Raw genomic sequence first — 72,089 nt, 5'->3', positions numbered from 1 at the left:
TCCAATCATTCCACAAACATCTACAGGAAGATTGAACAAATTTCCATGCACAGGAAGTAAACTGAAAATTTACAAAACAAATTCAAAACAAGAAGGAAACCTCCAACCTTGAAGCAATTAGCAAGCAAAAGGAATGAAGCAAATCCAGTCTTGCAACCAAAATGAATTTCCAGCTCCTCTGGGAAGTTTTCCAGAATTTTTCTCTCCCAAAAATTCTCTTCTTCTCCTACCGTGAATCCTCTAGAATGGACGCCTAAAATTTCTTTTAACCCCAGCTTTGAGGTTAAAGTTTTTCATCCAATCAAATTTAAATATTATAAAACTAAAAGGCAATCAGATTGATTTCTTTTCCAAAATAAAATAATAATCCTTTCCAACAATTAAAATGAAAAGTAAAAGTCAAAAGAAAAGCAAAAGGAAAAGCTTTTATAAATTTCTTTTTCCAAATTACTTTCTTCTAACATAAGCATTTACCTTTTAAATGGCTAGGCAATTTATTTATTTCACAAAATATCAATGCAACTTTACACAATACATTGAGCCATTTTAACCATTTAAATCTAGCAATTATTAATTTAAATAAACAATAATCACAAAGCATATTAATTAAATGATTACACCAACATAAGATAGCATCATCCATTTAATTAAATAACCATTTAAATAACGGAAACATGCAAAACCAGGATAGATCAAATGACGACTCTCAAATGACCAAACCAAGGCACCATGACACGCATAACAGCCAGACGGGGAAACACAACCGATTGAAAACACTCACACGAGCATAACTATGGTCAAGCTAGGGTACAACACTATCTCCTCCACTCCCATTGGATATATAAGGCATGCTCAGACCTACGAAACTAGGTGGAGTCAATACCTCGTACCTTCTCGGTACTAGTACCTGCAATGTCCTGCACCAAAGAATCACACGTACATATAGACCAATATATATACAGACACGGTAAACACACCGATGAAGGAGAATCGTGACATTATTTGTCTCATCGGAGTGAGTGAAGGAAAATCATCCCCTCGCATCCCAATACACTTACAAACATGCAAGATATAAACGACGCATTGCAATAGAAGGGAAAAGTGTCAGTCCATGATAATGACCCATAAAATAACATTAATCATAAGCACTGAAATACTTCATAAAATCATACAACATAATCTAGATAAAGCATGAAATAACATCGCATAATATCCAAATCAAAATACAATAATGTTCCACAGAACAGTCACCGAAGCAACTCAAAATACAAAAGAGGCTTATCAAGGAGGGGTACTACATCCTCCCCCCCAAGCCTAGGCTTACTCCTGGAAGCCTAAAATAGATAAGAATAAAGCTCTCTCATCTTCACTGCATCTTCCCAAGTCGCAGAGGACTCATCACTGGGGTCCCATAGGACCCTTACCTGCTCGATGGTGCGACCCCTGAGGGTCAAACCCCGATGCTGAAGGATGTGCATGGGCTCCATGGATAGTCGCCTGTCCTCGACCTGCAAAGTGTTCCAATCAAGAACATGGGTCACATCGCAATGATAAGGACGAAGAACAAAAATATGAAAGACATCATGGATGCAGGATAGACTTGGCGGCAAGGCAAGACGGTAGGCAACAGGTCCTATTCTCTCAAGGATCTCAAAAGGGCCTACAAAATGAGGCGCCAACTTAGAACCCTTTCCATAACGGATCGGACTCTTCCATGGACGCACTCTCAAAAACACACAGTCACCAACCAAAAACTGGCGATCGACTCTATGAGCATCGACATACTTCTTCTGCCTATCCTGGGTAGCAACCAAATGCCCACTAATCTGCTCAACCTGCTGCTCCATCTCACGAAGCAGATCCGGCCCTAAACATACCCTATCCTCCAACCGATCCCAACTCAAAGGAGTACAATAAGGATGACTATACAATGCCTGGAAGGGTGACATGCCTATAGAGCTATGATATCCATTGTTATAAGCGAACTCCACAAGGCAAAGATATCCCTCCCAGTGCGACTGCTGATCCATAACATACATGTGAAGCATGTCCTCCAAGACCTGATTCACCCGCTCAGTCTGACCATCGGTCTCTGGGTGATAAGTCGAACTGAAGTTCAACTAGGTCCCCAAAGCATGCTGAAGTGAGGTCCACAAGGCCGATGTAAAGATAGGGTCTCTATCAGAAATGATCTGCCTTGGGATCCCATGCAACCTCACCACATCTTCCAAGAAGGCTCGAGCCACCACTGCTGCGGTATAAGAAGATCAAATAGGAACAAAATGAGCAACTTTGGTCAATCTATCCACAATGACCATGATGGCATCATGGCACCACAAAGAAACAGGCAACCCTACTATGAAATCCATGGAAATGATATCCCATTTCCAATCCGGTATCAAATTCAGCTGTAAAAGCCCCGCAGGGTGCTGATGCTCTACCTTCACTCACTGACATTCCAAACACTTGGACACAAAATCAGCAATGTCACGTTTCATACCAGCCCAATGATATATCTGTCTAAGATCTGCGTGCATCTTCTTAACACCAGGGTGTGCCGAATAAGGTGCATAATGGGCCTTAGTCATGATCATAACACGAAGGCCCTCCAAAGGAGGTACATAGATCCGTCCCAGATGTCTAAGAAGACCATCTGACTCAAGAGTATATCTAGAAAATCTGCCCTCCAATGGTCTTCCAGACTCCACCACGGCTCTAACATCCTGATACCAAGTGTCTTGAGGAAGAACTCCAAGAATTCTCTCACTCAAGTCCACACCAAGGGACACAACTGCAACCTCATGCCGCCTATGGCTCAAAGCTTCTGCCACTACATTATCTTTCCCCTGGATATAGCGAACCTCAAAATCATACTCATAGAGAAATTCCATCCACCTTCGATGTCGAGCATTCAAGTTTGGTTGCATGAAAATATACTGCAAACTGCGATGATCACTATGCAACTCAAATCGACGCCCCAATAGGAAATGTCTCCAACAAACCAACGCACGCACTACAACTGCCAACTCCAAGTCATGAACTAGATAGTTCAACTTGTGATCCTTGAGTTTGCCAGACTTATAGGCAACCACACGTCCATCCTGCATAAGCACCACACCTATGCCCTCTAAAGAGGCATCTATGCATACCATGAAATCTCTGGATGGGTCAGGAACTACCAAAATCAGAGCACTAACAAGGAGTTCCTTCAAGGTACGAAAAGCCAATTCGCACTTCTCCGACCAAACAAACTTCTTCCCTTTCCTTTGAAGAGAAGTAATCGGATGGCCTATCCGAGAAAAGCTCTAAACAAAGCGACGATAATATCTGGCCAAACCCATGAAACTACGAACTTCAGAAACATTAGTCAGCGCTGGCCAATCAACAATGGCTTGGATCTTAGAAGGATCCATGGATACACCTTCTCTCAAAACTATATGACCAAGATAGCCCACCTTTGACTGGAAGAAATCACACTTTACCAGATTCGCAAAAAGCTGATTCTCCCTCAAGCACTGCAATACTTGATGCAAGTGACCCTCATGCTCTTCCCTGGATCTAGAATAAATCAATATGTCATCCAAGAACACAAGAACAAAGTGGTCAAGGTAGGTGCAAAAAACCCCATTCATAAGACTCATGAACACTGAAGGCGCGTTCGTCAACCCAAATGGCACCACAAAGAACTCATAGTGACCATAACGAGTATGAAACATCGTCTTATGAATGTCTGCATCATGAATGCGCAACTAATGATACCCAGAACTCAGGTCTATCTTAGAGAACACCCTGGCTCCCTTCACCTGATCAAAGAGATCATCAATCCGAGGAAACGGGTATCGGTTCCAGATGGTTACCTTATTCAACTGTCGATAATCAATGCATAATCGAAGAGAACCATCCTTTTTCTTGACGAAGATAACCAGCGCACCCCACGGAGAAACACTAGGGCAAATGAATCCCTTGGCCCACAATTCCTCAACTTGCAACTTCAACTCACTAAACTCCTGAGTAGTCATCTGATATGGTGCTCTCGAAATAGGTTCCACTCCAGGAAACAAGTCAATGCGAAAATCTATGTCTTGCTTCGGAGGCATACAGGGAATAACCAAAGGAAACACATCTGCATACTCTCGAAGAATAGGGTGACCATCAAGAGTGATTTCTTGACTCTCTACCTCATCCACATCCTCAAGAGTAACTGCAAAAAGCTGACAACCTTGATGCATGCACCGCCTAAGTTGCATAGTGGAAATCATACGTAAGGATATCGATCACTGAACTCCAACGATCCCCACTCTCCTGCCATGGTCATCTACACACTCTACAGTCTTCTGACGATAGTCTACACGAGCGCTATGAGATGATAACCAATCCATCCCCAACACAACTCTGTAGGACCCCAAAGGAATGACTCAAAGGTCCACTGAAGTGACAAAGGGTCCTAAGTCCAACACATAGTTGGGAATGAAGGCATCTACAAACACTCGCACACCGGTAGCCAACTCTACTTGCCACCTATCTGCCTGCTCAGCAGACACGAGCCCGCACCGCTCTACAATGGATCAAGAAATAAAAGAATCCGAAGCACCTAAATCAAAAAGTACAGAGATAGGGATTCCACGTAACACACCTGTGGTCTCAATCACTGTACTTTGATGCTTAGCCTAGCGGTCATCCACCGCTACAAAAACTCTATGGGATCTACCTGCATCCCCCACTGTCAGCTCTGATGTGGCTGGCCTCTGACTACCCGACTGCTGCGAACATCGAGGACACTGAGCGGCCTTGTGGCCAAACTGACCACAAGTAAAGCAAGCTCCACTGCCAGGCCCTCTACTCCCAGACGGTCCACTAGACTGCTGAAAGCTCTGCCCACTCGGAGCCTGAGATGCTCCCTGATAAGACTGTCCTGGAAAGGTCTGCCTTCCCCTCGGCCATCTCTTGCTCTTCCGGGACTAAGGGATGCCACCCTGCTGGCCCTGAGGCTGCTTTGGTCTCGGCGGTTGCTGCTGCTGCTGCTGTCCACCCTTCGTGGGTGTCTGAGGACCCCTAAAAGGTGCAGCAGTCTGGGACTGATTCCCTCTACCTCTAGATCCACTGAAAGGATCACTCCCAATCTGAACTCCAGACTAGCCGCCATGAGCACGGCGAAGGTTCTTCTTTACCAACCTGGCTTTCACCATGGCTACTTCTATTGAAGCAGGCTCAAAAACTCTCACTCCTCCGCTGAGGCCATCATTGAGACCCCTCAAAAAGTGTTGCACCAGCATAGCTTCATCATTGCCGATCCTGACATATTGTTTGAGCTTGTAGAACTTGTGCTCAAACTGATCCACTGACAACCCAAATTGGCGTAGAGCATAGAACTCATCTGCTCATGACTGCCTCCACTGGGGTGAGAGGAATCGTGCCCTGATCCTCTCCAAAAAGATCTCCCAAGATGTGGTGTTAATGCTCACACCGATCCTCTCCTCCTTTAATTTCCACCAGATAGATGTGAAGCTCTCAAGACGCATGATCGCACATCTTGCCTTGGTGTTGCTACTATAAGGATACATAGCAAAACACTGATCCAAGCTGATAAGCGAGGTCTCCGCCTCGAGACTGGTACCTTTCCCATCAAAGAAGGGAGGATTGGACCTCATCAAGTCCCTCATGTGCCCTAAGATAGCTAGATTTGGGTCCACTGGGACCTCTCCCCTTCTAGGAGATCTCTCTCTCTCTCTCTCTCTCTGTGGAAACTGCCGAAGCAGTTCCTCTACTCGGCCAGGGATGGGCTGATCCATCTCGGGTCTGGGGCCTAGTCTAGCTAGCACCTCCCGAAACATCTGACGCAACTCCTCCCTTTCGAGAATCTGCTCTACTGCAGGCAGTTCCTCCTGATGAACCGACTGCTCTCTATCCACACTCGCATGAGTGGGTGGAGGTGAAGGACTATGGCAGTCGGAACCTTGACCCCTTCTTCCTCCTCTACCTCTCTTGCAGCCACCAACACGCCCACTTCCCTTAGCTTTCCTAGCCATGGCCTAACACTGCACAAGAGAAAAAGGTTCAGATCAAAGGCAGAGAAAGACACAAGGAAGTTACACCACAAGACCTACACAAAAAGGTCAAGGCGAATGGGCTCACTACAAACCCAGAGTACCCAGTGTTGAAACATGGGCTCTGATACCAAATGTAGTGCCCCGCCAGGAACCCTGAAGGAAAACCCATAGCAAGGGTGAAACAACTTTCTTTTTAAAGTATAAACATCATAAGTGCACTTACACAACATGCACGATAACAGAAGCGGAAGACTTACATCAGAATTCCTTAAGGGTTACCAATGAAGAATTAACTTCAAGAATAATATTCACAACATCATAAATCCACATATGCATCATTAACTCAATGATCACAAGAAGCCATAAGCAATACGGATTCATCATAGAAGATAGAAAGGATACAACATAATTTCTACCTCAATATGCACTTACAAACTTCATCAAGGAACTTGATAAAAACATCCAAACATAGGACTACATTGCTCCTTCAATACATAGCTTCCCAATAAACATATAAGGATAGATCTCATCCAATTACAAGGTTACATAAGATCAATATTACAATGATACAATGACCACATAGGTCTACAAATACCAGAATCTCCAAAACATGAGATGAAGCATAAGTCACGAACCACAGGAACACCTGCAAAGCCAATCCTCGCATGAAGGCACAAATCCGAACATCCGATGGGAAGTGGCACTACCACACGACCATGTAATTCCCAAATGGAATCACCCCACCGTACTAGGAGATAGCTGAGGACCCACAAACAAGCATAAACATGACATGGTCGACAAAACAGTACGACTCCATGACAACACAATAAGACTCCACAAGAATCCAGGTGACTCAACTTCACAAACACAAGTGAACTGACATCACAAAACACAAGTGAACCAAATGAGAGAGTGTCATCGCATAGCTTAAGATGGTTACCCTGGTACAGTCTCCTTAGGTCCCGATTCACTGTCCTAGTAACCTCTTCCGACCGTCCGGCTCCAACTAAGTCTTATGCGGACCCTTCTAGCCTTTCGTGAAGACAAGGTGGTTGGTTTGCCATTCCAGGCCTTCTCGAAACATAATGAGCCCTATGCTAGCACTCACCTATGCACGAGGTATCATTATCTTTATTAATGTTATGATGCTACCCACCTAATCATTTCATTAGATTACCAGTTATTATCTGACTTTCATTGGGTCATGATGCCAACCACTTTGGGTGCAACCCCCAAGCGAAAGCCACTCTCTCAAAGGACACTACACAAGCATGGTCACTCCCCGAGGACCCTATGGCGAAGCAGATAGCCATAACACCACAATCAGAAACAAGTGGTCAAACAAGGACATACTGACTCTTCACTAACCATAAGGCAAAGACACTACATGGTTAAGACAACGGAGTCAACATATATCACTTGGTCAAAGGTACCAATTACACCACCATAGGATGACTGAACCACAGACCAAAATATCACAATACACACTTGCAAGGACAGCTAAAAACATCAAATCCACACTTAGGAAATCTTGGAGAATATCAGCATCATAAGCACTTGCAACATCATTGATTGAAATTAAATATAACACTCTTACAACAGTCACATCATTCAGCTTCCAAATCAATATTCCATCAGGAATGAAAATCCACATTTAAACATTCAACCGGTTATAACATGAATTCCAAACAGGCATGTAAATCATTTTCAAAATATATACAAATCCACCAATTTGAATCTCTAATTCATGCCTTGATTTCCATTGATAAAATTATTAACCACATAATAAAAATCACAAGAAAATCACATTACAACCCACAAAACCACTTTAAACATTCCATTTATAAAATTTAAGTTCTCAACACAAACCAGCTATGGAGACCGGTAAAGGCTCCAAACAAAGCAGGGCCAAATAAACTCGCGGGTGTGCTGCTGTCGGGCAATAGACACCGGTTACTGGTTGTGTTGTTGCCACTGGCAACAACCCAACCGGCAAGGGCTGCCGCTACCAACTGGTAACATTGCTCCCAACCGGAAGCAGTGATGCCGACCGGTAGTGCCGCCACCGCCGATAGTAGCCACTACCAACCGGTAACGCTGCTCCCAACTGGAAGCAGTGCTGCCGACCGGTAGTGCCACCACCGTCGGTAGCAGCCGCTACCAACAGGTCGCAGTCCTGCCGACCGGTAGCGCTGCTACTACGTCGCGATGCTGCCGACCGGTAGTTCTACCACCTGCGATAGTAGACACTACTGACTCACGTGATGGGGTAAGCCCATCACGGGAGTGGTAAGGTCCACAATCAGAGACAAAAACACTGCCTCCAAGCATTCATAAACCATAAAACCTCCAAATCGTTTGACACAAGAAATGATTCATCTCCAGAATTATTTCACGGGCACACACATACACTGCCAAATACAAAATTCTCAAGGAATATTTACCAACAAGGTAAATGGTGAAATAAACTTACTGGAAACATTAGCTAAACAAATCTTGGCAAAAAGATACTAGGATGCACTCAGCAAAAGCAATCTAAATCATTCTTTTCCCAAAAGAAGAGGTAAACCCAAGAAATTGATTTCCAAGAACAACACACACATCCGATAGGGAAATGAACCGTTTCTTGTCTAAAAGCTACCACATGATATAGATTTCACAAAACCAACAGTAATAAACTCTAATTCTTCCATTCCAATCATTCCACAAACATCTACAGGAAGATTGAACAAATTTCCATGCACAGGAAGCAAACTGAAAATTTACAAAACAAATTCAAAACAAGATGGAAACCTCCAACCTTGAAGCAATCAGCAAGCAAAAGGAATGAAGCAAATCCAATCTTGCAACCAGAACGAATTTCCAGCTCCTCCAGGTAGTTTTCCAGAATTTTTCTCTCCCAAAAATTCTCTTCTTCTCCTGCCGTGAATCCTCTAGAATGGATGCCCAAAATTTCTTTTAACCTCGGCTTTTAGGTTAAAGTTTTTCATCCAATCAAATTTAAATATTATAAAACTAAAAGGCAATCAGATTGATTTCTTTTCCAAAATAAAATAATAATCCTTTCCAACAATTAAAATGAAAAGTAAAAGTCAAAAGAAAAGCAAAAGGAAAAGCTTTTATAAATTTCTTTTTCCAAATTTCTTTTTTCTAACATAAGCATTTACCTTTTAAATGGCTAGGTAATTTATTTATTTCACAAAATATCAATGCAACTTGACACAATACATTGAGCCATTTTAACCATTTAAATCTAGCAATCATTAATTTAAATAAACAATAATCACAAAGCATATTAATTAAATGATTACACCAACATAAGATAGCATCATCCATTTAATTAAATAACCATTTAAATAATGGAAACATGCAAAACCAAGATAGATCAAATGATGACTCTCAAATGACCAAACCAAGGCACCATGACACGCATAACAACCAGATGGGGAAACACAACCGACTGACAACACTCACACAAGCATAACTGTGGTCAAGCTAGGGTACAACACTATCTCCTCCACTCCCATCGGATATATAAGGCATGTTCAGACCTGCGAAACCAGGTGGAGTCAATACCCCGTACCTTCCCGGTACTAGTACCTGCAATGTCCTACACCAAAGAATCACACGTGCATATAGACCAATATATATATATACAGACACGGTAAACACACCGATGAAGGAGAATCATGACATTCCTTGTCTCACCGGAGTGAGTGAAGGAAAATCATCCCCTCGCATCCCAATACACTTACAAACATGCAACATATAAATGACGCATTGCAATACAAGGGAAAAGTGTCAGTCCATGATAATGACCCATAAAATAGCATTAATCATAAGCACTGAAATACTTTATAAAATCATACAACATAATCCAGATAAAGCATGAAATAACATCGCATAATATCTAAATCAAAATACAATAATGTTCCATAGGAAACAGTCACCGAAGCAACTCAAAATACAAAAGAGGCTAATCAAGGAGGGGTACTACATACTGATTACATTTTTCTCATTTGGTCTTGGGACCAATGTCCATGTTACATTTTTCTTGATTTGTTCAATCTCTTCTGTCATAGCATTCACCCAATCTTCATTGCTTAATGCCTCTTTTACTATCCTCGGTTCAAACTCGGATATCAGACATGTGTTATGTCTCAGTTTGTTCCTTGTCATCACTGGAGCATCCTTATCTCCTATAATCTGACTTGATGCATGATTTCTTCTGTCATATTTTGCTAATATAGGCTCAATAGGCTCTGTATGATCTTCTTCATCACTCGGTAACTGAGTATTTTCTTCATCAACTTTCTCAGTAAGACTTCTCGGTTGTACATATACAAACTCTTCATAATCTTCTGGTTCTTTGGAATTTCCTTCATCATTCCTTTCTGCAAATTCATCAATTTTCACATTTGCACTTTCCACTATTTTGTTAGATGTTTTGATCAGACATTTAAATGCTTTACTCCTAGAGGAATAACCAAGAAATGTTCCTTCCTCGCTTTTCTGATCAAATTTTCCATTTCTGTCATATTTGTGAACATAGCATCTACTTCCAAATATTTTAAAATAACTTACATTTGGTTTCTTGTCATACCAGATTTCATACGGTGTCTTCATAGTTCCTTTCTTCAGTTGTACTCGGTTCAGGGTGTAAACTGCAGTGCTTATTACTTCTCTCCAAAATATTTGAGGTACTCTCTTTTCTATCATCAAAGTTCTGGCACAATCTACAATTGATCTATTTCTTCTTCCAGCTATCCCATTTTGTTGTGGTGTTCTCGGTGCAGACACTTGTCTCTTTATACCATGATCATTGCAAAATAAGTTAAATTCATCTGAAATGAACTCTCCTCCTCTATCAGATCTTAGACATTTCAACTATCTTCTTGTTTCTTTTTCAACTCTTGCCTTATACCATTTGAACATTTGAAAGGCTTCTGATTTCTCTTTTAAAAACATAACTAACATCATCCTTGAGTAATCATCCACAAATAATATGAAGTATTTATCACCATAATAACTTTGAACTTTCATAGGACCACAAAGATCAGTGTGCACAAGATCTAAAATTCCTTTAGAAGTGTAAGACTTACTTGTAAAGCTTGATTTTGTCATCTTACCCATCTGGCATCCTCGGCATATTGCATTCTTAGGTTTTTCCAAGCTCAGTAGACCTCTTACTCAGTGCTTCTTACTTATTTTGATCAGGTTATCAAAATTTACATGACAAAACCTTTTATGCCATAACCAGGTATCTTCTATTTTTGCATATAGACAATTGTTCTGAGTAGAGTCAAGATGAAATGTATTACCTCTTGTTTGAGTCCCGGTAGTAGCCAACTTTCCATGTTTGTCATGAACTTTGACAATTCCTTTATGAAATTCTATTCGGTATCCTGTATTGTTTAGCTATGCTACACTCAACAAATTGTATTTCAGACCTTCAACCCAATATACATCATCACATTTAGCATTGTCAAGAAGTGTGATAGAACCTTTACCTTTCACAAGACATGGTGCATCATTACCAAATCTTACATAACCTCCATCATAATCTTCTAATTTAACAAACTTGTGTTTATCACCTGTCATGTGATGTGAGCATCCACTATCTATGATCCAAGAATCATTATTATTTATGTGTGATATTAAGGCTTTTTCTTCATACCTTTCTTCATCTGATCCATCTTTGATAGACACATATACAACTTCCTCTGTCTCAGTCCCATCAGATTTATCATCAGTGGATTCCTTATCAGCTACTAGGCATGTCTTTCTATCTCTCCTTCTAAAGTCTTGGTGCCCTCTCTATTGGTTGTCTTTCTCTCTGTCATCTCGGTATTCTCTCTTTTCACTAGATTCTTTGTCAGGACAGTTAGAAGCCATATGTCCAATTTTATCACAGTTAAAACATTTTAAAGGTAACTTTCCTTTATACTTACATTTGCCTCTCCGTAACCTTCTAGCCAATAATGCTTCACACTCTTCTTGCTTTCTGATTTCCTCATATAGTTTGAGTACTTCTTTCATGTTTTTGTGAAATCTCTCACTTGCTCCACTGTGATTTCCTTCAACATACTTATACATTCTATCATTGTAATCATTAGATTCACCAAGATGAAAAGAATTGAATGCAGATTGAAAAGACCCAATGTTATCAAAATTACTTAACTCAAAAGCATGTAGCTTACCGATAGTAGCATCCAAAGAGACTAGCATGTTTGGTATAGACCTTAATTCATTAATTACAGAGACTCGAATGGCATAAGCAGGTAGAAGTGTTCTCAGCAACTTACTTGTTACATCTTTTTCTTCAATAGTTCCTCCTGCTCCTTTGATTTGATTGACAGTTTCCTTTAACCTTGTACTATATTGGATTATGTTCTCACCTTCATTCATTCTCATGGATTCAAGTTGTCCTCTTAGACTGTCTACTTTTGCTCTTTGAACATGTTCATCACCACCATACACAGATGCAAGCTTATCCCACATAGCTTTGGCATCATTACAACCTTCTAGATCATTAAACTCTGAGTCAGTTAATGTTGATGTTATGTCAATCATTGCTTGAATATGTTCTTGGTTTGCCTTTATTTCTTCCATTGTCATAGGGTAGGTGATAGGTGCAGTGTAATCATTCTCCAGATAATATGTTGCATATTCTCCAATTCCTGATAAGTGCAACTTCATTCTTTTCTGCCATGTGGAGAAACTTGACTTGTTCAACTTTGGTGCATCCCTTTTATACATCTTCGGATCTTGCCTCAAGTTCCTTTAAACTTTTCTTTTGGAGTTCTAGCTCTGATACCAATTGTTAGTTTAATGAGAGGGGGAGTGAATCAAAATACTCACAATGCAAACTCTTAATCAGATTCAACCTCGGTAGAACTTACTTGATATGCAACTATGACTGTAAATCATTCAAACTACATCAAAACACATTTAACACCAGATTTAACGTGGAAACCCAAATAGGGAAAAACCACTGTGGGATTTCAGACCCATGAAGAAAATATACTCTTCTAGAGTATGCTCAGTTAAAAGCCAATCCTGTTAAAGATTACATAAACACATTGCTAGATGTGACCCGGTCAAGGGATTTCCCTCAAATCTATTAGAATCTTGCACTTTGTTAGAAGTGACCTTGTCAAAGGATTTCAAACACTCAATTAGAATGTTACCTTGCTAGAGGATTTACAAATAAGACTGTTAGGTCAACACGGTTAAGAGATTTCTTGTCACTTACAAAAATAAATAACAGTAATAAAATATATATGCAACTTCACATCTGAAATGTTATAGTAGAATCTATGTGCTCAAAATCATCTTGTCATAAGACTTATCTTCCTCCTTCCTGGGCTTCTCACTCTGTTCTTCAATCAGATCTTCAATCTTCTGTACTCTGTAATCACTTCTGCAGCATCACTGTTCGTCTATTTGCCTGCATACTTTGTTCATCAACTTTTCGTTATTTATAAGCAATTCCTAACCACTTAATCTCCTTAATCACATTTCCCATGATTAATCTTAGCCATCAGATCTTCAAACTTGACTAGGTTCATTGAATCCTTCGAACTGAAAAATGTTTTATCTTGCCTTGAAACTTGTATTCCTTCCTTGGTGCTTGTGCTCGGTTATAACCGTTTAATCTATGTTGTAGATCTAGCTCTTGAATTTTCATTTCCGTTGATCCTTAACAAACTTCTTGCACGACATTCCAATCTTCTATAAATCTCTAGCTCATTGGCATCCTTCATTTAATAATGTATTTATTCATCCAATGCATTTTGTTACTGCTCGGTTGATGCTCGGTTAATTCTGAACTTTACTCGGTAGACATTTTGTATTCGTCTCGGTAGCTTTGCTTGTTGACGACGCTCGATGACTTCTTCCTTCTTTAACCGACACCGATAACCTTGGAATTTACCGACTGGCTCCTTTCTTGGTAAAATAGAATAGTATCAAACCTTTACTCATTCTATTGCATGAAATCTTGTCTCCTTCTTATTCAGTCTTCGAATACACATATATAGGATATCAAAACAATCAAAATAACATAATCTCATCACTGTCTAACTCGGTAATAGTTGCCCATTGAATAACTTATTACTCCCCTTCATTTTCACATTCTTTCTGTGTCACTTACCGACATCTTTATACTTATCAAAACATACTCTTTAAGATATGGCAACATCATACTGAATTGGAAAATCAATTGCTTGACATCAATGACAAAATAATATTATTAAGACAGTAATCATCCTTTATCAATTATATCATCAATCTCCAACAACCTTCTCAATATCATCATACCAACAAACTTAATGTAATGCCAACATTAGCCACCACATCGATAATGGTATTATGTAGAATGGGAGATCCTAACAGGATATGATCTAGACATAAATGATTGATGTCTCAAATCACGACCTTATATGTCGATCCTCCCGATGATGGCAAGCGATGAAAGTGCGAGAGCCGTTCTAGGAGTTTTGCAGAGACAAATTTGAGCAATGGCATATTTTGGAATGGTCAGTTGCGTGAACTGTGAAAACACGTTGAATATGCAGTTGAGAAACCTGTTCCTCACAGAAGACTATGTGTATGACTCTGTTCAGGGGCACGTGGGCATCACTCTAAATCTTGAAAGATACTGGTGTGATGCTTTGGTGTTGGAAGTTGTTCTCTTGCCTTTGGTGGATATCATCGACTCTAGGGAGCGTGTGGTTGAATTGCTTGCAAGATTTATAAAACCATTCATCGCGGACAGCGTTGCCAATGCCATCTTAAGCATGGAGGAGGTTGTCAAAGTGAACATACTGAAAGTGTACTTCTAGTTTGACAATTACCTACCCTCTAATATTGAGGATGACCACGAAGAAGAAATCAGTGAGGATGGTGAGGATAGTGAGGATTCTACAGGGGATGATGTATCTGTTGACAGTGATACCATTTGAGAGATGGCCCACAGGGAAGTCTAGAAGGAGGAACGTGAGAGATTGAAGCCATTCGGAGAGAATGTGTGGGAGGTATTTAGATGTGCAGTATTCATTGGAAACATGGAACCTTTTTGAAGAGTGACCGAGTCTGATGATTGGTGGCTTCTGGAGAACTCCATCCGCAATGCAATCAACATTGGTGAATTCGCTGCTGTGATATATCAATCCATTGGGGGACAATTGTAATTTGGGGGTAGCGTTGGATGATATATGTAATTATGGTCTATTAGTTTGGGGAAAAGCAGGGAGTGTATGGTCGACAAGGTTTCTCTTATCTAAACTATATGTAATCTTTCATAGTTTTAAGCAATATAGGGAGCTATCCCCATTAATGATAGCACTTTACCTTTAAAAAAAAAAAGAAGAATAAAAAGACTCCTAAATTGCTCAGTTACTCAAAATGCTAAAACTCATGGATGCAAAACAACTATTACAAGATAACTATTAGATGGCTATTAGTCTCAAAATGTTGGAGAAGGACTCTTTTTATAGATTTTTGATGTGGAAAATCTCATGTGGCAAAGATCAATGGTTGAGATTGAATCATGTAGATTGGATGGCTACAAGAAGATTGGTTGAGATGTGAGAGATAAAGGAGGAAGATGTTCCTCCTACACCTGCAAGATGGAGGAAAAGGTGGAAGGAAAAGCCAAGTGTCAAAAGGCTCACCTTGATTGAGGATGAAGACGTGAGAGAATATAAGATGGTTGGAGAAAATTGAGGGATGTGAGGACAAGTGGAGGTTGACCAGGATGATGTGGACAAACTTCCTCCAAAGATGTAGGAGTTGTTGGAGAGGATATAGGGAAGTTGAGGATGAGTGTACGTACACATTCTCAAAAGAAGGAAATGAGGTTAGAATTAATATGGCTAATAAATAATTGAGATTTAATAATTTATTTAGCCACATAAAATGTGAGTTGTTAAGGTTGAGTGATGTGGAGATGCGGTGAGGTGGATTTGACGATTTAAATAATTATAAAATTATTTAATTGATGAGACTATAGAATAATTAGATAGGGAATGATTAAATATTTAGATATATAATTGAATTGATTTAGAAGAAAGGTGTAATGAATTAATTAATAAAATGTTTCAATCTAATTAATTAATAGAAGGATAAGAATTAAAGTGAATTAAATAAGTTAATCTTTTCAAACTAATTATTTAATAGAAGAATTAAGATTAAAATGAATCAAATAACTAAACTTGTCAATTTAATTATTAATAGAGGAAAGTAACATTAAATAAATAATAAATATTTATTTAATTATTCATAGCCAATTTTTGAGTGTATACAGTTAGAAGTCTTTGATCTTCAATTCACCCTCTATGATAATATGATTCAGTGAAGACACCTGAAAAACAATAACTCTAGAGAGATTTGAGTCTAGACATTCAAGGTATCTAATAAAAAATTACTCTAGCAAGAGATTTCAATGCAATCCTTCACACAAGTGACAAAGTTGGGGGCCTAGGTAGAATGGCACAAGCACACTTAGATTTTTCTAACTTTGCCAAGTCTATGGATTGACAAACATTATACCACGGAATGAGAAGTACACATGGACAAATCATCAACATGGTTTCTCCAATATAGTGGAGAGATTGGATAGTTTTTTAGTCTCTGATGAGTGGATGAACGCGCCCCTTCTTCCTAGTGCATCTATCAATCCTATGCCAATCTCGAATCATTTCCCTGTGGAATTGAACATACTCAAGGAATCATGACCTGTAAAAAGCCAATTCAAATTTGAAAAGATGTTGTTTAGATGGTCAGGGATACCAAAAATATTAAAAGAATGGTGGAATGAGTCTCAAGACATAAGAGGGACAAAAACGTTTCTTTTCTACAAGCATCTACATGCTTTGAAAGAACATTTGAACGAGTGGAACAAAACAATTTTCAATTATTTTTTTTTAAAACAAACATAGAATTAAAGAAGAGATGGAACAATCTAGTGAGTATGTAATCCAAAATGGTATGTTAAAGACTGAATTGATAAAGGAGAAGGATCTTATGAAGGAATATGAAGAAGTATTAGCAAGAGAAGAGTGCTATCAGAGATCAAAATCTTGAGAAAGTTGGCTCAAGGAAGTAGACCGTAATACCAAGTTCTATCATAATTTAACAAAAATGAAGAGAATTTGGAACAAAATATCTCAAATTTTCCTCAGCAATGGAAATATTCTTATAGAGGCGAAGGACATTGATTCTGAAGGTGTGAACTTTTTCAAATGTCTACTTGGAGGAGAGGATGGTGCAACTCGGCAATTGATTATGACTTCATCAAAGATATTCCAGCTCTTGTATTGGATGAAGACAACCAGATGCTAATAGTCGCTACCACCTTGGTAGAAGTTAAAGAAGAAACTTTCCAAATCAATCTTGATAAGGCCCTTTGGCCTAGATGGCTTTACAACCCTCGTCTTTGGCCTAAATGGCTTTACAACCTTAGTCTTAAAAGGTGTTGGGACTTTATGAAAAAAGTCAATTTTGGTGTGGTGAAAAAATCAAGGAAGAAAGGCAACATCCTTAAGTAAATTAACAACACAAACATTGCCTTGATCCCAAAGAAGCCAAATGCAACCTCCTTTGCAGACTCCATCTACCCATATCTCTTTGCAACACAATATAGAAAATCACAAGAAAAGTGATGGGGAATAGATTAAAATAGGTCCTTCGAAAGATCATATCGCCTAAACAAAGTGGTTTCATTCCGAATAGGAACATCATAGATGGAATCATCATGGCACATGAGATATTGCACTTGATTAAGAAGGAGAACCTAAGAGGCATGATTCTAAAACCAGATGTGAAAAATCTTATGATCATGTTCAGTGGAGATTTCTAATTTTGATTCTTAAAAAAGTTGGTTTTAATGATCAATGGATAAATTGGGTATTTAGGTGTGATACTTTGTGCTAATCAATGGAAGACCATGTGGTTTCTATCAATGGGGGTTGGGACCTACAATGAGGAGATCCTTTAGCTCCCTTTTTGTTTGTCATTATGGAAGATGCCTTGAGCACGAAGATCTCCACTCTATTAGCTTCAGGGTCTTGGGTAGGGATTAATGCTATCCGCTCCCTTCCCTCCTTCTCTCACCAAATTTTTGCAAATGACACGATGTTGTATGGATAATCTTCCTTAACAGAGGCCATAGGCGTGAAAAAGGTTTTGGAGAAATATTGCAAAGTGTTAGGTCAAGAGGTAAATAAGGAAAAGTCTAGAATTTTTTTTGCAACACATGGCAAACAATGTAGAGAAAAATTAGAAGGATGCTCAGGTTCACAATAGATAAATTACCTTCTACATACTTGGGTGTTCCATTGTTTTTAGGAGTAAAAAAAAAGATTTGGTTTAACACAGTTGAAAAATGTAGCAGAAAAAAAGAATGTTGGAAAGGAAGGTGGCTTAGAATGGATGAGATGATAATGATGATCAAATTGGTGTTGACAACCATCCCCATCTATATATCCACGATGTAAATCACAAATCACTCAGCACAAGATATTACAAACCTACAAAGAAAGTTCATGTGGGATGGGATAGGGGAACATCACAAAATCCCACTAGTTGCCTGTGATATAGTCAAGAGTCCAAAAAATTATGGAGGGACTAGTATCTAGGATGTTATAACTCAAAACAGAGCACTAGGGGTGAAACTGATCTGGCAGAGATGTATGAAGAACCCAATGCTTTATGGTGCCAAGTTTGACAAAAGAAATATTTGGATGAGGATACCCCTAAGCGTGTCCTAACCATATCTAATCCTCCTTATGGATTTGCAATTTGGAACTTCATGAACAAATGCAAAGAAGTTATAATCGAGCACCTATCCTAGAGAATTAGAGATGAAAGACAAGAAAAGTTTTGGACAAACTCTTGGAATCGTTATAAACTATTAATTGAGATTCCTGGTTTGAATAGGATGTGGGAGATAGTAGAGCATTTCATAGGCCAAAAAGTCAGAGATTATCTAGAGGCCTCCCAATTTCATGATTTGATTAAGTTTTGTTGGAAAGAGTTGCAAATGCTTGATGAAGACAGTAGAAGAATACTAACAGAGGAACCATCAAAGATGCATATTTTAATAACAAGTGAGAAGGATGAATTTTTTTGGTGCACCGCCAAGTCTAGGAAAGCATATTTTAATAACAAGTGATAAGGATGAAGTTATTTGGTGCACCACCAAGTCTAGGAAATACTCTCAAAAACCTGGATATGAGCTCTTGTTGGGGGAATGGAATCAGTTCTCTTGGAAGACGGTCCACATGTATTGCCAAAGGCAGGAGCCTTTGCATGGCTGGCAGTGCAGAAAAGGAATCTTCTCATGGGTGAAAGATTAAAGAACCTTGGATTTAAGGGCCTATTTTGTTGTCGTACGTGTCTTGAAGATGAAGAAACCTTAAATAATTTGTTGGTCAGATATGAAGTAGCCTAGGAATGTTGGATTATTTTTTGAGTAAGTTAAAGTTAAATGGTCCACTCCCAAAGACTTTGAAAGACATCTTCATATGTTGACCCGTGTTACATAGGAAAGGGAGGACTATGGTATGCAGTCCCAACAATGCTAATTTTGCATTTGTGGAAGGAAAGAAATGTTGGACTTTTTAATGATAAATTTACACACGTGAAGACACTGATGAGTCAAATAGAGGCGGCTGCTAGTGAGCACATAAATGCAAAAATGGTAGGTGACTCCCACCATGCGTTCTCCACATGGGATGATAAAATGTCAAAGGTTTGGTCCCACCTTATTCCCCCAAAGGGATATATAATAAAAAACAGCAATAACTAGGTAAATGCGAGATGATACCTTCCTCCTCAAGGTCGCCTAATGCTTAATTTTGACGGGGCCTCTCATGGAAATCCAAGATTAATCGAAGTAGGTTTCATAATCAGGAATGACAATGGTAGATTGGTTTAGGGAGGGTTAGTGAAGCTTTCAATTGGAACCGACAACAATGCAGAGTTGTCGCCCTTTAGCTAGGTCAGAAACTTTGAAAGCACAAAGTGCTATCTAATTTGGAGATTCAAGGAGATTCACTAAATATCATTTGGGCAGTAATAGAAAAGAAAGCACAGAGTTGGAAGTCGAACAAGTGGGTTGATAGTATACTTGAAATCCTGAAAGATTTGAGGGAGTGTACAACTAGTTGTTGGAAACCAATAACATTAAGAGGGGGGGGGGGGGGGGGGGTGAATCGATGTTATATCGAAATAGTAGATTTTAACCTTAACAAAACATTCATATAAGAAAATTTGAAAGAAGTAAAGCAACCAATAATCCAAACACACAAGTGAGAACTATAACACACAAATTTATACGTGGAAAACCTCAATGAGGAAAAACCACGGTGGGATTTGTGACCCACAATATCAATCCACTGGCCATATGAAAAGATATTACAATATATGATGGGCCTACACTTGCAGGACGACTTACAACCTAGAGCACACTACTCAATCACAATATGAGCCTCACTGACTACATAACATTCTAGACAACAATCCAGCGAAGTGTGAGCTGCTAAGATAGCATCTTCTATGCCATAATACAATTCTGGTTTAAGCTCTGTCTGTTCCGGTTGAAAGCCTAAACCCCTTTATCAGAATAACCCTTACAATAAATTCCTCACATACATAGTCTCTCTGAATAATTACATTCACATATCCATTCTATGTCCATCCTTATTATATCAAAATGATCCAATCAATCTGTCATATATACCATATACAAATTTATGCCTTATGTCGGCTTACAAGGATATATACAATATCAGATTACATGTCGGCCATATAACATATAAGAGAGTTGCCAAAGTCGGATCCAAGATATGTTGGCCTCCAATATCGATAACCTTTACTATACCATGTCAGCCTGCATTGTCAGTGACCAAAGAAATCTTCTGACCTGTCAGTGCGGGTGCTGGTGTAGAATCTGTGAAGTGCCTGCCGGTACACCATATGAAGTCGGAACCCAAAATCATGTTGACATCAATGACAACATAGTGAAACCTAACCAATAGAGTGTCAATTGCCAACAATCTCCCCCTTTGGCATTGATGGCAAAACTCATGTGAAAAATGGTCATGGTTTCATCTGTCGGTTTCATCCTACCCCGCTCCTCCTGAGCTGAATATGCAAAATACTCCATATCTCCAAAATTCTAAAAACTCTATAACTCCCCCTACTGTATGCAACCCTTTTATCCTTTTTCACATCTATACTACTCCCCCTTTGACATAAATGCCCAAAAAATATGTCAAATAATAAGTACTGTACACTAAATACCTCCAAAAATGTCTTACCGGAGCTTGACCAGTTTCAAGATTTTTGGATAAGCTTTCTCCAGTAACTCCACATAAGTATCCCAACTTGTTTTGAATATGCTAGAGATAGATACAAGTCCACTAAATAAATATGCAAAAGATTCTTTCTCGTTGACCTATGCTGGTGTGGGCTTTCCCAGCATATCCATGCATTCCTTCTTATGTACACAGAGTGAATCCAATCTTGGACTCACCAAACCTCTAAGACTTATGGCTCTCCGAATGATGTTATCTCTATTAATGCTTTCTTATAAATATCCAAATATAATAAAATTGCTTCCTCTACATCTCTCTGCTCATCAACTTCTAATGTATCATAATAAGACTTAACATTTTTCAGCATCCCATCCTTAGTAATTTCATCAACAATTTCAGCACAAGTCATAGGTGGTATAATAGTCACATTACTAGTCTCTAGTGCCAAATCAATGTCACTCTTCCTCCTCCTTCTGGTAGTACCGGATGCAGTTGTTGATGTAGTCTTAGGTGCTTGCTTTCGAGACAGTAACTTGATTGTGACCTTTCTAACCGATAGCTTCTTTGCTTCTACCTAGGTCCTTCCGGTTTCTTCCTAACAACCCTTTTGAAAGCTAATGGTGTGTTATCTTCAGACTCAGAATATGTAGTCACAAGTTCAATGTGAACTACCAGATCCTTCATCTTTCTTCCTTTCTCTGGGACAACATCAATGAGTGCCTTAATGTCCTTTGAAACCTCCTGTACAAATTTGCTTGCTTTTCCTTCTTATTTTTCCCTTCTCTTCTGGTTGAACTCTGTTTCAACCTCTAGAGTATTCTGTTGTGTACTTCCACAAGGTTTCTCTACCTCATCTATTTTTGCATCAATTAGCATTTTCGCATAGGCATCAAGAATCTGTGCATCTACCTCATATTCCATAATCTTTCGGGGCTTGACTACCTCCATGAGAGTCACATCCTTCTTAACCATGAAACAAATGTCGGTAGAGTATTTCTCTACTATATGCTCAGGTATTCTTATCCTAGATCTCATAGATTTTTGAAAAGCCTTGAAATAACCCCATAACTTATCATCCCTTTGAATTCCTAATGCACCAATTGATTGTTTTAACTGTCTTCCTACCGGGATGTCAAAAGCCCATTGTTTCCTACCAGAATCGGCTGTATCATTCAAAAAGTATAGCATTAAGAAGACTAACAAATTTCCATATCTGAAGGTGCCCTTCTTCTCAACTTCAATCTTCCCTATGTTGATCAATAACTCTTCAATCATCCAACCACAAAGATCTAACTTTACATTTTCTCTCATCATCTTATATGCAGCCAAAATACATGAACTGGAAATAGAATTCAGTTGGTTTGACTGAGTTACCTTGTATCCTATAACCATGCTTCCAAACTTGATGTCGGTGTCGGTGATAGTGCTCACCTTCATCGATCTCTTGTCTGATGTGGCACCGATGATCTTCCTCACAAAGTCATTTGACACTTTCTTATCCGGATGTTGCCCTATTGATGACAAGCCAATGATTGCCCGGATGGCTTCCTTAGTAATTTTTATAGGGTTTGTCTAGACATATGAATTCCCCATGTATTCTACTTAGTACATATCTGACTATTTCATCCTCAAACTCTGGAATATCCAGAATATCTATGAACCCTAGATCTTCGATGTGTTGATATGCCACTTTGATCTTACCAGATACTCCCATGAGTTCATTCATACACATCCCTTTGATCTCTGAAGTGCCTAAGTCCTCTACATGACAATGGATGTATGTTCTAACATCCTCTACATACACCACTCCCTTCGGGACGCAAGAAAATGCTCCAACAAAATCTTCCTTGGTAGCCACATGTGGATATCGTTTGAAAATTGGCCTGGGGCGGTCCTTAACCTCCACTACAGTTGGATTTGCAACAAAAATAGGGACATAAGATGATCTCGCTTCCATGTTTCAAGAAAAATACCTTTTAGATCACTACCGGTGAAAACTTTCAACAAATCCTTTCAGACGTTGGTGTGATCACTCAAGAGGAAATCCGATTGCCTCTGAATAGCCTCTGATTGCACTAAGTCGCTCTGAATCGCTTTGAAATCGCTCTGAATGCAGGGTGATTAACAATGAAGTGTATTCGACCTTTTATTCATCAAGAAAAACCCTAATCTTCCATTGACATAAGTGACTGCCGGTGAAAGATACCGAATCTCGCTCAGAACATATCCATGCCAGATAATCCTCTCCAATATTTGGAACATCTTCCAGAACCTCTTCCCGGGGCATATGCATCATCTTCATAAAATTTGCCTACCCCTAAGGCATCTGCCTTAGTTACCGGATGAGCTCACTGCCAGTGCAGGAGCAACCTCTTCTATCAGATAGGTAACCGGGACATTCCCATCTGATGATTGTTCTTCAATCTTCCTAACCCATCTTTGAGTATGATCTTGCCGGATTTCACTAACCTTCTCTTTCCCTTTTTCATTTGATCCTCCATTACCTAACCGGTGGATTTCTGCTTCTACAAAACTTAGTAATATGTCCAATTTCATTGCATGCATAACATGTAACATTATTCTTTTGAATTGCCTTGCTAAAACTGGTGAAATTGCTTGACTTGCACTGATTGGCCATATGTCCAAATTTTCCACAAGCATATTATTTTACATTCATTCTACAATCCTGTCTTATGACCAATTTTATTGCATTTAGAACATTTACCGGGAGCAGAATCAGGGTTCTAATTTGCTCTATTTCTACATTGCCTAGCCATGTGACCAAATCTATTACAAACAAAACATCTACCATTTAATTTATAAGCATTGAATTGTCTTACCGGTACCTTATGGTTTTGATTTTCATTAGCAGTACCGGAACTCTATCCTTGCTCAAATCCAAGTCCACTGAAATCTCCAATCTGCCTCTGTCTCTTCAGTAACTCATCAAGCTATGCTGAGCTGATCTTGAATTTTTCTTTGTACTCACTTGCAATAGTTAAATCATCTCTTAGTATTGTCATTTGTCTCTCAAGCTCTTGCTCATTGCTCTAGGATTGTATCAAATCAGTTCTCAACATATCATTTTCATGAACCAACCTACCACATTCTTCAAATTTGTTCTTCAGGGCTACAACAAGATTTTCTTCCTTTTTCTTTCTACCCTCAATCTCCTTAGACGTCCTCATAGTTATAGCTTGCATTTCATTCTTCACAACCATGTTCTCCTAACTCAACTTCTGACATTGTTCCTTAAGTGCATTTCTCTCTTCATCATCTTGATTTTGCAAAAGTTCCTTCCTCCTAGCTTGAACAAATGATAGCCTCTCTTGTAGGACAAGAATGAATTCCTTAGCAGAATTCAACTCATCTTGTAGCTTTAAGTTCTTCAATCTTTCGGCATCATAATCTTCAAGTGCCATCTCAAGTTGCTTCTCCAAAGCCATATTCAATGATTCTAGTTTCAGGATCTTCCTCAAGCTGTTAAACTTCCTCTGAGGCACAAGGCTCTGATACCAATTGTTGGAAACTGATAACACTGAGAGGGGGGGGGGGGGGGTGAATCAATCTTATATTGGAATAGTAGATTTTAACCTTAACAAAACATTCATACACCAACCGGTATATCGGTATAAACAGATTTGAAAGAAGTAAAGCAACCAATAAGCCAAACACATAAATGAGAAACATAACACACATATTTATACGTGGAAAACCTCAATAAGGAAAAACCACGATGGGATTTGTGACCCACAATATCAATCCACTGGCCATATGAAGAGATATTACAATATATGATGGGCCTGCACTTGCAGGAAGGCCTACAACCTAGAGCACACTACTCAATCATAATAGGAGCCTCATTGACTACATAACATTCCAGACAACAATTCAGAGAAGTGTGAATTGCTAAGATAATATCTTCTATGCCAGAATACAGTTATGGTTTAAGCTCTGTTTGTTATGGTTTAAACCCTAAACCCCTTTACCGGAATAACCCTTACAATAAATTCCTCACATACATAGTCTCTCTGAATAATTACATTCACATATCCATTCTATGTCCATCCTTATTATATCAAAATGATCTAATCAATCTGCCCTATATACCCTATACAAATTTATGCCTTATGTCGGCTTACAAGGATATATACAATATCAGATTACATGTCGGCCATATAACATAAAAAAGCAAGTTGCCAATGCTGGATCCAAGATATGTCGACCTCCAATACCGATAACCTTTACTATACCATGTCGACCTGCATTGCTGGCGACTAAAGAAATCTTCGAACCTGCCGGTGCCGGTGGCAGTGTAGAATCTGTGAAGTGCCTACCGATACACCATATGAAGTCGGAACCCTAAATCATGTTGCCATCAATGACAACATAGTGAAACCTAACCAATGGAGTGTCAATTGCCAACACTAGTCACATCTTCAGAGAAGCCAATGCATAGGCACACTCCCTTTCTAATCACACAATCGATCAAATCACTGAATCAATCATATTGAATGACAATCTGGCATGGAACGATCTAAATCTATCAATTGTCACAGATGAAGAGAATTAATAGTAGTAGGATTTGTTGACAAATTGTGATATTTGGTTGATCATAGGGATATGCATAGGGTCTGTTGGTATGACATTTTGACGACGAGAATGATGGCACTTGCAGCTATAAATCAAGCCTTTCCTCGAAAGCTTGAGTATGTGTTTGGAAAGAAATGGTGGGGTCATTCAATAGAGGGTAAATGGAGTTCATTTTTATTCCTGAGTGCAAGTGTTCCTAAAAACAAAAATTACAGGATGAGCAGCTGAGAGAAATCTTTGTCTTCGAAGGCAATGTGGTTGAGGATGTGATTTGCAAGATAATAGGCGACAAACTGCTAGAGGGCCCTCACTCACATAATTCAGAGCTTCTAGAGTGCTTTGTATACAATGTAACACGAACCACTGGAGACCATGCTGATGAAAAGAAGGCCATCAATAGTATGGTTTCCTCAAGCCTGTGTGAATCGACGGTCACAACTCTCCAAAAATTGAAGACACGTTCTTTCTTTGGTTTGGTTGCAAATGCATATTGAGTGAAGAAGGTGATCAAAGATAAGGACAAGATAGACACGGTCGCTGTAATGAGAAACAAACTAGAAAATAATAACATAGAGACCTATGAGTTCATGATTGGAGAAAATGAAGATTTGTTTCCTCCTTAGCAATTAGAGAGAGCACAAAAGATCATAGAGGCCATTAGAACTTTGCTCTTCACTCTCTCTATTAATTAATGTAACTTTTCTTTTCTCTGTTTTAATGAAAAAAGTGCCACCCCTAACAATTTGAAAATAAATATATAAATAAAAATAGTATACTTATACTTTATCTATCTACTACACAACAAATCGTAATTATTTTGTTGAAAACCTAATACAAAATAAGAAAAACGTCTCTCCCAACATTATATTTAGCATAGATTACCAAATAAACACTAAATTTTTTTTTATAAAAGTCCTTTATAACCTGTACTAAATATCTTGCTGGATACCGCAGGTCAAAAGAAGTATGTTCCTCAATTTCAGAAGCAAAATCGAGGGTCTAATTTGCCTCTGAACGTACTTCTTACGCACCAACGTACATAAATCGGGTATTTTTCATACATAAAAATAGGTGTGCTTATTTGTAGTCACTTCCAAGGTCAAAATCATATAAACGCCTCAGAATTTCACAAGAGAAGAAGTCGTGTTGTTGGAAAATCTCTGGGATACACCCTTCTTGATAATCTAAAGGATTTTTCTCGCCGGGGTCTCGGACTCGCAACTACGGAAAGCCTGCAAATATTGAGGGCATTCACAGAGAACTTATATTTTCATAAATCGGTATTTATTTTTCAATTTTTCAATTTTTCAATTTTCTTTATATTATAAGCGTTCTGTAACAATACCATCTACTATATGTCAGATTGTATTGATTAATGTGCACCTTCAAATCTTCAAATGAACTGGAAATCGGACTTGGCACTTAATGCTTGTAATGCAATGGATTTGTACAAGCTGAAATGTACTTTCAAACAATGACTTTTGATTATATATTAGAGATTATTTCCACATGTTCTCATGTTTGAAAATAATTGAGGGAAAAGTACGTGTTGTGTCTCTCGTTAAATTTTACTTCCAAGAAATTATCCTTCTGTTGCATTGTGGGGTTGAAATGGGCATTAAATATGTCTGCAAGGGATCTAGATTTTGTCTGATTATAATTCAGCTACCTTACCGTTTTTCTTTCTTGCTTTAAATGGTCCACAAAAATGGACTTGCGTGAGGTTATGGGGTGCCTCTAAAGAAGACTAAAGCGAAAACTGAACTACATTACCAGGTCTCTAGACTCTGTCCCATGGAGAGGGTTACCACATCCATTTTTGTTGAGGGAACGGTATCGTGAAAAGCCAAAACAAGCAATATGAATAAGCAGAATCTTAATTTGAAGATGTGGAGCCTCAATCTGTTTTACTGGAAATGCTAAGTGAGGTTGTAGTTTACCTCATCCACACAGAAAAGTGGGGGAGATTTTTTGGAAAATGGTAGCTATGATTTGATAAATTTTGCCATAGGCGTTTTATACTGATAGAGTCTAGTGCATACTTTCTGAAAGATGCTAACAAAAGCTGTAAATCTTATCTTCATTTTTACATAAAACACTTTTAAACATCTCTCAACAGTGGTTGCTGGGGGAATATGTCAACCTCTTTCAATAGAAACATTGTCGTAAGATATATAGTTATTGGGTCAGACTTGAAGGTACCCAATTAGTGGTACACCACAAATTCACATGTCCATATGGATCATGGGCCATTTAATTGCAGTGATATGGGGAAGGGCGTAATTTGAACCTTTGTCCTTCCCTTACAAGTGTTCCACATTACTGTCATACTGCAACCCCTTGGGTAGTCGCCTGACCTTTTTGTTGAAGTATTAGCTGCGGGAGACTTAATTTTTATGTTCGTCGACCAAGAATTATTTATAGGCCAACTTTAATTGAGTCGCCACTCTTCTAATTGAAGAGTCATCCTCCTTGTGAAGGAGGACGACTCATATGTAGGGGCACGATGCACATATAAATGCATAAGGCAACTTCATTCTTTGAGATCGAATTTTTTTTTCACTCACTCAGATCTCTCTCCTTCACTTTGCATTCATACTTCAGCAGTTCAGATTTACTTATATAGCCGTTCAATTCTTATATCAAGGAGATCGATATATATTACAAAGTGGTGCCATTATTATAGTTGCAGATCGGCCTTGTGAATGGCCTCAGTTCAATTCTTATATCAAGGAGATCGATATATATTACAAAGGAGATCGATATATATTGTGATTGATTCCGTAAAGGATCACCTTGTGCCTATTATATCCAAGTTGAAGACGGCTAGAGAGATGTTCAAGTATTTGGAGGGATTATATGAGATCAATAATACCAGTAGAGCTCTTGCATTAAGGCAACAACTACATCAAATCAAGATGGCTAAAGGAGATTCAGTCATCTCCTTCTTCATGAAGATCACTGAATTGAAGGACCAACTATATGTTATTGGAGATATAGTTGAAGACAGAGACTTAGTGATGTTGGCTCTCAATGGTCTTCTTCAATCTTGGGAACCCTTTATCCAAGGTATCAGTGGAAGATCTAAGATACCAAAGTTTGATTGCCTTAGGGCTGATTGTATTCAAGAAGTATCCAGATTGGCTGCAAGAGGGATTGGTCGAAGCTCCCACAATGAAGACACTCATGTACTTGCTGCTCAAACTTCAAAGAAGCAAGGAAGAGAAGGGAGAAAAGGAAATTTCAAGAGGAATAGAGACAAGAAATTAGATGCCGCTCCTGATTCAAAGAAGAAGAGAAATCTCTCTCAAATTCAATGCTTCAGATGTGACAAGTATGGTCACTATGCTCGAGATTGCCCTACAAGACCAAAGCAACATGCTTCTATGGCGGATGTTGGTGAAGTATCTCCTCAAAGGGAATCTAGAGACAACAAAGAAGGGTTTCTATTCATTTCTGCCCTATCAAGCAATGTTCCAACCGATAGCAGCACATGGTTGATTGATAGTGGCGCTTCTCGACACATTACAAGAAATAGAGAGCATCTTTCAGATTTGGTGGAAAGAGAAACCAACCTTCAAGTCATAATCGGAGATGATGCTTGCTATTCAGTGAAAGGTGCTGGAACCACCTCTCTTCACCTAGATTCAAGCATTCCTCTTCACTTGAGTGATGTCTTGTTCATACCAGGCATCAAGAGGAACCTTATATCAATTTCAGCTTTAGAGGATAAAGGATATCAAGTTGCATTTTCAGTAGGGAAAGTTCTTGCCTGGCTGAAGAACTCCAGCATCAAAACAACTAAGGTGATTGGTGCTCTCCAAGAGAGAGTTTATAAACTTTACACCAGCCCAGTTCAAGCATTACTGCATGATTCTTCCAGTTCGAGTGAGCTATGGCATAGGAGACTTGCTCATCTTCACTTCAAAGCTCGTCCATCCATGCAGAAGATGGTTACATGCCTTTTGAAACTCAGTCAGGAGCATGATGCTATTTGTAAAGGATGCACAATGGGTAAGAATTCTAAAGGTCCTTTTCATAGTAGTAAAAGTAGATCAAAATGTATTTTAGATCTTGTTCATTCTGATTTGTGTGGACCAATGTCTGTGGCGTCCTTGAGTGGTTTCTGGTATTATGTAATTTTCATTGATGACTACTCTAGAAAGACTTGGATTTATTTCTTGAAATCAAAAGAATCTGAAGAAGTGCTTGAGAAATTCAAAGAATTCAAGGCACAAGTAAAAAATTTGTCCAGGAAAAGGATTCAGTTTTGAGATCTGATAACGGAGGAGAATACACCTCTGAAGGCTTCCGTAACTTTTGTATTGAGGCAGGGATTAAGAGGGAGTTTTGTGTTCCTTACAATCCTCAACAAAACAGAGTTGCGGAAAGGAAGAATAGATCTATAGTTGAAACAGCCAAAGCCATGATCCATGATCAAGATCTACAAACCTTCCTTTGGGCAGAAGCATCCAGTACTGCAGTGTATGTTTAGAATCAAAGCCCTCATCGAATATTGGAAAATATGACTCCTGAAGAAGCATTTACAGGTGTGAGACCTGAGGTTAGTCATTTGAGAATCTTTGGTTGTCCTGTTTATATTCATGTGCCTAAAGACAAAAGAACTAAGTTAGAACCATTTGGCAAGAAAGGAATATTTGTGGGTTACAGTGAATCTTCAAAAGCCTACAGGATTTATATTCCAAGACAGAAATAGATAGAGATCAGTAGGGATGTCTCTTTTGAAGAAGATGTTGCATTCAAAAGATCCAAAGGTTCACACATGGAGATAGATAATGAAGAACAGGAGACTCCTCAGGACATGGACGTTGATCATACTCTTGAGATTCAGAGGGAGTCTACTGATCCAGTAGAGGCCATTGATCCAGTTGAGCCCTTGGAACCTACTGATGGTCCGAGAGACATTGTCATTGGTTGAAAGAGACCTCTATTGGCTAGATAAACTATGCAAGAGGCAAAAAAGTATGCAACTCCTTGAGGCACTTTTAGAGAAAACAAGAAACCTCAAAGGTTTCCAGCAGATGTGGCATTGATGAGTCACATCATTCATTTTGAGCCTTCCACTGTTGAGGAAGCTTCGAGTCAGCATGTATGGAGAGATGCTATGGATGAAGAATATCAATCTATTATCAAAAATGATGTCTGGGACATTCTTCCGAGACCTGAAGGAAAATCAATTGTATCTTCCAATTGGCTTTTCAAGATCAAGCATGCAGCTGATGGAAGTATTGAGAAGTACAAAGCAAGATTTGTAGCTAGAGGATTCTCTCAGAAAGAGGGAATAGATTATGAGGAGACATTTGCTCCAGTTGCTCGTTATACATCCATCAGGACTATTATTGCCATTGCAGCAGCAAAGGGATGGAAGCTGCATCAAATGGACGTGAAGACAACATTTCTTAATGGTGTGATTGAAGAGGAAGTATACATTGAGCAACCTGATTGCTTTGTGATTCATGGGAAGGAATCTCATGTTTGCAGACTAAAGAAGGCTTTGTATGGCCTTAAGCAGGCTCCTCGTGCTTGGTATGAGAGGATTGATCGATATTTGATGGGCTTGGGCTTCTTCAAGAATGATGCAGATTCAAATCTCTTCTTAAATGTAATTGATGGCGAGACTCTAATATTGGTTCTTTATGTTGATGACTTATTTATTACTGGAGAAGATCATCTCATTGACAAATGTAAGGAGTTAGCTTCTGAGTTTGAGATGAAGGATCTAGGTCATATGCATTACTTTCTAGGATTGGAGGTATGGCAAAGACCCAATGAAATTATTCTAAGTCAAGGGAAATATACCATTGATATCTTAAAGAGATTTGGGATGATGGATTGCAAGTCCATGTCTACACCTATGGAAACAAATTTGAAGTTGAGGGAGTCTGCAGCTAGTTCAGATTTAGTAGATCCTACCATGTACAGACAGTTGATTGGTTCATTGATGTATCTAGTCAATACTAGACCTGACATTTGTTATGCAGTAAGTGCTCTCAGTCAGTTTATGTGTGAACCAAGACATATTCATCTAGTTGCAGCAAAACATATCTTGAGGTACTTGCGTGGCACAATAGGATATGGTTTGAAATATACTTATAGTGCAAATATGAAGTTACAAGGTTACAATGATTCTGATTGGGCCGAGAGTGTGACTGACAGAAAGAGCACATCGGGTTGTTGCTTCAGTTTGGGGTCTGCCATGATTTCTTGGTGCAGCAGGAAGCAGAATTTTGTAGCACTTAGTACTGTAGAGGCTGAGTACATTGCAACATGTGTTGCAACTCGAGAAGCAGTGTGGCTTCAAAAGCTTCTTGCAGGATTGTTTGGATAGTCAGTGGAGCCGACTGTTAATCACTGTGACAATCAAAACTGTGTGAAGCTATCTGTCAATCCAATGTTTCATGATAGAACAAAACATGTTGAGATCAAATGCCATTACATCAGAGATATGGTACAGAGGAAAGCTATTCAGTTGAGATATATCTACACCGATGAACAGACGGCTGGCATTCTCACCAAGCCTCTCTCCAGAGTGAAGTTTGTGTACTTTCGAGACAAGCTTTGAGTTGTGGAGAATAAAGCCCTTGCTGAGAGGGAGACTTAGCATCAGTGATCTTTTGTGACTTGCCTTAATGCATTTTTCTTTGTGATAGAGAAATTTGAGGTGAAAGCCCTTGTTCATCTCTGAGATGGAGATGTTGTTCCTTCCACCCTTTGGGAGTAGCCATTTTGGATGTCATGTTGAGAGATTCCATGACAACATCACGTTGAGAGACTCCGTGATGAATTCTTTATACTTGTGTTTTTCCACATGGGAGTAGCCATGTTGGACATCATGTTGAGAGACTCTATGATGACATCACGTTGAGTGACTTTGTTATGGGCACTTGTACACATGTTTCTTTCCACATGGGAGTAGCCATGATGGACATTGATGCCCTCCTAAATGGCACAATGTTAGTTTAAGATCAAACAACATAAAACACACAAGATGTTAGAGTTAATCAATCAAAAACTAAAACCTATGAAGACATTCCAAGAGAGATACTAAAAACACATGCTAATGAATCTAACTAAAGAAGTAAGACAATGAGATATCTCCAACTATCTCTTAGCATGAGATTAGCTCCTTCTCCCTTGTTCCTCTCCTCTCCAAGTTCCAAAATAGTGTAGCTCTCAGCAGCTTTTTGCACTATGGATGCTTATGGAGGATTGAGATTGTAGAATAGCTCCAAACATGAAATGAAAAAGCTATTTATGCTAAAATGATATATTTTAACTAAAAAGACAAGATTTAGTTATGCTATTGCTAAATGCTCTCTAAAATGTCTATAGCTTAGATGCATACAAGTTTTCAGGATCTTGAGTATGAAGGAATGGGCTCTATTTATAGGAAAAATGGAGCAATGGATGGCCAGGATTGAAGGGTTTAATCAAGGGTCAAGCTTGAAAGTTGGGGATCCATGTGCACAATTGGCACCAATAAAATAGTGACAAGTGTCAACACAGGATTGGGTTGAGAGAAGAGGTTGGAGGCATTAAAGGCCTGAGAAGACCTCATGGTTATCTAAAGGCTAAGGGTCAAGCCTAAATTAGGATTACCCACTGAATTAGGAATTAATCCAAGGATAAACCTTTGTGGAAATGATTAAGAGATAATCATGGTCAAAGCATTAAATGCTTGATGAGACCCTTGGGTTGGGTAGAGGTTGAGTCAAAACAAATGTTTTAACCATGTGGGAGGGTTTGAGGTAACCATTAATGGTTATTGGAGACTTTGTGGATTAAGTGGTTGAAAGTTGGAAGCCTTTAATGGTTTTCAAAGACTTTGGGGTTTTTGGTGGTTGAAGGTTGAAAACCTTCAATGGTTATCCAAGACTTTGGGCCATTTGAAAAGTGACTCCATTTTGCTTATGAATGTGACAATATTTAGGGGATGGATTAGGCTAATTAGGAAGGGGTTAGAAGAATCTAGAAGGGGATTAGATTTTTGCAAGTGGATTTGGTGGGTGAGGGAAAATAGGATTTTATTAAAATAAAAATTCATTTATTTCAAAATGTGTGCAAGTTGCATTTGTAGGAAAATGCAAGTGGGGTGGGGATAATGATTTAAATAAATGTTTTATTTAATTTATTTAAAAGAGGAAAAGGGGATTTAATTAAATAAATAGATTTTATTTATTTAATTGATTGGAATTGGATTTTAATGAATTAATTAAAATAAATTGAGTAATTTATTTAATTAATAGAAGAATGTTTGGGGATGAATTAATTAAATATTTATTTAATTAATTGATGGCTAGTGGATTTTTAATCAAATAAATACGAAATATTCATTTAATTAAAATGGACAGATTTATGTGACTACATTTGCCCCTCTTTGAGACGGTGCAGTTTATCGCATCGTTTCAAAGAAAGAAAAACTGGTGTGAAGAAATGCCCCATAAAATGTAAATTTAATGGGTGGTATGCCCCCTCGAGAGATGGGCCGAAATTTTTTGAAAAATCGGGCGATCTCTCGAAAAAGAATGAAAATTGGCAGGGTGGTAGAAGAGAAGAAGTTAGGCATACGGGTGAAAAATAGAAGAAAACGGGGGAAACATGGAGTGAATACAGATAAACAACAAGCCAGCGAGTACCCTGAGGTCATGCAAGAGATACATAGTAGATGTAGTGTGGGGTTTGGATTGATGCTATACAATTGATCAAAATTGTGTGGACAATCTGGTGCAATCGGTTTAATTGCCCCGGTCAAGTCAAAGCATGACAGTTGATGCCAGTTGTTTGCTTGGACAAGATAAAGTCTGAGTAAGTGAATCAAAGTGACCTGATGTGACTTAGACAATTGATGCAATTGCCCGATGAAGTCAAGGTATATGAAACAAAAATACTCGTTGAGACTTAGACAATTGATGTAATTGTCCGATGGATTGTGTTTGATTGGTTGATCAATTGATAGTGTGTGCATGTGATGGATGAGTAAGTGAATCAAAGTGACCTGATGTGACTTAGACAATTGATGCAATTGCCCGATGAAGTCAAGGTATATGAAACAAAAATACTCGTTGAGACTTAGACAATTGATGTAATTGTCCGATGGATTGTGTTTGATTGGTTGATCAATTGATAGTGTGTGCATGTGATGGATGGTTGTGGGGAATCATGGCAGCCCCGTTGAGACTAGGCCATTATGATAAATGCCTGATGTAGTCTAGGATTACCATGATCGATTACCTGTTGAGACCTGAAGATACTTGATCAGAGTATCTGTTGATAGTCTAGGTGTGTGTGAGTCGATGTACCTGTGCAGACAGAGTAACTTGCTTGGCTTATTGGATGACTTAGGATAGGAAACACAATCCCTCCTATTTAGAGATGGATGGTGATGAACGTGGCTTGATTGGGTTGATTGAGAAACGATGTAGGGTATGGGATGCTGATTATCGAGATGGGGAGGGTGAGGGGGGGGGTTCAATGTTAGATAGAAGAAATGGAAAACCTATGACTCATTCCTATGGAAGAAGAGGAAAATAGAGTATGCATTATTATGACTATGTATGAATGATATGCAGCTATTATGAATGTATGGATGGGTGGAATGCAACGAAATGCAATATATACAGATGAGATGACGATCCATAGTGCTCTATTTTCATCATTGAGCTTTAAAATGTTGGAAGAGAATACAAGCATCTTGACATAAAGATTCAAGATGACCAGAGTATTTCTTACATGGATTTTATATAGCAAGTTAATACAAGCAACTTGATATAATGGATCAAGTTGACCTGAGTATTGCTTGCGGAACAGACAAGGATTATCTCCTTTCGTGCATGACTGGGATCGTCCTCCTTGATCTTAGGCTTGATCAGATCCTGAGACAAGTGCATACCGTACTAAGAAAATAAAACCTTTATCCAATTTGGAGGAAGAGGAACCAAAGAATGAGCATTGTACCTGCAACCAAACAGTATATATACATAAAGAATAAAGAATATGGATCCTTGGTAATGGTTCATGCCCATATGGTCGAGGTATACGCTGTAGTCAGCAAGCCGTAGTGATCTATGACTGCATTTTGCATAAGATCACGTAGCTTGGTGAACTTCCCACGTAGACACCATTAGTACATGCCCCAGAACTTCATCGGAAATAATGCGCAAACGATACAAAACAATGCTGAAAGGATCCCGATACAGATAAACAAATGATTGTACTCACAAATCAACCAAGTATTTGATAGCTTAACATAATTTTCTTGTCAAAGAAAACGTCACTTTTGTCTTTGTTTTGGTAAGGAAGGATGCATCCTTGTTTAAAGACAGGTTTGGTTTGTTGAAGTCGATTGTGTTGGTTTGATTGGTAAATGGTCAGGGTGTGAGTAGTTTGTCAATGTTTGTTTTGCATCTGATCGAATGAATATGTACAAGGTGTTGTCATGTTTTTGGGTGATTTTCGATGGTTTTTCAATGTTTTTGGATTTTTGTGAGACATTTTTGCATGTTTTTGGTATTTTGTGTTGAGACATTTTTGAATGTTTTTGGTATTCTGATGATTGCTTGAATGAAGAACTTAATGAATCATAAGACAATGTAGAATCTACTTCCATCACGAGGGTAAGGGTATTGCCCCCAGTTTGTAGACTGGACTATGAAAAGGTGGGATGCTAGACGCGTGGAGTACTGTCTTAATTGCAGATCAAATAACAAGCCATAGTTTGGATGGATGGATGTGTGTGTGCATGAATGTGATTGCAACGAGCCTGAAAGATACTGGAGCCATTGCTTTTACGAGTGGCGCCTGTTTGCCAGGTTTTCACCATCGCACTTACCCAAGGTGTCACCGGAGTGTTTGTTCACCGTTTGGATGCATGATTTTTCTTTACTTTTTTGAATGTTTTTGTATTTTCTTCAGGACATTTTCTGAATGTTTTGGATATTTTCTTGATATGTAGGGGAGCCTGATGCTCAGTATACCTTAGGTATAAAACCTTTTGAGGTGCATGCTATTGATTGGATCTGCGAGCGGTTCTCCTTCTGAAGTAGCCAACTGATATGCCCCGGACCCGAACACAGCAGTGACAACATATGGGCCCAGCCAGTTTGATTCAAACTTACCCTGATGTTCTCTGTTTGGTTGGTTGCGAGGATTCTCTCGTAGAACAAGATCACCTACCTCAAATGTACGAGGTCTAACTCGGTGATTGTAGCTTCTGCTCATGCGCTGCTGATAGGCTTTGAGGTGATTGTATGCAGCTTGTCGTTTCTCATCAAGTAACTCTAAGTCCTGAAGACGGGACACTCTGTAAGTTTCATCATCGATGAGATTGTGCAAGGAAACCCGTAGTGATGGGATCTCGACCTCAATAGGTAAGATAGCGTCAGCACCATAGACCAATGAATAAGGAGTTGCACCTGTAGGGGTTCGAATGCTAGTTCGATATGCCCATAGCGCTGGATTTAGTTGAACATGCCAATCACGGCCGGCATCATTGACTGTCTTCTTTAGGATCCGTAGTATGTTTTTATTGGATGCTTCAGCCTGACCATTGCCTTGTGGGTAATAGGGAGTGGAAAAGCGGTGTTGGATATGAAATTTCTCACAAAGCTCACGGACATCCTGATTTTTGAAAGGAAGACCGTTATCTGTGACGATGGACATGGGTACACCATACCGGCAGATGATGTAATTGAGGATGAATGAGGCGATCTGCTTGCCGGTGACTTGGGTAAGTGGAACAGCTTCGATCCACTTGGTGAAATATTCGGTGGCGGTAATAATGAATTTATGGCCGTTGGATGAAGATGGATGAATCTTACCCACAAGGTCAAGGCCCCATTGATAGAAAGGCCATGGTGTTGTGATTGGTTGCAGTTCCTGTGCTGGTGCATGTATCAGGTCGCCATGAACTTGGCATTTCTTGCATTTCCTGACAAAGTAGTAGGAATCCTTTTCCATAGATGGCCAATAGTATCCAGCTCGCATGATCTTCTTGGCTAGTGATGGACCACTTGAGTGAGTCCCGCAAATTCCTTCATGTACTTCTTCCAAAGCCTTTGTTATCTCATCTTGTTCCAGACATCGAAGGAGAGTACCATCAAGACTACGTCGGTATAGGGTTTCGGCAATAATGGTATATCGAGCAGTTTGGCGAATGAAGGTTTTACGTTGGTTATTTGGTTGGTTGGGAGGAAGGGTATGATCGCGAAGATAGGTGTAGAACTCATCGTACCATGGGGATTCAGAACCGACAAGGCGACATATCATTTCGGATTCGGGGATATCATAAGCGGGAATCCAAAGCTGTTCTACCAAGAACTCGTAGCGTGTTGAATTCTGTGGAAGATCTAGGAGAGATGCGATAGTAGCCATAGCGTCAGCAGCTCGATTCTGATCTCTTGGTATCTGCTCAAAAGTGATAATAGTAAATGATGTCTTTAAATTGTCCACCATTTGCTTGTATGGCATGAGTTTATCATCTTTGGTCTGATACTCATCTGTTGCTTGTCGAATGACTAGTTGGGAATCGCCATATACTTGCAGTTCTTTTAATTTCCATTGTATGGCTAATCTGAGTCCTGTGATTAAGGCCTCATACTCTGCTATGTTGTTTGTGCATGGAAATGTGAGCCTGTAAGACTTCGGGATGCTATCACCTTGAGGTGTGATAAATAGAATGCCTGCCCCTGAGCCGTGCCTAGTGTATGAACCATCAAAATATAGTTTCCATGGTTGTGCTTCTGTGATCATGAATATCTCTTCATCTGGAAAATTGGAAATGAGAGGATGATCGCCTATGAGTGGTGCATCGGCCAACTGATCCGCAATAACTTGCCCTTTGATAGCCTTACGGTCCACATACTCAATGTCGAATTCACTTAGAATCATTACCCATTTGGCCAAACGACCTGTCAATGCTGCTTTGCTGAGTAAGTACTTGAGTGGATCAATCTTTGCGATGAGTTGTACCTTGTGTGTCAACAGATAGTGCCGCAATTTAGTGGCTGCCAAGATTACTGCTAGGCAAGCTCGCTCAATAGGTGTGTAATTGAGTTCATAGCCAACCAGTGTACGAGAGATGTAGTAAACAGCACACTCTTTACCTTCTTCATTATGTTGTGCCAGTAGTACACCCAATGCTGTACTTGTTGCCGAGATATAGAGTAATAATGGTCTTCTTGGATCTGGTGGCATCAGCAATGGTGGATTCATGAGATAGTTTTTAAGCGTCTGAAATGCTTGTTGGCATTTGTCATCCCACTGAAAGCGTATGTTCTTGTGTAGCAGATGTGTAAATGGGTGACACTTATCAGCCAATTGTGCAATGAATCTTCGGATGGATTGAAGCCGTCCTTGTAGTGTCCTTAGCTGACTGATATTCTTTGGAGGTGGCATGTCCATGATTGCCTTAACCTTTGCTGGATCGACCTCAATGCCTTTGCTTGAGACAATGTATCCTAGAAGCTTCCCAGAGGTCACTCCAAAGACACATTTCTTTGGGTTGAGTCGAACATGATATTGTTCCAGTCTATCAAAGATTTGATCTAAGATGTGGAGATGTCCCTCTCTAGTAAGTGATTTTGCTAGTAAATCATCCACATAATCTTCCATCATAGTATGCATCATGTCATGGAAGATGGTGGTCATTGCTCTTTGATAGGTCGCTCCTGCATTCTTTAGACCAAAAGGCATTACATTCCAGCAGTATGTGCCCCATGGACATGTGAAGGCTGTCTTATGTTGATCTTCTGGTGCGATCTTTATTTGATTATATCCTGAAAATCCATCCATGAGTGAAAGCATGGCATGTCCTGCTGTTAGATCCACTATGATGTCGATATTTGGTAGGGGAAAGTCATCCTTAGGACATGCCTTATTCAGATCTCTGAAGTCAGTACAAATGCGGATGCCCCCTTTTGGTTTGCCAACAGGCACAATGTTGGAGATCCATTCTGCATAATCAATTGGCCTAATGAAACCAACATCCAGGAGTTTCTTGAGTTCTGTTTTGACTAGCACTGCAATTTGAGGATGCATCTTACGAAGCTTCTGCTTGACAGGTTTGGCTCCTTTTGCTACTGTGAGGTGATGCATGACTAAATCAGGATCAAGCCCAGGCATGTCTGCATATGACCATGCAAAGTTGATCTGACGCTTCTGGAAGAACTCTATAAATTGAGGCTGTTCTTCTGGAGTGAGAAGAGATGCCAGATGTATAAGATGAGGATTGTCAGGAGTCCCCACATTATATTCTTTGGTCTCCTCAATAAGAATCGTAGATCGTTCCTGTTGTGTACTATCAGGGAGAATGTCAAACCCTTCATCCTCAGGCGCCTCAGAGAGGTTTTCACCATTGGATACACTCTTTCTATTTACTGTTGTCGGATCAAACAGTGCCACAGTGTGGTTTTCACTGGAAGATCCATGTTTTATTGTTATATTTTTGCAGCTGAAGTGTTTGGCATCCGCCCCGAAGTATGCTGCGCTATTAAGTTCAATGGCGAATCCAGCTTTGTGATCCCCGCTTGGTAGATTATCCCTTAATTCCAAAAAGTCAATGATAGCCTCATCGTTTTGGAAGAGGTCAAGACATGGGGGATTTGGTTGGTTCCATTCGATGAGTTCAGGGTGGATAATGGGCATTACTTCATCTATTAAGTTAAGTGCGTTAGAGGTATCAGTGAGGGTTAAGACAGTGTGGTGAAGGTCGTTGATAGTACTCTCCCTGTCAGAATCAGGCGTAGGATGAGACGTAGGGTCTATGGAAGATGTTTCCAGCTCAGGTACCCAAGTGGTCTTTATCTGTGCTTCTCCGTAAACAGGGATGTCTTTGCGTGGCGGAGGTGGGGATGTGTCTTCCTCATCTGAAGTGTTAAGTTGCACTGAATCGAATTCCCACTCATGTGAGTCGGTCTCTGAATCACTTTCCAGCATCCGATTGCTATACCATACTGGGATGTCTTTGGAGTTGAACACGGCAGGCGTGATTGGTTTATGTACCTTTGAGGTGATTGGTGCTGCAGGAACCGTGATGGGGTTTAAAGGATTTGTTATAGGAAGTATCGGCTGTGTTGCCTCAGTGGCTTCTGCAGGAACTGCTGGGGCCATAGATGCTGCTGCGGATTCGGATACAGTTGCCGCTGCTATTGGTGTTATTGATGGGATTACTGGTGCGATTGGTGGTATGTTTGGCACTGATGATGGTTGCGGTGGGTTTGTGAGCCCCGATGGGGCAGTGGGGATAGTGTTTGATGGTGCTTTGATTATGAAAGGTGTCCTCTTAGCAGTAGGTGGGCAAAATGGTTTGCTGGGTTTTCCTTTGAGTCTGAGTTTAGGAAGGATCTCTTTTTCAAAGCCTAGGCCTGTATTACCTTTGGGCTTGAATTCTGGTAGCAGAGGTTCATGTCGTCCTTGTTTGCAGGATCCCAAAGCACTTTGACCATCATACCCCATTCTTTGCATAATGAGGAGGCCTTTGCCATACTGTTCTGTAGGAAGTGTAACTTGCGGTTTATCAGTGGTGATGGGATCCTTATAGATCCATTCCGCTAGGTCCTCATCTTGTGTTTCTTCCTCTTGACTCTTTCCAAGGATGAAAGGCGTTAAGGCACATGCTGGCGTGATTAGTGGTTGCTGGAGCAACTGCTGTGGTTTACCATGTGTTCTAGGAGAAGTGGGCATTTGTCCCACACAAAAGAGCTGACTCAAGTTGTATTCTCCAGGACCTTCCTCTGCGACTTTCATTTTAAGCTTTTCTTGCTTGGGTATAGGAGTGTTTGAACTGGCAAGAGAGGCGGGATTTACATATGATGTGGAGGAAATGGCTTCCCTATTATTAGGAATAGTAATCTCTGGTTGATGGCTGATATTATGGCAAAATGCAAAGGGATTTGCGTCGCCCAGGATTGTGACCTCTGCACCATTATGTGGGAACTTGATACATTGATGGTAGGTAGATGGAACGGCTTGCATGGCATGTATCCAAGGTCTCCCTAATAATAGATTATATGGCAGAGGAAGGTCCAGAACTTGACAAATGATGTGCTTTACCACGGGGCCCACTCGGATTGGTAGTACCACAGCTCCTTTGGATGAACGCTCTGCATCATCATAGGCCTTGATGGTGATCTTCTTACGAGGATCCACTGATTCTATTGCATATCCCAATGCTGTGACCAATTGTAGTGTGCAAATGTTTAGGCCAGCTCCATTATCGATCAAGACTCGCTTGATCCTGTGTTGGTTGACAAAGCCTTCAATGTGGAGTGAGGCGTTATGAGGTTGTTGGAATGAAGAGTTGTCACTTTCGGAAAAAGTGAGACAAGGTGATGACTTTAGATTTCCAACCATGGCTTGAAATTGGTCCGTGTTCAGGTTTGCAGGGACTGATGCCTCTTGGAGTGCTTGATCCAAGATAGTTTTATGAGATGGTGATAGGCGTAATAGCTCTAAAATGGATATAAGTGCAGGCGTTTTGTCTAATTGTTCCACAAGATTGTACTGTTTTGGATTGGAGGTGGTGCCTTGTGGAGCTGCCTTGATGGTGACCTTGCCACGACGTGTAACAACATTGCAATTGGAGGTGGGATTTTTGAAGGTGATAGTTGCAATTTGTTCACTGGCATCATACAGGTGATTGACAGTGTAATTATACGCAGCCTGCGTATAATCAGTGGTATCAGGACCTCGTCTGGAAGTGGAAGGACCCCTTTGATCTTGCGATGGAAGTGGATTCTTGAACATCTGATGATCATTATTGGTTGTTTTTGGGTCATGTCCTTCAATTTCAATTTCTCCTCGATCAATAAGATCCTGAATGAGATCTTTCAATCGATGACAATTACTTGTCTTATGTCCTCTTCCTTGATGGAACTCACAATGTTCAGTATCTCTCCACCATGCCGGTTTGACTTGAGGCTCATAATTTGATAACTTAGGTAGAGTGATCAAATTCTGAGAAATGAGTTGTCGCATCACTGTTTCAATGGGTTCCCCTAAGGGAGTGTATGTGCGTTTTTGTTTTTGTGGACGAGGTCTTGGTTCATCATGAGATGTGATGCGACCTTGATTAAGAGGAACATTTGTGTTATTTTGAGGTGGAGGATTTTGTCCTGCAAATCGAACCACAGGTTGTGCATTTTGGACAGTCCGAGCATCCACAACTCCATCGTTGACGATATTCTTATTCTTGTTCCAGAAGTTTGGTTTATCACTATTGAAGCGCGGGCGAGGACCATCTTTTGGTTCATTAAAGATTTTGATGAGTCCTTTTTTGATGAGTGCCCGTTCACATTTTATACCCTTGGTGATCATATCGTTAAAAGAATCTGTATCTTTGACATCCAGGTGAAATTCCATTTCTTCGTTTAAGTTGGAAATGAAAATTTCCACTAGTTCTCGTTCAGGTAACTGAAGAGAACGTCTGCTAGACATTTGGCGCCATCGTTGCAGGAATACTGAGAATAATTCACCTGGTTTTTGTTTGGTGTTGCATAGATCAGCCATGGTGATGTCACGTTCAATATTATAAGAGTAATGAGATAGGAACTTCTGGATGAGTTCCTCAAATGTTCTTATGCCGCCTGGTAGTCGGGAAAACCATGATGTGGTTGTTCCTCCCAAGCTTTGGGGAAAAAGGCGCATTAAGTATGTGTCTTCATATGCGACTTCGAGACAAGCGGAATGAAATTCTCGGACATGATCGCGGGGATCTCCCTTTCCTCTATATTTTTCGAATTTTGGTGTTTCGAACCCGCGTGGAAAGGGTGGCATATAAAGATTCCTATCAAACGGATAGGGACAGATGTCGTTAAGTGAGAATTGATTGGTTTTAACACCACTATGAAGTTGTTGGGCGAGATTCTCAACTTGTTGCCGCAACATCTCCATTTCATTAGGAGGAGGAGGTGGTGGGTTACCTCGAGGGATGTTATATCTGGTGGGATCTCTACGCCTTTCCTCCTCATGGCGACTTTGTCTTTCTGATGCTTGTCTTAATTGGGCAAGATCAAAGTCTGAGGGGAGTTTGGCTCCTTCTTGAGCGAGTCTTAAAAAGTGAGCATCTGCGTTGCTCCTTAGTATTTCATCGAATAATCTGTTAAAATGAGGGTTATGCTGAACCCTTTCGATTGTTGAAGGAGTGGGAGTACTTGGGTTTTCGTCATTCCCATTTCCTCCAAGTGCCTCTTGAAATTCATTGAGGTTGTCCTCTTCTTCCTCAATTTCTATTTCTCGCTGCCTTGATCGCGATCGGGTTTGAGCCATTTTGTTTACAAGTTTGTTTTGAAGTTGATTGAAGATGATGATGAGTTGGTGATGAAATGAAAGATTGGTTGGTTGGTGATTTGTGTTGTATGGGGATCTCTAGCACTTTAAGGTAGATGTAATCGAAATTCCTTCTTTGATTTGCTTGTTTGTTTGATAAGTTTGGATGTGATAAGGTGCAGAGAAATCTGAGATGTGTTACAGATTTAACTACCTAGTAATGAGAGGATTCACTCATGAACTAGTTTTAACCTGCGTAGATGTGTCTCTTAGGATGAGCTTATCCTAGATGTAGAAACAATCTAAAAAGTGATGTGATGTGTTTGATTTCAAGCAATATCTAAAAAGGAATCTTGGGACAAGAACCTCTTAATGTTTTGAGAGTTTTGAGATGGATTGATGATGAAATGATGATGGATGAGAAGGATGATGGATGAAAATGTTTTCAACTTCAATAAAAACTTTGTGTTATAAACGGGACAAACTCCATCTCTTCCCTTTCAGGCGTTGGTGGCACTTCTCGAGCTGTGTTGTAGGTGATACAGATGTTTGGGAAGAAGTTGGGATTAATTTTTCCTCCTTGATTTTTGTGATAACTCAGAGCTCTATATTGCATAAAAGCTCTGCGGTTCAATGATTCTGAATCAAACTCGTTTGTTTTACCTTGAAGGTATAGACGCATGCGATGTAGAAAGACTCTATGGGAGACAAAGATTTGTCGATTGAGATAGAAGAATTTCCTCCTTTTTATTAAAGCCTTTGAGCTTAATGGTCTTCTTTTCAAGGTAATATTCTGATGACCCTTCTTCTTTCGCAAGATGTGAAGAATGGTCATAAAAGTTGTGACTCTTCGTTATTGGCACTGTGTTTTTGGTATTTTTGGTTGTGTTGACAGATGTTGGATGAATACTTTGTTTTTGGGATTGATTTTCTGATTTTTCTTTGACAAGAAAACAAAGCAAGCACACAAACACAAAATTGTAGCCTCAAAGGCACAAATGAGTATGGGTCTAGATCAACCCAATCCTTGGACTTGTTTTTGACCCTTCCTTTAGATTTATTTTAAGGTGTATTTCCAAAGCCTGAAGTCGGCTCAATTTGCACTAGGTCTGTAAAACGAACACACTTCAAACACTCTTTATCCCTATGGTCAGATGGCCAGTTGTGATAAATTTAGCCCACATCTTGATATTTCTTCGACTTTGGTACTACATACCTTATGAATCCCGCCGTGGCAGGTAAGGATGTGATATACTAAGTCTTGCGCGAGCATAACAAATAGATGATCCCTATGATGGGGGAGTCACCACTTTTATCAAGCCACAAGTGACTTTTCAAAAAGCTATGTTTCTACTCAAGGAAATATGTATGGTGAGTATCTTGGGAGCAAAACCTTCTATGCTCTTGCACTAAATTATATCTCAAATATCCTCAATCAATAGAACAGGTGGGCTACTACTTAAAGGTGTTTAGTCATGTTCGATGGCTTTGGACATAAGTTCATTCTGCAGTGACTCACTTAAGAGCCTTGTAACTGGTGGTGGGGCCCATTTGTCCTTTCGGCCAGTTACACTGTAGGAACAGCTATACCCAAGGCTACAGCTTTCGCTCTCACCTGATTTCTATAGCGGCTCGAAGGATTTACCGCTCGAGGTCGTTCCCAAGAGTATCGATCCCTTGGCAGGCCTCTCTTAAAAAATAAAATTTTGAGTGTTACTAACACTTTTCTCTTGCACCTAGGACCACGAAAGCCAAGGGAGAGGATAGTGTGTGTTAGAAGTAGGTCCACTCGACTGACTTTTTGTGCACAAGCGTGCCAAACACGAAATTCACTTGTTCTTTTTAATCCAACATTTGCAAAGATGATCTAACTATTTGGAGATGTTGCTCCAACAGCCATGGTGTTCATTTTAACTTTCAAAGCAATATGTTTTGTAATCTATAAGTTGAAAGTCCTGGTCAACTTAATGAAAAACACGATTGCATGAAGGAAAATTTGTTTTTGCCAAAAATAAAGACAAGTGGATTGTTCTTTTTACTGCACCAAATTTTCGAAGTGTGGATTGTGATTTTTAAGTCCCAATTGATGCAACAAATAAAGTTTGTTTGGTTGATTTTAAGCACCAAAACAAAATGTAGCCCTAACTAGAAAACAATGAAACTATTTTTTTTTTTTTTTTTTTTTGTGTTTTTTTAAGTTCTTTTTAAGCACTAAATAAAAATTTTTGTGATTTTTGTTGTGTTGTTAACCTGCACAAAGAAAAGAAACAAGTTAAGAAAATTAATGCTCACAGGGGGGGCTTCCACAAGCCTAATTTTTGATTTTTTTCGGTTACAAGTCCCTTTGGGCGACACTCTGTCGCAATAGCGCTATTCTGTGTTTTTACAGAAGCGCTAATTAATACGAAAGCGCTAGTCTGCGTGAGCAGAAGCGCTAATTTACACAGTAGCGCTTAAAGAAAAGAAAATCCCGAGAAGACAAAAGTGCTAGAATTGAGTCAATAGCGCTGAAACGGTGACAATAGCGCTGGAATGTTGTCAATAGCGCTGAAACATTTTCAATAGCGCTACTTTAGGGTCAATAGCGCTAAAAGAAATTTTTCAATAGCGCTAAAACGCGTTCAATAGCGCCGAAGCGCGACCTGTGTGGCAATTTCAACAAGAAAAAAATGTTAATTTCAAAAATGAAGATCAGAAGGTTGCGTGTTCGATTCACGTCGGGTTCACCAAATGATGCCCTCCTAAATGGCACAATGTTAGTTTAAGATCAAACAACATAAAACACACAAGATGTTAGAGTTAATCAATCAAAAACTAAAACCTATGAAGACATTCCAAGAGAGATACTAAAAACACATGCTAATGAATCTAACTAAAGAAGTAAGACAATGAGATATCTCCAACTATCTCTTAGCATGAGATTAGCTCCTTCTCCCTTGTTCCTCTCCTCTCCAAGTTCCAAAATAGTGTAGCTCTCAGCAGCTTTTTGCACTATGGATGCTTATGGAGGATTGAGATTGTAGAATAGCTCCAAACATGAAATGAAAAAGCTATTTATGCTAAAATGATATATTTTAACTAAAAAGACAAGATTTAGTTATGCTATTGCTAAATGCTCTCTAAAATGTCTATAGCTTAGATGCATACAAGTTTTCAGGATCTTGAGTATGAAGGAATGGGCTCTATTTATAGGAAAAATGGAGCAATGGATGGCCAGGATTGAAGGGTTTAATCAAGGGTCAAGCTTGAAAGTTGGGGATCCATGTGCACAATTGGCACCAATAAAATAGTGACAAGTGTCAACACAGGATTGGGTTGAGAGAAGAGGTTGGAGGCATTAAAGGCCTGAGAAGACCTCATGGTTATCTAAAGGCTAAGGGTCAAGCCTAAATTAGGATTACCCACTGAATTAGGAATTAATCCAAGGATAAACCTTTGTGGAAATGATTAAGAGATAATCATGGTCAAAGCATTAAATGCTTGATGAGACCTTTGGGTTGGGTAGAGGTTGAGTCAAAACAAATGTTTTAACCATGTGGGAGGGTTTGAGGTAACCATTAATGGTTATTGGAGACTTTGTGGATTAAGTGGTTGAAAGTTGGAAGCCTTTAATGGTTTTCAAAGACTTTGGGGTTTTTGGTGGTTGAAGGTTGAAAACCTTCAATGGTTATCCAAGACTTTGGGCCATTTGAAAAGTGACTCCATTTTGCTTATGAATGTGACAATATTTAGGGGATGGATTAGGCTAATTAAGAAGGGGTTAGAAGAATCTAGAAGGGGATTAGATTTTTGCAAGTGGATTTGGTGGGTGAGGGAAAATAGGATTTTATTAAAATAAAAATTCATTTATTTCAAAATGTGTGCAAGTTGCATTTGTAGGAAAATGCAAGTGGGGTGGGGATAATGATTTAAATAAATGTTTTATTTAATTTATTTAAAAGAGGAAAAGGGGATTTAATTAAATAAATAGATTTTATTTATTTAATTGATTGGAATTGGATTTTAATGAATTAATTAAAATAAATTGAGTAATTTATTTAATTAATAGAAGAATGTTTGGGGATGAATTAATTAAATATTTATTTAATTAATTGATGGCTAGTGGATTTTTAATCAAATAAATACGAAATATTCATTTAATTAAAATGGACAGATTTATGTGACTACAGACATCATGTTGAGTGACTCCATGATGATATCACGTTGAGAGACTCCATGATGAACCCTTTTCACTAATGGGTGTAGCCATTGTGATTGTCATGTTGAGAGCTCCATGACATGAGTATCTGAGAAGATATCTCCCTAGCTAAGAGGGAGTGTTGAAGTATTAGCGGCGGGAGACTTAATTTTTATGTTCGCCAACCAAGAATTATTTATAGGCCGACTTTAATTGAGTCGCCACTCTTCTAATTGAAGAGTCAAGGAGGACGACTCATATGTAGGGGCACAATGCACATATAAATGCATAAGGTAACTTCATTCTTTGAGATCGAATTTTTTTTTCACTCACTCAGATCGCTCTACTTCACTTTGCATTCATACTTCAGCAGTTCAGATTTACTTATATAGCAGTTCGAATCTTATATCAAGGAGATCGATATATATTACAAAGTGGTGCCATTATTATAGTTGCATTTCGGTCTTGTGAATGGCCTCATAATTGGCTTTTGTGTTGGCGATATTGTAATTGAATTTTTCAATATATATAAGAGATATTGTTGCTGGGTTTTTCTCCCTCAAGTAGGAGGGTTTTCCTAGGGTATATTGCTGTGTTAATTGTTCAAATATTGTATGATTTCTGCTTAATCTAATTCTGATCATAAAATTAACACTTTTTACTTTATACACTTTGAAAGAGTTCGAGTCCGTTTATTTTCACAAACTTGTTATCCATCTTTTTGTTAAGGGTAGCTGAGAACATCACCGTCTCCAGGCTAATTTTTTGAGAAACAAGCACCAGCATTGGATGTGTTATTTCCAGAGCAGCGTGTTCTCAAAGTTGTGGGCCACTTTATGGCAGTGTGATGATTTGAACTTAGGTTACTGATATTACAAATGCACCTTTTTATCATTGCACCTCTACCATTTGGACCATAGAAGCATTAAATGGGAATAAAATGCAATTAAGTACATTTATTTGATGCCTGATACCTGGGCAATGCCGGGTCAAACTGGCATGCCTTTGACCTGGTCAAATTTGGCATTTTTTGAAAAAATGTGGGTTAGCCAAACTTGTTGAATAACCAGGGGTTTTCATGATTTTGTAATGTTTTTTCAAAAAACTGCTTATTTATGGGGTTTAGGGTTCAATTTGGCATTTTTTCCCATTTTAAACCTGTGTAATTGAATTCCATTTACACTTTCAGTTGCCATGCGAATGCCGTGTAGATGGAATACTACTATGATTTGGACACACTTCAATCTTGTTTCTGTGTTTTTCAATATTTAGTTGAGTCCGGACCAGCTATTTCCTGTCACTTTTATATTTAGAGTGCATCACACTATTACAAGCTTGTAAATTTGTAACCAACCAAGACTATGTATGTTCTAGACACACTAGCAAGACTAGAAGAGATTCCTTCCTGGCAGTGATATACACTGGTCTGATTTGACTTTATTGCAAGCTACCCATATATCTTGGGGCTAATTGGGCTTGATCCTGGCAGTGATGTACAAAGGTCTGTTTGGACATATTATACCAAAATACACATATTCCTTTAGAAAGATAATTAACTGTAAACACTGACACAATACCAAACTTCTCATAGACCTTTAGACAGATGAATTACACATAAATTCAAATTTTGCCAGTATTCTTAACAACATTTATGACACAGATTGTAACTCTCTTAGAATCTTTTTGTAAAGGGTTTCGGGGCCCCTTCAAAACCTGTTTTTGCTTTAATCCAAAACATTTATGGCACGGATTTTCAATGCTGCTACCTGTTTTGTACAATGTCAATAAGCTCAGTTAGCAAACCAGTTCATGTAAAGCGTTTAAACTAGCAGGACCATGGCAGAATTTATGGGCTAAAGCTGTAGCAACTCTGCTCTGATGATGGTGAGTAGTCTTAAGGATATGTCATTGCTGATGAGGGTCAAGAGCAAGGGAGTGATGTCTGACAACAAGTACCCTTTGAAATGTTGTAAAACTTTGAAGCAGTTACCAATATCCAAGTTTAGATTTCTGGATTACATTAATAAAATAAAATAAAATTTTCTTCACCATCAGCATTGTTGACAACAAGCTTTCGGAAATGCATTAGAAACCTGCCATTTCCAGCTTTGTGATATTTGGCTAGCTACAGCTTTTCTTGCGACTGAATTCTAAATATAATATTTTTATTTTCTTGGGACGAGACTTGGGGTTGTACAACAAAAGTCAGACTACATGGGATTGTTTGGTACTTTGTCCAATTTGTTGTAGACACTAACTTTAAGCAAATTTGTAACATGTCTTCTGCATTAGTGGTGCGTCTGGTCACACTTATATTGTAATTAAACGTCTAACTTCAAATTACAGCATCATTTATGTATTTAACAAACAACATTGGAATTATTAATTAACTTTTTCTGTCAGGCTTCTAAGGAGTTCCCCTCTTTATGTGCTTTCCTGCATCAGTTTCTTTTAGATCACTTAAGCAATGCTTTTAAGTGGTATTTTCGGTGACCTGGTAAATATATACACCCACCACCATCTTAATGTATTGGGGAACACTTAATCAAACTATAAGCAGTAATACTGTCTGGCTTGAGAGCACCATTTGAGGAGTATCTATTCCATCAAAAATAATCTGGGACTTGCACCTGGCCTCATACAGATTTTGACCTGTGTTATCACAGGCTTTTCATGACCAATATGGTTCAAATTTAGGTCATCATCCTGGAAACTGCTTTGCTAGAATGTGGCCACTGGATATGCGTCATTTTGTTCTGGCCACATGGGCCTTCATGGCACATGCACCTTTTTTGGCTTTTTCGAAGTGCATATGGACTGATAAAGCCACATACATAAAAGCCACATCGACCTTCTTAGCACATGAATAAGCTTGAACTTCCATCTCTAAGAACTCTATTGGTGCAACTGTGCATGCCATGATTTTTCTGAAGCTAGTCATCCTTATTGGAAGACCCTCTAACAATTATTGCAGTTACACCAGGCAGGATTACAGTCATTGCTTTCTCCTTCCAATCAGTATCTTTTTATTTCAGCTGCAAACCTAATAACTTTGCAGCAGCCTTGTACAGTATTTTGTTTTGATAATTGAAAATGCTCTTTTTTTAATTAAGTCCACTAAGGGAGAGCTATGAGACCCAAGTTTCATTTTCAGAAAACACCTCTGGATCAAACTCTGAAATTCAATAAAGTGTAGTTTTTAGCTTGGATAGGAACTTTCGTGTGGGTTGTGAACATGAGGGGAAAAGTTCAAGTGGTTCAAGTTAGTCTATTTTGCATTTCACTTTGAAGGACTAAAATGAAGGTTGTTTATTTAGCATTAGGACATAATCGCTAGGAATTATGAAAATTTCTTCATGGTATCAGAGTCAGAAAGGTTGAGATAAACTGTGTAGCACGAAGAAGGAATTTTGGGGATTTTTAATTAAAAATCATGCAAGATTTTTTCTGTATAGAAATTGTGGCACCTAGAAAAAGGAGAAATCATGATTTTATTGGTTGTGAAATTGTGGCATAATGTATGTGAAAATCATGGAAGATTTTTTGGTTAAAACACGATCTGTTTTCTCGTTTAAATTGCGGGTTTTTAAAGGCATAAAAGCCGCGCCTAATTTAAAACAAAGATGGGGGGGTTTTATTCCCATATTAAATTGTGTCATCTTTCATGGTGAAATGTTAGTGGATTTTAGCAGTTTATCCAGGGTTTTTACAGTGACTAGAGGTTGAATGATTAAATTAAAGTTCAACAATAGGATTAATTCTAAATTGGTGGTGAATTTCTATGTTGATGCAAGATTTTTAAGACATTTTTCAGAGGTGAAAGCCGCAACTAGGGCACAAACTAGTCGCTAGTAAAGGATATTCATTTCTATAGGTTAAACTTGTGGCTAGAGTTTTGAAGGATCTGTCTAGGGCTGAAATTAACTAGGGTTTGAAGGTGATTGCTAGGGTGTGTAGTGGCAGCTAGGAGTGTGAACTAGGGTTTAGCAAAAGTGATGGCTAGGGTTTGTAGTGGCAGCTAGGAGTGTGAACTAGGGTTTAGAAAAATGATCGCTAGGGTTTTATTTGAGGTGTCTTTTTGACAAGAAATTTAACCTGGTTTGTAGAGACAGGCAAGGGATTGAAGATGAACTAGGGTTTGTATTGAAGTAAAGTCAAACATCAAGGATAACAGAAAGGGTGAAGATCCATCCTCATAGCCAAGGAAAATGTACTTGAGTAGAAACAAGTATTTTAGTTGTCATGTGTTTGGTCAATATGCATCACAGTGTTCAAATATGAAGAACTAGGGAAAGCAATAGTAGAAGGTGGTAGCAGCCTTAGTAGAAATTCAATTGAATGAGTTTGTTGTTAATATTGAGGAGTTCTCAATGGTTTATTGTTTTTCTACCGGTTCAATTTTGAGGATGCTTGGTATGTGGACAATGGGCCCTCTAGGCATGCGACATTAACTGGGTAGTATTTTACCAATTTCAGAGAACATGATTCTGGAGTTTAGGTTGAGTTTGGTGATAATGCAAGTTGTCCAATAGTAGGAGTTACAGTTACCTTTCAAATGCAACTAGGATTTTTTGTAGAATTTGATGATGTTTGTTTGTTGCTGATCTCAAGAAGAATTTGCTTTTAGTTTTTGTGATGGAGGATAAAGGCTATGTAATTCAAGGATCAACATGTTCAAATTAGATTGAAGGAATCTAGTTTAGATATAGCACAGGTTATAGGGGTCAAAGAAGGCAATCTTTATAGATCATAGGGTGAAGTAGTTCTAGCAACATTCGTGAGAAACATTAATGATTTAAGAGCCTCTGTAGAACAAGTTTGGTAGGATGCCATGGTGGGGGAGTACACCTCTATCATGAAAAACAATGTGTGGGACATTGTGACAAGATCAAAAGGGAAGCCAATTGTGAGTTCCAGGGGGCTCTACAAAATCAAGCATGCTGTAGATGGCAACATTGAAAAGTACAAAACAAGGTTTGTGACAAGAGTATTCTCCCAAAAGGAGGGAGTGGACAATGAGAAGACTTTTGTTCTAGTTGCTAGATAAACTTCCATTAGAATAGTTATGTCTTTAGTTTTAGTCATGGTTTGGAAAATACATTAGAGGAATGTTAAGACAACTTTTCTAAACAGTCTCATTGTAGAAGAAGTGTATACAGAGCGGCCTTAGGGATTTGAGGTGATTGGGAAGGAATCCCGTATTTGTAGGCTTAGGAAAGCCTTGTATGGATTCAAACAAGGACCCAAGGCATGTTATTCAAGGATGGATGAAAATTTACTAAGCATGGGCTTTAGTAAAAGTCCGCAGATTCTAATCTTTATTACATAGGTGTTGGGACTGATCTGCTTATTTTGATACTGTATGTAGATGATTTGTTCATTGCAGGTGTAGAGTAGCTCATTTTGGGGTGCAAAGCAGATTTATCTGTTAAGTTTGAGATGAAGGACATTTGTTTGATGCATATCTTTTTTGGGTTAGAGGATTGGTAAAAACTAGGAGAGATTTTCCTTGGGCAAGGTAAGTATGCAAGTGAGACCCTAAAGTGATTTCAGATGGAGGATTACAGACCTATGGCCACAACTATGATCACTAATCTGAAGTGTGTAAGATCTTCAAGTTTGGAGGTGATTGATCCCATGTTGTATAGGTAGTTGATAGGTTTCTTGGTGTATTTGGTCAACAACAGACCAAATATATGTTTTGCAGTGAACACCTTGAGTCAATTCATGGTGGAGCCCAAGCAGGAGCTTGGGTAGCAGCAAAACATGTGCTCAGATATGTGAAGGGCATAGTGGAGTATGTTCTCAGATATGTTAGAGATGGTGAAGTGAAGTTGCAAAGGCATACAGACTCTGATTTGGTAAGTAGTGCTGCTGATAAGAAGAGCACCTCATGGTGTTGCTTTAGCTTGGGATTAGGAATGTTATCTTGGCTCAGCAGGAAGCAGACTTTAGTGGCACTAAGAACAGCAGAGGCAGAGGATATGGTAGCTAGTACCACTAGTTGTAAGGTCATTTGGCTTTGCAAGTTACTCTGAAGGTTATATGATCAGGAGTTGGATCCCATGGTTATTTATTATGATAATCAGAGCTGTGTCAAACTCTTCGAGAATCCAATGTTTCATGATAGGTCCAAGTACATAGTGATCATTTATCACTTCATCAGAGATATGGTTTAAAAGGGAGTAGTGAAATCTTGACCGATCAGCAAGTAGCTGATATTCTAACCAAGCTCTTAGCAGAAAGGAAGTTTGAGGCTTTCAGAGAGAAACTTGGATTGGTGCAAATTTCCTTCTTCGTTAAGAGGGAGTTTTGAGTTTTTAGCTTGGATAGGAACTTTTGCATAGGTTAAATGTGAAAGTCTAGGGGAAAGTTCAAGTGGTTTGAGTTAGTCTATTTTGTGTTTCACTTTGAGGGACTTTGTAATGTCCCCTTTTCAAATTAGGATTTAATAATAAACAATAATAATAAAATTATAAATATAAAAGAATAAAATTAAACATAACCATAACTAAAATTTAGTTAAGTTTAATGAATTGTCAAAAGGCATAAGATGAAAAGTTGTGACTCCCTCAAACATGAGATATAAGGGAGAAGAGAACTTCATTTGAAAGGGGGATAATTTGGGAATCAGAAGTGAAGATTTGATTTAAATAAGTGCAGATCTGATTGTGAAAGGTTGTGTCCCTTTCAAAGGGGAGAAGTAATGAAGAGTTGCACTCTTTCAACACTCTTTCAAAGGGTGCTAATGGTGAAAGGGTGCGTCTCTTGCCAAAGGGCATCCATAATGAAGAGGTGTAACCTCTCCCTCACATTGAGAGATATAAAGGAAAGGAATCAAAAGCATCCAGTGACATGACCATCTACCAGCTCAGATCAGAACTGTTATAAGTTACAGGAATTGGCAGCCTCCTAGTAGGGGACATTACAGACTAAACGTGAAAGTCTTTCATTTAGCATTAGGACTAATCACCAAATATTTTGAAACTTTCTTTAGAAAGTGCTCTATGCCTATAGGCATTTAAACTTGGGCCTTATGTAAGGTGGTTTCATAGATCAACTATTAAACCACAACTGTACTTTTCATCAATTGGCCTTATTCCAAGTTTGTTCCATAAATTCACCCACTCTCTTCAATTTTCTAGAAATGACTTTAAAGAGTGAACACAGGTGGAATGATTTTGTCTAGAGTAGAGACTAGACCCTTTGAAATAGTGTAGCAACATCTCTTAGGATTGACTGGGCAAACCAAAGGATAATTCTTTTTTCAATCAGTTGGGAAACTAAATAACTTTGAAAAATTCATTAAAATAGAGAAAAAATGGTGTGTTTTATTTTTTCGACTAGTGAACGTGGCGTAGGGAGCCATACACATTATATTAATTTGACAAAAAGTACACTTTTGGCTGTGCCAGTGTGGAGGGCCTGATTACAAAATGCCCATGGGGTACTGTTCTTCCTAAAATTTGTATTATCAATTTTGCTAAATATTGTTACTTGCTGGTTCCGGTACGGGTGTGGGTATGTGTATCAAAACTCGGTATGATGGTACAACAAACTTTTTTTCCTTGAGTATGAGTACAGGAATATGTATTTATGTATGTAGGTAGGCATGTATGTATGTATGAATGTGTGTATGTATTTATGTTTATGTGTGTGTATGTATTTATGTATTCAGGCATGCATGCATATCTGTATGCATCTGTGTGCACATGTGTGCATGCATGTATGTCTGTTTGTGTGAATGTATGTGTCTATGCATGGATGTATGCATGTATGTATGTATGTATGCATGTGTGTGTGTGTGTGTGTGTGTGCGCGCGTGTGTGTGCGCATGTATGTATGTGTGTGTGTGTGTGCGTGTGTTAAACAATTTAAAATTATATAATATAAAACAATGATACTCATAAATGGCAATAATTTTTTTTTTAAAAATACCTCATAATTTGTAAAAAATGAATATACTCAAATTCGTAATTCAATGAATGGTCAAAGTCAATACACAATGAAAGTTACATTCAATATTCAATAGTCATCATATCGCTCTTCATAAAAAGCATATAAGTGTAAAATTTGGTTCAGTTTCACTTGAACCACAATGAGTTACAATGCCACTTCCACTAGCCATGTACTGTACAACCTGCCTCATCTAAATATATTTTCTGGCAAATTGTGCAACAATGATTTCGAAGTCAACACACTCAAGTGTTAGATACCAACTCCTTATCAGCCTCTCATTGTTAATCAACTTATTTTGAAGTCAACACACTCAAGTGTTATATACCAACTCCTCATTGTTGAGACAAGGACCAGCTAGGACTCGAACCTAGGACCTTCCATATTCTGCTGGAGTGCTCTACCACTGAGCTACTGGCCCCTCTTGGACCAGTCCATCGTCGGTCCGGGTGTGGCTTATTTCCAACACCAAAACCCCCCCTTAAGCCACACCTCTCGTGTGCTTGGGGCTCCTAGCCTGGAGATGGCTCTGATACCATGTTGAGACATAGACCAGCTAGGACTCGAACCTAGGACCTTCCATATGCTGCTGGAGTGCTCTACCACTGAGCTACTGGCCCCTCTTGGACCAGTCCATCGTCGGTCCGGGTCTGGCTTATTTCCAACACCAACACTCATCAGCCCCACATTGTAATCAATTTTCTTATGTGACAAACCTTCATGACACATGCCATTTTCATAATTCAATCACTAGTGTGAAATTATGTATGCAGGCATTTTTTTGTTTATAAAAATGTTTTAAAAAAATAATTTTTTTCTGTTTTTTTTGGTAGCCCTTGGGTCCCCGCGGGTTTGCCTGGGTTTGGCCCAGGGTTTCCATTTTCATAATTTTATCACTTTTAAGTGTGAAATTATGTATGCACGCATTTTTTTGTTTATAAAAATGTTTTAAAAAAATAATTTTTTTTTCTGTTTTTTTTGGTAGCCCTTGGGTTCGCCTGGGTTCGGCCCAGTTTCGGCCAGGGTCCCTCCCTGGCACCCTGGGAGGGACCTTGGATGACCCTAGTGAGGGGGACCAGAATCCATAACGTACCCACATGGGTATGGAGGGTGTTTTAGAGGAACTCAGTAACAGAGAATTTTTATGAACAAGTTGTGGGGGTTTGACTATACTACTCACCCCTTTATACTATGTAAAGTAATAGATATCAGCTTTCTTATGGTTCCTGTTCCTCCTCCTCCCCACTGTCTGAGTTGTCATTCTCCTTCGCAAATGACTCTCTATCCCAGGTGTTGAGGTTGCTTCTATTGTGTATATGAGGAATTCAATCCCCCATTTCACCTGATGCATACAGAGGAAGATTATTTCATACAGGTTTTTCACTGCACCAATGGTGCTGAACACTCTAGAAAATGTTTCAAGTGATTAGATGATCTTAAATATGATTTGATAGCAATTCAAATTCTGATGCTCAGCAGCATCTCTTTCCTCATCCTGAAGGAGGAAAGTGATCGATCGTCTTGTACTTTAATCCTTCACATGAAATATCATATTTTCATTGACATTCAATCACCTACATTAAGGCTTATCATTGCAGACAATCAAGGAACAGTTTCTTCTGTGTATCCCTAATTTCAGCCTGCCATGAGCTTTATATCCTGAGGTATGAAGATAGCCTCAGGAGCATCACATCATTTACATAAAAATATTATACCAGGTGAAGCAATGAAAATCAGTTGTCATGTTCATAATTCTACGCTATAGATGCTCAGCATTGTAATGTCCCCTACTAGATATAGGACTGTTTAATAATAATTAATCTTATATTGGATGAGTGTAGTCTTGGAAGGACAACCTACACCTAAAGGGAAAGGCAAGCACCTACATACATGTTCAATTATAATTAGACTTAATTCATTCTAATGCAAAATATAGATAGAAATTGGTATATGAGACATTAGAAGGGTTGCACGCTAAGTTACTGATTCGGGTACGGATTTGAGATGCCCAACATTGTAATGTCCCCTACTAGATATAGGACTGTTTAATAATAATTAATCTAATATTGGATGAGTGTAGTCTTGGAAGGACAACCTACACCTAAAGGGAAAGGCAAGCACCTACATACATGTTCAATTATAATTAGCCTTAATTCATTCTAATGCAAAATATAGATAGAAATTGGTATATGAGACATTAGAGGGGTTGCACGCTAAGCTACTGATTCGGGTACGGATTCGACAATTTTTTTTCTTTCTTGGGTACGGGTACGGGTACGTCCGTATTGTTGTGACGTTTTCACACATCGCCCCATTGCAAATGGGGACCCCTTTTTTTTTTTGCTTTTTAGGGTTTGTTTTCTAGGTCTTTTAGGGTTTTGTCCGTTAGCCTTTGGATTTTTGAGTGCTGTCGGGGAGATCAATAGGATAGCAGGTCCTGCTGGAGTGAAGTCCTGATCCTGAAATTGGCTGAGTCTGGAATGTCCTGATCCTGAAATTTGACTAAGTCTGGAAACTGAAAAACCTCCAAAAACTAGATTTTGCAATATAACTCCTGGAGGTCTGAAACCACTCTCAAACATCCTGAAAGTATATATGGAATATAACTTAAAGTATAAGTTCTTTCTTATACTTAAATGTTATATTCCATAAAAATTATCCTGATAGAGAGTTCAAAAAGTCAAATTTCGCTCCTGTCCTTCACTGAGGATCCAAAGCGAAAAGCGCTCCTGTCCTTCTCCAAGGGTCCAAGGCGAAGCGCTCCTGTCCCTCACCAAGGGTCCAAGGCGAAAAAGCTTATTTGAGTCATTCCTGACCTTGTTTGGTCAAATTGAGACATCAAAGGCATGGTGGAGGACGAAATGAAAATGATAGAGCATCCAGACTTGATCGAAGATGATGAAATGACGGAGTTTTTGCCTAGAAGGTCAAAAGCGCTCCTGTCCCTCACTGAAGGACCAGAGCGATTTTCTTTATATGCACAATTTTAGACCTTTCTTGGGCTTGAACTCTTGTTCATGGCGTGTAACAAGATGATATCTTCCTTAGCCAAGGCATTTCATAATGAAAGATGAAGCATTTTGGCCTAGAGGGCAAAAAGCGCTCCTGTCCCTCACTGAAGGACCGGAGCTTGATTTTCAAATTTGCACTATTTTTGCAGGATCAAGACAATTTTATGATTTGAAGAGACCAAGGAAAACATAATTTATCCATTGAATATAATTTAAGTGGTCCACAAAGGAGTAAATCAACCCAAATGACAAAAAGTGCTCCTGTCCCTCACTGAAGGACCATGGCACTTTTTCAAGTTTCTCCTCTTTGTTTGATATTTTATGGCAAAACTTGACTTGGATGGGAAGGACGAATGATGTTTTATGCCTTAGATGCGATTGAGGGTTTAAAGAACAAAGAAATACACCAAGATGCAAAAAGTGCTCCTGTCCCTCTCCAAGGGTCCAGAGCGATTTTCCAAAAAAGTGTAAATTTCTTGCAAAGCCAAGGCAAGTTTGTGATTGAAATGAATGGAAGAAGACATGATTAGCCCATTGAAGATAATTTGGAAAGCTAGCAAAGGACAGATAAGCTTGAAATTGCAAAAGTGCTCCTGTCCATCACCAAGGGACCAGGGCGAAAAACATGTTGTCTAGCTCTCCTCTCCAATTTTGGACAAATCTAGGCCAAGGCACAAGTTTGAAATGATGTTTAAAATGCTTCGAGGTGGAATTGAGATGCAAGAGTTGCAAATTTTGACGACAATTGGCAAAAGTGCTCCTGTCCCTCTCCAAGGGACCAGGGCGAAATTTCCAAATATACCCATTTACCTTACATTTTGAAATGCTATTTTTGTTTCCAGGACTCGAGAAGGAGTGGGGAATGATGTTCTACGCCTTGAGGGGAATGTGAAGATTAATGTGATCAAGAATTTGCACAAGGACTCAAAAGTGCTCCTGTCCCTCACTGAAGGACCAGGGCGATTTTTATAAAATCAACAATTTCCCTCCGAGATTATGCTAAGGCAAGGTTGTGCGAGATGGGAAGGATCTTCTAAAGCATGGTGAACAAAGATTTGACTTCAAAATTTGAGAATCCTAGCCTAAAAATGAAAAAGCGCTCCTGTCCTTCACTGGAGGACCAGGGCGAAAATCTTGGGAGAGCTTATTTTGCCTTTGCTAAAACGAGTTAAGCATGCATGGAACAAGTGAAAGAGATCATTGCTTACTCCACAACGAAAATCGACAAATGAAAGATGAAGGATTGAGGACAAAAGTGAAAAAGTGCTCCTGTCCCTCACCCAGGGTCCAGGGCGAAAATGTCCTAAGGCACGTTCCTTCTAAAAATCAAGTGAAATTAAACTCAAAGCTCCAATTAAAAATGCCATTTAGATGCCTAGATGAAGTCTTGGACGTGAAAATGAGGAATGCAAGGCCTAGATTGAGAAAAGCGCTCCTGTCCCTCTCCAAGGGACCAGAGCGAAAATAATGGCATTCATTATTTTTTTACCATATTTGGGCGTTGATATCCTCCAAATCGCATTAGATGCCAAATTGCCAACTTCAAAATATTTGAAAAAATTAATTAAATTGGCATTTAATAAAGGCGCATTGGTATTTAATAATTAATTTTGAGCCTTAGAAAAATCTAATTTCTATTATGAAGGCATTTAAAATTAATTTTTGTGAAATAAAAAATTAAAAGTTGAGTGCACAAGGCATTATTTTGCCTTTATTTGACAAGTCGGCCTACTCCTTTTGAGGTTTTATTTATTATTTCACCTTTTATTTGCAAGGTCGGCCTCATGGGTAAGTGGAAGGTGAGCGCTCTATATATTGAGGAGTGTTGCTTCACATTTCAAATCATTCAATCATCCTTTCAAGTGCGAATTTGAAGAGCAAGAAGGAAGTGTGAAAGCTGGCCTTGTGGGGGCGAATTTATTTCAAGTTTTGAAGAAGCTAGTGGAAGGTGAAATTCTTTTGAAGCTAGAGGAGGCACAATTTGTTCAAGAGAAGGCTTTGATCTACATTTTTGCCTAGCGAATTCTCCTATTTTTGCATCATTTCTTAGAGTTAATTTTCAAGAGGTATGGCAAAATCATCTTGACACCCTTATTCAAGGTTTGATTTTTTAGACATTTTTTAGAAAAGTCTAAGTATTGCATGGTTAATTAGGAAATGATAACTCAAGATTTATCATGAAGTTTCCTAATTAAAATCTTAAATCTTCCTTTTGAATCCTAATTTTTACACTTCAAGATATATTATTAATTGTGAAATGTTGTGTAGGTATCAAGATGGCGACTCCCAAGCTCGAAAGATCTACAAGTCGGAAGGCTCTCCTCAAGGAAAATCAAGCCAGATCAAGGACGGTCTCCTCCAGGGCGATCAAGCAAGGATAAGGGCGACCTCCTCCAGCCTAGCATCGACAAGGACGACCTTCTTCGATCCAGCATCATCAGGATAAGGGCGACCTCTTCCAATCCAGCATTACAAGACGAGGTACATCATCATCCTGCAAATCAAGGACACAAGAAGTCAGAGCAAAGGGCTCGTTGAAGAAGTAGATAGTTCCGGATGAATTAATTAAAGCTAACTTCTCAACGTTACCAAATTGAGTATCAACCAAGTGTCAAATGAGGTGGCATCCCAGTCATCACTTCTGCAGTCAGATAGGTCCACCTCAGCGTGTCCAGATTCAATGTACCTAACTTATGGAAGGTGGCACAAACTCCGATGTACCTACCCCGGCTATTCATTGGTGGAATTTTCCAGAGAGGACATGTGTCCAAGCAATACAATTATTTCATTGGTCAAGCATTAAATGTTATGTAATGGTTGTAACAAACCCTAATTAGGGTTTTCATTGCCATTGATCTCGAATTGATCTAAGCCATCGAATTGTATTGAGGGCACTATATAAGCCCTGACATTTCATTTGTAAAGGCAATAGTTGGAAGCAGTTAGAAGACAGATAGAGAGTAGTTAGAAGGTGATTAGCTAGTTGATAGAATAGCAATTAGAGTAGAATAGAGAGAGAAGGCAAAGATTGTTGCCAAGAGGTTGTTGTAAAAGACTTGTGAAACTTCATTGAAGAAATGGTGAAATTTATGGGTCGATTCGACAATTTGCATGGTCTCTATACTTCTCATATTTGATTTCGTGTTATTAGATGAGTGGAAGAAATGTGCTTGATTGATGGTGGAATTCGTATATCCATACTACTAGCAGTTTGTTGATTGCAGACTTGCCTTGCGTAGTCAACTGGAATCATTCAGTTGAAGCCTAACTTCAATTATCGCTTCTTCATTGATATGCATCAACCTGATGGTGTCTATGCCTGCAGTGATGATTTGAACATCATAAAGCTTTCCTTCGAAGATCGCACTAACCTTGTGGAGATGGTCCTGGGATGTCAAAACAAGACTTAGTTAGAATTTCATCAAAGATCATTCATTGCTCTTACATTCTTAGTATTAGGATTAGATCCTTTCCTCACCCTCATTTTTTTTCTTTTTTTTCCAAATCTAAGACAGTAAAATCTTGTGTTCCAGCAATATTCAAAGCAGATCAGACGTTCAATCATCAAATGTAAGTCCCCTTGTGATTCCAGCAAATCACATCATACCACTGGTGCTTGTCCACACATAGAGATCCTACATACAAGAACCTTGAAGTCATCCCGATTGAACCTTTTCGCGACATCTTCAGCATTCAGAGACTTTACTCAAGAGAGGATAAGGTACTCTTGGGTATTTTATTCTGTGTTTGATAGTGTACAAAATACACGTCAACATGTACACACATACACACATTATATATATGTTCAAACTTCAAAATTATATATATGTTTTGATGCATTTCATGCATCATAAGGGGCAAAATTAGGGTTTAGATAAAAAAATATTAAAAAAGGTGTTTTTTATTGTTTTTGTGTTTTTATGACCCGTGGGCCCCGTTTTTGGGAACCCACGGGCCTTGGTTCTCTCGAGTCCACCCGGGTTCTCCCTAGGTTCCTCCCGGGTCTTGCCCAGGTGGCTGGGTTCTTTGCAGAGAACCCAGCCACCTAGGCAGGACCCAGGAGGAACCCAGGGAGAACTTGGGGAGAACCAGGACTGGGCAAGAACTAGGACCTGGACCTAGCCCATTTTGCCAAGAACCGGTATCTTAGGTTGCACGGGTCCGCTGTCTACCAAGCCCAAGGAATGGTTGCTTTTAACCTCATTGCTAGACTTGGCGGCCCATGTTGCTTGACCTTCAAGCCCATTACCCATACACACAACATCTTTTGAGTTCGGCGTGGGGAGTGCAATCTGGTTTCTTGACTCCAAGGGTCCTTATGACCACTTGTGAGCCCCTCATCACCACTGGATTACACCCCAAACCTCTTTCCACAAGATGCAGCAAACAGATTGAACCACTTCCTCAAGTGCATACATCTCATATGGAATAAATTAAATAAATAATGCTACTATATTTACAAACATATCCAGTTGGGATCGATTGTAACGAATACTTATAGATATGTATCATATAACTTATCATATAAGGCTGCTACATACCTCAATCCCTGCTTCTGCAGACTTGACTAAATGATTGGTGTTGCTGGTATAAGTGATTCCACATACCTGGCCGTATGTTGTTTGCAACTATAAATCAATTTCACTGAATGTTTGAGAGCCAGACTTATCGCTGCCCTTTCTTGTAGTTGGAATGATTGTCTGATATACTATTCAATGGCAATGAAAGTCATGCTGCAAAAGATATGACTCTTGGCTGTTCATAACTGCCACTTTCCTTGCTCCCTTTCACATCTATGAGCCACCGATTATTCTCTTAATTAATTTGCTTGCTTGTATTCTTCTTCTTCTTGCTGATCGATATTATTCTAAACGTAATGCCATATCCTTCCCCTCCGTGTCCTTCTACCAAGAACAAGGATGTTGCTACCTGTAACTTAATAACAGTTCTGATCTGATCTGATCCATGGTGATGTCCTTGGATGCCTTTGATTCTTTTCCTTTATATCTCTCAATGTGAGGGAGATATATGCCCTTTAGCAAGAGACACACCCTTTCACCATTAGCACCCTTTGGAAGAGTGCAACTCTGCCCTTTGAAAGGGACACAACCTTTCACAATCAGATCTGCGTTTCTTATTTAAATCAGATCTGCACTTCTGATTCCCAAATTATCCCCCCACAAATGATGTTCTCCTCTCCCTTTTATATCTCATGTGTGAGGGAGTCACAACTTTTCATTCCATCTCTTTTGACCATTCATTAACTTAATTAAATTTTAATTACATTTAATTGTATTCTTTTATATTTTAATTTTTAACTTTATTTTTATTCTTTTGAATTTTAATTTTATTATTATTATTTACCATTAAATTCTATTCCAAAGTGGAGACATTACAAGCATACAGAGGAAGATTATTTCATAAGAGTTTTTCACTTCACCCAATAGTGGTGAACACTCTAGAAATTGTTTCAAGTGATTAGATGATCTTAAAGAGGATATGACAGCAATTCATATTCTGAAACTTAGCCACATCTCTTTCCCCATTGTGAAGAAGGATCACGGGGTGTGATCTGAAACGTTAATGAAACTGTGGAATGTACTTTCATGCAGGGTTTGAATTTCATTATTCTATTGCTTTCTTAAGTCTCATAAAGTGAATTTTCTCATCACAGTTTTTCTTAGAAAATCAGATATTGATTCTGAAAGGCACTGCTTTATAATTCCAACTGGAGGGAGCAGATGCAGGTAGAGGGGAATCAAAATGCATCTTCTGGATCCCCAACAGTGCTCTTGGCCTAGTGGTTATGGAGAATCTTTCATTTAAATGGCACAGGTCTGAAAGCTCTTTTTGGGTGACCCTACCCATTTATCCCTCCCTTCACATAATCTGTAGTATGTACAATATTTATAATACTATGCATCCACAACCACAAATACTTTTGGGCCTTCCACCATTTTGACAGGCGGCTAACATGTCTGATGTCATCAGGAGCATCAAGGTCAGGGGTATCTCAGTTCCTTTGCTGAGAATCTGCCTTCATAGTGAAATATTCTCTACAGGGAAAAAATAGGCATCCCCTTAACTGCAAATCAGAACATTTCCTTCCTAGCTAACAGTTAAACATAAGATTTTTTTGATTGATTTTATGTCTGTCGTGAACATCAAATTGTTGAAATTAGCCTTTCAGATTAATCTAAGAACCCAGAAATCAGAATTAGCTCCTAATTAGATTGTTTGCTGATAAATAGAGATAAACAAAATGAACATAGAGACACAAATACCCTGGGAAAACCTCCCTCTTGGAGGAAAAACCCAGCAACAACGGATCCTCAGATCTGATTATGTTATAGTGAATTGTAAGTACAATAACAACCCAGCTAGGGCACAATTATCAACTGAAAACAAACTTATCTCATAACAGCAGCTTTGTGTGTGATTCAAGGGCTTCAACTTGTTTGCTATCTTTGCAGCAGACTGTAGTATTTCACACCACCAACAGAAGTATTTCGCACTACAGCAGAAGTATTTCACAGCACCAAAAATGATGATTCTTTCCCTTCAATTGAATGTGCATATATATGAGCCTTCACCTTATTTTGGTCTGACCTTAGGTCGGCCATTTATTGTTTTGGCGCCAACATAAAATGCCAATAAGTCCACACGTTAGGAAATGGTCCTTTTATCATGATGCAACGTATGGTTATTGGGCCCAGCCCATTAATTCACATGCCACATAGTAAGAATGGGTCCACACGTTAGGGGGGTGCGCCTTCTTGCCTTTTATCATGATTGGGCCCAGCCCTGTTACTTAAGTTGAATTCTAATGTTGCCTTCGGCAATCAGAATTCAACTTTTATTTTCTCTACCTAGTTACAAAAAACCAACACAAATCCCCACCAGAATAAAGTTATAAACACATCAATGATTGATAAAGGGGATAATGGAGTCACACAAGCAGCATGGTTTGGAATTTCTGATTCTACAGCATGCCTATTTTTGTCATGCAAGGAGATCTTCTGCACTACCACTAGAGGCTACTTCTCTAAGCCTAGTCTTGAACCTGTCTTTTAGGTACAGGTAGCAGCAAACCTCAACAGCCTCAGTTATTCTCATTTGGATCAACTGCCTCTAGCTTGGTCAAGGATATGATGTATCAGCAGTCACAGTGAAGAAAGTTATACTCGGCATGCCTAAAATCCGACTTGGACTAAAGATTTGGAAAAGCTGAGCAAAATTTCTTAACAATAAGAAACACAAAAACATTGTAAATAATGTTAACAAGCATGCATAAAACTGAATTTACAGAGGTCATAAGTTTTTTTTCCTTCATTTATATATAAATTAACCAAGTTCAATTCACATCATAATGTCATATGATTATATATTTAAAATCACATATCCTTTTTAAAACCAAAGTGGGGGTTTGATGTGGCAGTACTTCACAGGGTCAAGCAGTGTCCAGGGGCAGTGCCCGTCATGTACATTTTGTGATAAAGGGCAGAGTTGAGGGGTAGAGCTGTGTGCAATTTGGAAGTGACAAGAATGAACAACTTTAAAGCAACCTGAATTGAAAAATAACCAACAAATACAAATACTCAGTTAAGGCTATTAGAAGATTCAAACAACACAAATTACTGAATGACAATCTATGTTAAACTTTCTAGCTGCACTATCGAAGTAGTTTTGCCCTACAGATTGAGGATGTAAGTGCTCACTTTTACAACATAGCATTGCATTCAAGATTTCTTGTTAAAAATGGCTTTGGTGTGATGCATTTTAGATTTGTGAGGATTTGATTTGAGGGACTAGTGGTAAGAGTGGTAACAACCTGGCTATTCTTTTGAATAACAGTTGTCATGGTCATCCAAGTGCCTCATATGACAAGTGGCACTCCCATTGTGCACATGATTAAGAATTAATTAAATGATAATGGAGATTAGAGATGGATATTGGAAGTGGGAATTAATTTAAAAGAAAAATATTTAATTTTGAGAAGAAATTGGGTAAGGTTTTATATGACCAATTATTTAGAGGCTAAACCTTAGTGATAGATGAGGAAATAATTTTGGATGAAGTGTAATATTGCGATTAATGAGGAATATTAATTAAGTAATAAAATATTATTTACTTAATATAGATGCTGGAAATATGGATAATTGATCAAATGTAAATAATCAATTTTAGAAGAATAGCAGGAATTGACAAAGTGTCAATTTTATGTGTCTATAGGAGCTGCCACTTCCAAGCCCAAATTAAGGCATTGGAGGCCACATAAATCTTCATGGTGCATGCCATTTTTCAAATGCATCTGAAAAAGTCTTGAAATTTGATCTATCTCACTCCAAATTGCACAGATGCACCTGCAAATGATTGCTGACTCTTATTCGTTTTATACAGGACACGTTTTTTTGGCTGACCTGTAAGTTATTGGTGAGTTTTTAGTTGAATTTTTTAGGAAAGTTTGGAGAGGACCCTCATGAAATGCACGAAGGTCAGACAACAATGGATGACAATGCTCACAATCTGTCTTACTGCCTAACATGGGAAAAAGTGACAAGCAATTATGAGACTCTTTCACATGACTGCAGGATTAAAGTTGACAGACCATGCAGGCAGGTTGAAGTGGTTTAAGTAAATTGTTTTTCATCATCTATTTTTTGTCAGTCATAAACTTATAATTTTCTTTGTGTAGTTGTTTTTCAGGTACATATAGAGGTGCCTTTATATAGGTGGGTTCTCCAAGCACACTCCAGCAAGTTGCTGCTCCTTTTTTGAAAGGAGGGAACCCCAAAATGAGTCAGATTTGTAGCTTATTTGGCAGTACAGCTTCTGTGAATTTGGATTTCACTACTCACTTTGCATCTCCTATGACTTTACACGAAGAATGTTCACACCTCACCTCACGGCTCTCAAGCACTCAGGATTTCCACCTCATCTTGCACCTTCCGTGAATGATGGTGTGGAATATATTACACACTTCAACCTCTCACTTTATGCAAACCTTACCACCTATACATTGGGCTCTATGAGCACTAATTTACAAAGCACAGTGTCCACATAGCCCATCATCAACATTTTGTCTTTTTCATCTAGCATCAACCAAGAAGGAAAATTGAATGGTTGGAACATGAATGATTTCTGTAACTGTTGGTTTTTGTATACTGATTGCATTTAAATATTCGTGGTTGCTCATTTGGAAAACATAGATGGATCAGAGTGTAGTCGTAGCTAAGAAGATAGATACCTATACATCTCCCTTGAGAGCATGCTATGCAAGGAATGCATAGATTAATATTATATTTTTTTCTATGCGTCATTCATTACATTCTAATTTGCAACAGTCTATAGTGTGCTGTCCTCCAGGTATCTCTTGGGGTCTGGGTCATGGCTGTTTCTTAGCAAGCTTATACATGCATTTGTTTGCTTTTATGTGGTTCTATGGTAATCAATCAGATCCATTAGGCAGCCGCATATGGTACTTTTTTTAATTATTAATGTACCAATCATCCTTATCAAAAGAAAATCTTAATATAAATTTAAAAGCCTTCTTTACAAGTTTTTAAAACTTTCCCACAAATGCTACGGCATTGAACCCCTTCTTTAGAAAGTTTGTTGGCTACACTTGCTCAAATCATGTCTAAAATAAGAAATCTAAATAGTTTTGAGATCAAAACATTGACCTGATCGATCAACTTTGGTTTACATCTTGGACATCCTCTTATTCTTTACATCCTCATCAAATCACACTTGAAGTCAATTGTGAGAAGGAACAACCTTAGACCTTGGAAAAGAGCCTCTGACTTATTATTGGAAGATACGACTGCATCTTCCTAATTAAATTATTAAGGAGTTCAGATTATTTCTTACTATTTCTGAACAAATCACTTGTCTTCCCTGTAGCTCTCTTTCAACATGAATGATCAACCTCACTGGCTGATAAAATATCAAGATTAAACAATTTGTTTTTTGTCTGAAATGTCTGACAAAGACGAGTACGGTGGTGATATCCTGTGATTTTTATCTTTTGTTAGCTACCTTAAACTTGTGCAGAATTACAGTTTAAACTTTTTTCGAGTGTGGAATTGGCTCTTCAGAAATATCATCAAATATATCTTTCCAAATCAAGTGACTGTTAAAAATATGTTTGGGTTCCTTTACAGGTAGATAATAATAAATAGTGCTGTAGACATTGAAGAGCAGGGATGGGGGTATATAATGGTACCAAGGCAGCTGCTCCCATAGCGTGGAGTGCACAACTTTATGTCACTCTTGTAAGAGGGCTCCCTGGGACAAGGAAGCTCCATAGGCGAACTCTTCAGGCTATGGGACTTCGAAAGTGCCACCACACTGTAATCAAGGACAATACATCTTCAATCAGAGGCATGATTAATCAGGTCAGTTAATCCTGTTTATTCTGATTGGTATATATTTTTGTTATCCCCTTTATTATTGTTACTTTTAAAAGATGTTTTGGCACTTACGAACTTGCTTTATCTATTTATGAATGTTTCTATAGTTTATCCAAATCAACAACTATTTTACATGATTATCCAGAATGATTTTTTATTTATTTTGAGAACTTTGTTTCAAATTTCAGGTAAAGAGGCTAGTTGCAGTAGAAACTGAAGAAATGTACAAGGCCAGATTGCAGAGAGAAGCCTCATTGCGAGCTCTTAGGTCTCCTATTGTGGTCCAACATTCTTATCCTTCTCATTCAATTCCCCAGCAATCCAAGCAAACCTGAGGGGCAGTTTGAATCATGGGAAGCTAGTTCTAGGTTTTTTGAGTAGATAATTGAGGTTTTGAACTTCTGGATAACATACCTTTGTCCTGTCTTATGTGTAGGCACACCATATGGTTAAAGATAATATATTAATTTTAAGTCCAGATATAGTTCTATCTCTCTGAGGGTGCACAACCTTAGACTTTTTGCTCAAATTGAGAAATTATTTATTTTTTCCTTGGTTTCTTTTCCTTTTGAAAATTCTTATATTCTTGCTTAGTTTTACTGTTTGGATTAAATGGTAGAAATTAAGGTATCTTCTTGATGGATTGAAGTTGAAAACTTTTGTCATGATAGACATGATAAAAAACTCATCATTCTAGATTTAGTCAAACAGCGATGGAGTTCAGCTCTAACAACTTGTTTCTCAAGTTTACACTGTGGCTCAACTTAGTCTTGCCTCACTCTGATATCATAACAATAAAACTACATGCAGCTAGGAGAAACTTAAAACTGAACAAACAGAGAAAAACATGCTGTAATTTCATCAAACTTCATATTGTTCATGGCAGTCTGATTAAAAGTACAACAATCTTGTCTCTACATTAAATCACCATTGCAAAGAACATTTTAAAGGTTTATATGAAATACTTTCCACATTATGAAAAGCATTGCAAGATACATTTTGGCTAAAATCACTAGTGTCCTCTCACAAAATATTTCCCTGTTGCTAGGACAAATATTTCAGCGAGCTTGGGTTGTTTGACAAATTATTTGCCTTTAATTTGATTTTATGAACCCATATACCTAGTTTGATAATCACCCAAGTTTTGTTTCACATCAAATCATCATACTTAGCCTTATGGCTGTCCCCTATTTTGGTTTGCTTTGGCTTCCTTATTAAAACCCACTTTAAATTCGCTCACCTGTTCTATTAACATAAAAAATAAGTCATCAATAGCATCATATATGACAGAATATCAATTCCACTTTTCTTAAATACCTTGAAGTAGTATGATACCACTCATGACAAATTGAATGTTGTTTCAATACAAAACAGAGATATTGAAAAGGTATCTGAATCATGTTTGATTTTGTTGGCAACAACAATGAAGGAAAACTGAGAGGGCGAGAGGGTGAATCGATTTTCACCGGATTAAACAATTTAAGCACAATCTCAAATCTAATTAACCGCAACAAGAATAAAGATAAACACAATAACAACAACACATATAATATCAAGATTTTGATGTGGAAAACCCAGTTAAGGGAAAAACCACGGTGGGAACTTACCCACAAATAAGATGATACTCTGCAGTAGTATGTGTAAATATTACAATGAGAAATGCACATGCATTAAAGCACACTGCCTAGAGCTCATAACCCGAAAGACTACAACCCTCAGGGAAGGTTCACTACGTTACATTAATATTCAAACTACAATCCGGTTAAGATGAACTGAAAGAATAGTATCTCAAAATGCTTGATGATAGTTTCGGTTAAGCACAATTGTCTGCCCTACAACACTCTTTGTTCAATACACCACATCGAAAGATGAATTCGCTTATTCACATATACACCACTCTCTGATAATGCAGACGCAACACCGATACCTAAATTACATGAATATAACATCTATATATGCAAATCATCAACCTTGACTACAAGGTCGACTCAACCCTCAACACCTAATTACAAAATTACATCACACGATACATAAATCAACCATTGGACCAATACAATATCATAGATGACATAGCATGGACTCAAATCAAATCTTTGAACACGCAACAACACTAGAAATCTCGCCAAGATCATCCACAACACGCTATACCACCGAAAATACCGCATAACACGAAGAATATCATCAGACCCATAAGATCTTCAATAACGTGCAAAATGATCAATGTGGACCAACAAAACAAATAAGACACGATTAGGAAACACTAACAAGCATGTTAGAACCATCCACAA

The 72,089-nt window shown here is 38.8% G+C and overlaps 2 protein-coding genes and 1 non-coding gene across 3 annotated transcripts; 2 read left to right on the top strand and 1 right to left on the bottom strand.

The window, feature by feature from the left end:
- Window positions 1-26,880: 26,880 nt before the first annotated feature.
- Window positions 26,881-70,355, top strand: LOC131041781 (uncharacterized). Its single transcript, XM_057974989.2, has 3 exons — window positions 26,881-27,243; window positions 69,553-69,786; window positions 69,990-70,355. The coding sequence occupies exons 2-3, from the start codon at window positions 69,595-69,597 to the stop codon at window positions 70,134-70,136; spliced, it is 339 nt and encodes a 112-aa protein (XP_057830972.2). The 5' UTR covers window positions 26,881-27,243; window positions 69,553-69,594; the 3' UTR covers window positions 70,137-70,355.
- Window positions 31,839-32,312, top strand: LOC131041771 (secreted RxLR effector protein 161-like). Its single transcript, XM_057974973.1, has one exon. It carries the CDS (start codon window positions 31,839-31,841, stop codon window positions 32,310-32,312), a length of 474 nt encoding a protein of 157 aa, XP_057830956.1.
- TRNAS-AGA (transfer RNA serine (anticodon AGA)) lies at window positions 56,728-56,799 on the bottom strand. Its single transcript has one exon. It is a non-coding gene; the product is annotated as a tRNA-Ser (tRNA).
- Window positions 70,356-72,089: the final 1,734 nt, after the last annotated feature.

The sequence above is a fragment of the Cryptomeria japonica genome, chromosome 10 (assembly GCF_030272615.1).
Source record: "Cryptomeria japonica chromosome 10, Sugi_1.0, whole genome shotgun sequence".
NCBI classification, from domain to species: Eukaryota; Viridiplantae; Streptophyta; class Pinopsida; order Cupressales; family Cupressaceae; genus Cryptomeria; species Cryptomeria japonica.
Note: the sequence above shows the minus strand (reverse complement) of the source record. Positions and strands in the feature narration are given on the sequence as shown.

Coding starts and splice junctions, on each gene's coding strand:
- LOC131041771 (XM_057974973.1), top strand. CDS start 31,839: ATGGAAACAAATTTGAAGTTGAGGGAGTCTGCAGCTAGTTCAGATTTA.
- LOC131041781 (XM_057974989.2), top strand. CDS start 69,595: ATGGGGGTATATAATGGTACCAAGGCAGCTGCTCCCATAGCGTGGAGT. Junction 69,787..69,989: donor TCAGAGGCATGATTAATCAG/GTCAGTTAATCC, acceptor TTCAAATTTCAG/GTAAAGAGGCTAGTTGCAGT.